Source organism: Elaeis guineensis, chromosome 7 (assembly GCF_000442705.2).
Source record: "Elaeis guineensis isolate ETL-2024a chromosome 7, EG11, whole genome shotgun sequence".
Classification (NCBI taxonomy): Eukaryota; Viridiplantae; Streptophyta; class Magnoliopsida; order Arecales; family Arecaceae; genus Elaeis; species Elaeis guineensis.
Window position 1 is genome coordinate 18,084,426 of NC_025999.2, and position 71,171 is coordinate 18,155,596.

General features: G+C 33.9%; 1 protein-coding gene across 5 annotated transcripts; it reads right to left on the reverse strand.

The window, feature by feature from the left end:
• Window positions 1-14,152: 14,152 nt before the first annotated feature.
• Window positions 14,153-48,793, reverse strand: LOC105060443 (probable protein arginine N-methyltransferase 6). Of its 5 annotated transcripts, none has more exons than XM_073260799.1 (13): window positions 48,298-48,793; window positions 39,959-40,024; window positions 39,496-39,564; window positions 37,573-37,608; window positions 32,252-32,317; window positions 30,646-30,714; window positions 30,396-30,473; window positions 24,903-24,981; window positions 24,570-24,664; window positions 17,014-17,101; window positions 14,996-15,204; window positions 14,753-14,871; window positions 14,153-14,662 (listed from the first exon to the last, which is right to left on the reverse strand). In XM_073260799.1, the coding sequence occupies exons 1-13, from the start codon at window positions 48,490-48,492 to the stop codon at window positions 14,620-14,622; spliced, it is 1,212 nt and encodes a 403-aa protein (XP_073116900.1). In that variant the 5' UTR covers window positions 48,493-48,793; the 3' UTR covers window positions 14,153-14,619. The 5 variants fall into 5 exon arrangements, with proteins under 5 accessions (XP_073116900.1, XP_019701313.1, XP_010942449.1 ...); XM_019845754.3 differs by having other exon boundaries at window positions 14,153-14,667; window positions 48,298-48,790; XM_010944147.4 differs by having other exon boundaries at window positions 14,153-14,667; window positions 17,014-17,098; window positions 48,298-48,788.
• Window positions 48,794-71,171: the final 22,378 nt, after the last annotated feature.

A 71,171-nucleotide genomic window follows, 5' to 3' on the forward strand; every position in this document is an offset into this window, starting at 1 on the left:
GTAAGCATATGCAAGTAAAAGTCTAATTGCTTCTAATCTAGCAACAGGTGTAAAGGTCTCATCAAAATTAATTTCTTCTTCTTGATTATAAACCTTTGCAATTAATTTTGCTTTATTCCTAATTACATTTTCATGTTCATCCAGTTTATTTCTATATACCCATTTTGTACCAATTACTGGATAATTTTTAGGTCTTGATACTAAAGTCCATACATTATTTCTTTTGAATTAATTTTTAGGTCTTTGTATTTTAAATAATCTTGATAAAATAAAATTATTTGATCAAACTGATCTCTAATCATTAGGCAATATACCGACCTCCACCTTAACTCTTGTTAGACACTATTAATTTTATCATCTCCAATCTCTGTTGAACCACCTATATCCTAGTCTAATCTTAATCAGATGAAGTTAGATGACCAAACCGATCCAAACTTTTGGATATGACTATCCACCAATCATGTCGTTCTTAATTATCTATATTCTTTCTAATTATTGGACTCAGTTCAATACAGGAGCATAGTTATCTTGACAAGATGTCCCATGATGGGATACAATAATATGATCTATAATTAAGAAGTTTAAAGAGAAAAAACTTTCAGAATTATTTGGATTTGCTCAAATGCATATAGGGTAAGTAATATAACTCTTTTTCTAGATTTATCGATGAATTATATAATATTTATATTATTGAACTTTGAGTTATATTGTTTGTGATTTATGAATATGAAGCATGATATATTTTGTTAAATTTATTTTATTATAGAATATTATTTGACGTATTATTGAATATATTGATTCTATTATGGAGTTATGATCGATTGATTTTAATTGTTGATGATTTTATGTATTATTTGATTGAAATATAAAATTAATTTTATCAAAAAAGAGATTCAATTCAAGATAGATTTTAACTCATAGCCTAACTATGCATCAGAATTCTATCAGTGGGGGTTGTCCACAAGTACATCAATATCCTAGCATTGGAGGTTATGCACTTGTATATTGATATCCTATTAGTAGCGATTATATGCTGGTACATCAATACCTGCCAGTAGTGGTTATGTGCTGGTACATCAATACCCTACTTACTGTGGTTATACATTGGTACATTGATGCTCTATCAACAAGGATTGTGCATAGTAAATCAATATCCTATCCATAGGGATTGCATGCTAGTACATCGATATCATGAGTCAAGATTATATGCTAGTATATCAATACGCTACTAGTGGAGATTATACATTGGCTTATCGATATGCTGTCAGTTGGGTTATACGTTAGCACTTTGACTTGGACTATTCTGAGCTCATTCAGACCAAGCCATAATGTATAAGTATGATCATAGTTCATGGCTATCGAGGTAAATGAGATATTTTGAAAGAAATTGATTTATAAGAAAAAATAAGTTTAAAAATAAATTTTGAAAAGATTGAATTCATATGCACCTTATTTTGATAGTATTGTATATTTTGAATTGAGTTTTGAAGTGATGTGCGCTATATCCCTATTTTCAGTATATTATTTTTCTTGACTTATCTAGCTAAAGTCCTCATTGCTTACCAGACTGTGAAGCTCATTATTCTTTCTCTTTTTCATATTCAGATGCTTAATTTTAGACATAGATACTATTTTGGAAGTGAGATTAGAAGTGAGATTCAACAACATCAATATTATTTGGATTTAGATTTATTATTATTAGGTAAGATTTATCAATCAAAAATTATTTGATGTAAAGACTTTAAAAGTATATTTATTAGTTGGATTGGTTAATTGAATTTAGATTTTTAGTTATTTAAATTAAATCTGCTATGATGCTTTGATATCGTATGTGGAATGCCTTGCATGCTAGCGGAGAGAGTCCTCTATGAGCATGCGGCAGTTGTCATGGCCCTAGCTCATGATCTTAGATTGGGGGCATGACAAAGAGAAAGGGAGGGAGGGAGGAATAGAGAGATGGCAGAGACCCCGATGCTGGCAGTCGAAAGGCCATGCAGGCCCCCGAGTGACTAGAGGAACAACTCCACCCTCCTCCAAATCAAAATAGGGGGAGTGGGAGAATTGAAGAGAGGAAGAGAGAGAAAAGAGGAAGATAGAGATGGAGGATACGCCAGCGGTGGCCATCAGAGAGGTGTAGAGGCCCCTGGATGACTAGAGGAGCTACTCTACCCTCCTTCGGATCGAATAAAGAGAGAGGAGAATTAGAGAGGAAAAGAAAGAGGTGGGAGGAAAGAAGAGGGAGGGAAGGAGAGGGAGATGGCAAAGACCCGACGTTGGCTACTGAAGGATCGTGCAAGCCTCTAGATGACTAGAGGAGCAGATCCGCCCTCCTTTGGACCAAAGTTGAGGGAGGGGGAGAATCAGAGAGAAGAAAGGAGAGAGAAGGGGAAGGGAGGGAGAGGGAGATGATGAAGACCCTGATAATGGCTACTAAAGGGCCGCAGAGGCCCCCGGATCATTAAAGGAGTGGCTCCACCTCCTCCATATCAAAATAGGATTGATTGTCCCTATTTTAAATTTTTTTATTTTGTCAACTCATAGTAAAATTTGCAATCCTATTGTAGGTGAAGCTTGTAAAATATAATTCGATCGAAAAAATGATAAATCACTACTATTTCAAACCGAAAGATGAGGAGAACTTTTAAGGGCCTTGGAGGCCACTGCCACCCTCTCCCTCTACTTCTCTCCCTCCACTCTCTCTCTCTCTCTTCCTCACTCTATCTCTCCCTCTCCTCCACTCCTCCGATCATTCTGAAGCCTTTGCAATCCTTCGACGACCTCCAACAGCCTCCTCGACCTTTTCCACTCCTACCCTCCCCCATTCTATCTCTTTTTTTCTTTCTTTCCTTCTTCCTTCCCTCCTCTTTGCCGTTGAATGGCAGAACCACCTCGATTTATTGCCTATACAGTTCGACATATCCTGAACCATGCAATTCTGTTCGATTCGACAGATCATGGTACAAAGTTTGCTCATTGAATTGTGTAGGTCACTTGTCCTTTTATCATTTTCGATAAGTAAAACCGGTAGGAGCAGGGAGTAATCTAGGTTTGAGAGTTCATACTTGCAAGCTTGGAGCTTTTTGCAGCAGATATGTATCTTACTAGCTAATTAATGGCATTATGGACTTGTAATCAATGATTTACATATTTTTGAATTATAAAATTTTGAATATTTGAATTTTGGATTTAGAAGCTCTACATCAACAACTTTTTTTATTGTTTAATTTATTGAGAGTTTTGGATTCATTTATATATTATATGAATTGGACTTTTATATAGATTGGTATAGTTGGCTTCAGGTTATCATGGGTGATATCCTAAGGTAACATAGCCATATCGTATCCCGAACTTGGGGCATGACAGTGACCCTCCATGTCAATATGGAATATGGTTAAATCAGAATTTACCATCACCAAATTTGTAGGATTCTATTCGGTATCTTCCGAGCTATCTAACACAAGCCTTCAAAGGCATCCATTGAAGACATGTAAAATGGGGTCATGTTTCACGCACAGGGAGAACTTTTATCAGGATCTTCAGGAACTATAGAAATAGAGTGCCTATTTGGCATTGCTGTTTTTTGGATTTTTGTTTGTCTCTGAATTAGTAATATACCATATGAAGATTGATGTTGGACACAACATTTCCATAGAACTTTTATCAAGCAATAAATATCTACTTTCCAAAGTTCTCATGATTTTATGATAAGTGAGAAGGACTTAATCTGAATGTAATTTTTAATTTTATGGATATAAAATCATGGCTACTTTGATATTGCCAAGAAAAATTAAAAAAATAATTTATTTTATATGTGTAGCTCTTTTTTTTTGAGAGAGAGAGAGAGAGAAAGAGTATTGTATGTGCATTCCTAATGTCGTTTGAACTCATTATGGAGATTTGTTCTTGCCATTTATTGATTTATCAGTAAGTTTAAATATTAATAATTTCATATAATAAAGAAAATAAAATAATATAATATTTTTGCTATAAATTTGCCCTATGATTATGAATATCTGGTCAAAAAATAGTTATGTAGCTCAAAAGGCTTACAACCCACTGATTGGGTCCCTAATAGATCTTCAAAATTGTACCCAAGTTGATCAATCTATACATGCCAAATTAGACCTGCCAAAATGTCATTTAGAATTTAAAATATAAATGGCCTAATCAAGAGAAGGACAAAACCAACAAGACCCTTGATTTGAAAGATAGAGGTGCAAAACTTAAATATAAAGTCAACTTAGATAGGATATAAGTGAATTTAGACTTATAGTAAATCAACACTATATTACCTAGTTCATTGGTTTGGTAGGTTTGGATTCGGAACCATACTTCGGTATTTATTATCTGCTAATATATCTAATACAATATTAGAGATGAAACATGTATTTATGTGTAATTAGTATAGGTACTTGTTGGAATATAGCATAGTTATAAAATTTGATTAAGAAAATAAAAAACTCTTTATAATAATAATAAATGATATAATAAATAAGAATTAATTGGATTGAAGTCTATATAATTGTTATGTTTTACAAGACTTCTATATTTTGATCACTAAAAGTGCTCTTCCCTACTTTCTTTTGTCAATCACCCTTGTTTTTCAAGGGCACAAGTCTCTCACTAGCTTAAATCCATCTTTGGAGTGCTTCCACACCTTTGAATCCCCTCCCATATTAAATAGTTCTAAAATCCTTTTATTAAAAAAGATATTGTTTTATCTTTTTATTCCCCACTTCTTAAATCACATTGAAATGTATTATGAAAGAAGAAAAATCGAATCACTAGTGATTTATATATAGAATCTAATTATTCAAAATAAAATTAATATGGAAAGCTCATGTGAGCTTGGTCATCTCTTCCATTGCAATCTTGCATGCAATGTCATATATAAAGTATGATGAGCCCGCCTTGTATGTTGCATCACATATAAAATATGACATGCTCTGTGGTTGAACTAGACCATCCAATTGACAATTGGACTAAAGTCTTCTATAGATTCAAAATTACTAATTTACAAGATGTTTTGCTAAAGAATAGTCTCCTAATTCACTCTATTTTCAGGTCTTCTCTTTAAATAATGTCTAAATTTTTCAATTTATACATATGACCATTATTTTAGACCACAAAAATACAACTTGCATCATGAGATAAATATCCAAACTATCTCTAAACAAAGTAGAAGTTTCATGATGACAACACCTTGTCACATAATTCTAGAGATGAAAAAATCATGATATACACCTAAGAAGGTAGAGCAAGATTCAAAATGTTTTACATCTACCCATATGTATATTTTTTCTTTTTTCATTCAACATAAACTTTTATAACCTTTGCTCTATTTATACATACAAGATACAATATGCTCATCTACATAGATTATAACTGTAATGTCCCATCCCAAATGGACCTGAGACCAATTGGGCCTGGTCCACTTGATTGGCCCAGTCACACTGCGTGATTTTTAAAGTATCAAAAAAAAAATTAATATGGTGAAGAAGACTTCGATGAGAGGAAAGCCAATTCCAAGAAGGATTTGGCCTCCCCTCCACTTTATTTAGGGACCCTAAACTCCTTCGAATCCCACATCGAGTTCAAAAAATTTTGTCAATGATTTCTAAGTCTGATCAGATGCCACCAACCACCATCATTGCCCAAGCACCGCTGGAAAAAATAAAATAAATTCCAAAATTTTTGACTGACCCTTCTCTCCCTTTTCTTCAACCCTTGCAGCCTTGATTCTGATTGGTTTGTCGTTGGATTTTTCTTGAAAGAATCAAGCCCTATTTTCTCCTATTTTTCTCTGCTCTTTTTCTTGATTCCTTGACACCATTCGTCTCATTAATCGCTAGACTAGAGATGCTGTTGCCCCATGATTGGATGCATCCTCAGCCACTGTCCCGTGATAAGGTGAGACTTTATTGATTCCGGGGAAGAAGAGGATTCAACAGAATCTCCTTTTCACCCAAATGAAGAAGAAAAAAAAGAAGAAGAAGAGAGAGAGAGAAAATAGAGAAAAGAAAAAAAAAATTCTCTCTTCCCTCCTCTCTCCATAATCTCTCTATATTTTTTCTCTATAATCTCTATATCTAGTTTCTCTCTTTATAATTTTCTCTCTCTTCATTTTGTCTTTAAGATTTTTTGGATCTTCAAAAAGATCTTCTTTTAATGATTTTGACAAAACTTAGTGAAGTGATTCTAATCGATGGTTGCCGAATGGCATGCTAGTCCCTACCCCAATCAAATCGAGCACCATTAGAGTTCACCATCAATTGCATCTTAGTATGACTGTTGATTTATAGTGGATCACTTGGATGACCTTGATTGATCTTGATGAAGATATCTTGATCAATGGTCGCCAAACAATACACTGACACCCATCATGATCAAACTAGGTACTACTAGCTTTGATAATCTATGGTTTCTATTGAACAATTTGTATACTAGTTCTATTATGATTTGATTAAATCACTTTGATCAAATCGATTGGAATGCCAGATAGTTTCACTTGATTAGCCTTGCCCCACCCTATTAATTTCTCTCTCCTCTAACATTGTCTCTCTATTTGATTTATGAATCCAATGACAGGTCCGAGCCTGATTCCTTTGAATCCAAGTTGATCCAATAGATAGACTTCGAATTATCTTATTAGTCGAAACTCCGCACCATTCGAGCTTTTGTCAAGCATCACAGAATCTAATTTTTATTGACCTCTATCAAATCCTTGCATCTTTAATGATCCTAATTAAATAAAGTTATTTGATTGAATTGACTTCTGATCATTGGGCAATGTACCAGCCTCCACTTTGACTTTTGTCAAATGCTGCTGATTTGATCACCCTTGATCTCTGTTGAATCATCTATATCCTAGTTTAATCTTAATCGGATAAAGTTGGATGACCAAATCGACGTAGATTAATTGTTAGATATAATTACTTATCAATCATATCTTTCTCAGTTATCTATGTCCTTTCTAATTATTATACTTGATCATATACAAGGTTGTAGTTGTCTTGACAAAAAGATATCTAGCACTGAGATATTACAATATGATCTATAAACTGAAGATTTCAAAAAAAAATTTAAAAATTATTTAAATTTATTGAAGTACATATGAGTTAAGTAATACTTCATTTTCTAGATTTATCAACAGATTATATAGTATTTATATCATTGAGTTTTGAATCATATTATTTGTAACTATGAATATGAAGCATGATATTTATTTATTGAAATTATTATAGAGTATTATTTGATGTATTATCAAAATAGTTTTGCATATTGCTCGATTGAAATATAAAATTAATTTTATCAAAAAAAATTGATTTGAGATGAATTTTAACTTGCAAGTTTTGCATATTACTCGATTGCAATATGAAATTGATTTTATCGAAAAAAAGATTTAATTTAAGATGGATTTTAACTCGTAATCTGACTATGCATCGAAACCTTACCATTAGATATTATGCATTGGTACAATAATATCCTATTAGTGAGGGTTATACATCGATATACTGATATCTTACCTATGGAAGTTATGCACTATTATATCGACACTCTATCAATAGAGGTTGTGCACTGGCACTAGCATATTGACTTCCTACCAATGGAGACTATGCACTGATAGATCAATACCCTGCTAGTGGAGATTATATACTTGAACATCGATATCCTATCAGTAAAGCTTATGTGCCGGTACATTGATACCCTGTCAATGAAAATTATATATTGGCACTTTGACTTTGACTATTCTAAGCTCATTCTAGCCTAGCCATAGGATATAAGTATAGTCATAGTTAATAATTGCCAAGATAAATAGGATATTTAAAAAATAATAATTTATGAATAAAAATAAATTTGAAAATAAATTTTGAAATGATTAGATTTGCATGCATCCTATTTTGATAGTGCTGTATATTTTGAAATGGGTTTTGAATTGATGTACTCTACACGCTTATTTTTAGTATATTATTTTTACTAGATTTATCTAACCAAAATATTCATTGCTTACTAGGCCATCTAATTCATTACTCTATATTTTATTGATTTTGTAGATTCAAAGGACTTGCTTGACTTGGAGATTCATTATGGGAAAATAGTTTGAAACACAGTTTGATATCTTTATTTTAGATTAGAATTTAATGAAGTTTGATAAAAATTTTGCAAGATATTTGATTTAGCTATTTAAATTTAATTTGAACATTAATTTATGGATTATTTGTTCCATTGTTGCTTTATGATATCATTATGAGATGCCTTGCTTGTCATGGGAAGAGTTCTCTACGAGTATACGATGATTGTCATGACCTCTGTTTCATAGTCTCGGGTCGGAAGCATGAAATAACAAAGGCACCAAATGATAGGTGAGTTAATGCCATAAAGATATTTTTCAAATTCTCTTTTTTTTTTTTTTTTTGAGTCATTGCCTTTGACAAAGCCTATTGAGACACTCATGATTGAGAAATATTGTGCAATGATCATTTGTGACTGCTTCAGGTACCATAATTTTGACTAGATATTATGAAAAAAATTATTAAACAAATCAAATAATAAGATTTTCTAAAAAAAATAAATAAACAGGTATTAGGTTAAACTTTTAGGGAATATTTTTATTGTAGATAGTGTTATTAATCTCTTATGTTGATTTGTAAACAGATGCCTAATTTTAAGAATATATGTTAGAATTTTTTTTCACTTAATTAATGAAAGATGCTTTAGCACTCACCATCCTATCTACATTTAGCAAATCATATCATAAATAAGCTTATTGAGCATTAAGAATAATAAAATAATTTATAAGCTTTTGTAAACTCCTGTTGAACTTAAGCCTCATTAAAGTCCAAATATATGGGTAACCATTTTTCAAATGAACTTGCTTAAATTTATCATGATAATTTTAAAGCATTTTTTTTCTGCCAAATAATAATAAGAGCATAGGATATATAGACTAGTTCAAAAGTTTCTCGCTCACAAGAAATACATTCTAATTATGTTAAGTTAATTCTAGGAAACATGAATGCAAATCAAATAAAAATGTCAAAATTATCTTTTCCTTTTTGGTATAGAACATTATTAATGGAGAATTGGGTAGTTAAAATATCTTGGATAGATGAATCAATGATCTAATAATTTGGTGTTACTTTCTTCATTAAAAAGATAGTCTTCACATAATAGGTTGTAACATGGTGTTCTTCCTAATTAAAATAAAAATCTATGATCTCCCATAAGGTATACCATCTATTGCATGTAAGATAGGATGTTTTGAGCTTTACTACAACAAATTAATGACACCATTCATGAGATCCAAAACTATCCATCAATGGATATATGGTGGAATAAGTATATTTTAGTACTAGAAATATTAAATTCAAAAATCAAGATAATTTTAAACTAACATCAATTATTTGATAAAGAGAAAAGGATGATAGCCGAATACTTGAGATGATTATAAGGAATATGAGAACACAAAAGGAGGTAGAATGGTTTAGCCATCTTCTTTAACAAAATTATTTTCTCATTTTGCCTTTTCTAGATGGATGATACAATTTTCAAGATCAAATATTTATAGTTATAAGATGCATGCTTATGTAACTTAATGGAGATAATTCAATCAAAGATGATCTCTAGGTTGAGTCTTTCATGGAACTGAATAAACTTATATTTTGATGTTGAAGAGCTCGTTGCTCCCTCCTTAGTAGAGAAGAGCAACCGACTCTCCAAATAAAGCATGATTGCATAAAAGGATGATACGGCACTTAAAAGGTCATATCCGATAGATATTCATGGCAACCATACAATCATGCTCCACCTATAGTTGTGCTATCTATTCTCATAACTATTGGTTCTCCATATCTTTTGGATCAATATCTAGTATTAGGGCGCCATTGCAAGTATTCTAGAAATGCAGGAATTACTTTGACCCCAGTGTAGTATATAACAACCTTTCATTTGAAAAGGAAGAGACCTCCCCAATAATATAGCACCAAAAAAGGAAAAAATAGAAAAATAAATCCCAAATATATAGAAGAGTGGAGCAAAGAATGGAAATATATTCAACTTAAAAATTCTCCCACACAATTTTCTAGGATCTAATTGAAACAAGGGAAGTATATATAGAATGAAGCTCCTTGTATTCAAATAGGATTTGATAGTATCTATGTTTGATCTTGATATTGGGTACTTCCAAATTTGCCTAGATTCAATGATATTAACCATTTTTCCTCATATATCTGAGACTTATCTTCCTTGTCTGCATTAATCTTCTAAAACCATCTTGCATCCAAATCTAATAACAAACTTGTTTGTCTCTTTCGTCAGTTTTGACTGGGGCAAATATGTCTTGGCTATGTCCACATCACATACATCTTTCATTTTCAGAAGGAAGTAAATAATCATAGATAATCAATTATCTTCCAAATATATAGCCTATTCATAAGCATAGAGGTAATAGGCTAGAGTTGCATTGATTTCTTAATCATCCATTGACATAAAGCTCTTTTTGTAATATTGGATGGGCTCAACTCTAGGGGAGAAAAGGTACTAGACAAGTATGATAAAGAGTATATTAGGCAGTAGTTGATTAAAGTTAGTTGGCAACTATAAAAGTAGAAATTCTATTGCATAAGACATTGGATTTTTTTAATTTTTTGGTTCCTTTTATAAAGTTGATGATTTTGCTTTTGTTTAATTTGAAAAGTTTCTATTTCGATTTGTTCTTATTTTGTGTATTCTGGACTATGTTTATATTCTGGATAGATAAAAACTTTGATATATTTTGTAGTTGTTAAGACTAGAAAATCAAATATCTAACTAACAGCTATCATTTTCAGCAATTACATGGTGTTGACATGCTTTTGGCATCTCTGTTTTGATTATCTAACATGAGCTTGATATAATTCTTGCCTACCTCTAGTATATAAGGAGGATAAAGGATTAAGTTCAATCCTCGAAGAGGTGACTAGCTAGAATGGTTAAAAAGGTCAACATGCTGCTAAGAGAGAACAAGAAGGATGGCCAAATGACAAATTAAATAGATCAAAAAACATCGAGCAAATAAGACTGACACTATAAATTACAAACTACCAACTGTAAAATGAGTTTGTCAGAATTCTAAGGTTCATTATTGATCTTTCTTTTGATGGTATCATGTTTTACATTCACTGTTAAGTAATGCATTCCTGTTTAGAATTGCATTGTATTGAAGTTCTTCCAATTATTTAGTTTGAGAACTAATGGATATATTACCTTACAAATACTTTATAAATCTCAGACAATTATTTGCCATATTTTATAGATTGAAGACAATTGTACCCAAGTCAATAGACAGCCATATGCCCAATTAGACCCACCAAACATTTGTTCGAAAATTTCAATATAAATCACTTGCTCAAGCGAAGGCCCAAACTAGCATAATCCTTAATTGGTAATGTTGGGGTCTAAAGCTTAAAGCCGATGTTAGTTGGTATAGGATATCTACAAAGCTAGATTGGACCAGATCCAACCCACTTGTTGGCCTACTCTTTAAATAAGTTCAAAAGCTTTGATCTATGCTAATAACCATTGGTTTGATCAGACAAATGCAACTTGTATCATGGGATACATATCCAGACATTACATAAACTGGATGTTTCATCACACTGACATCCCATCACATAATGTTGTAAAAGAAAAACCATTTTACATGTGGCCAAGAAATTGGGACAAGGTTCAAAGCATTTAAGGCTTACCTAGTTCAACATAGAATTTTGTCCACATATTTTCTATTTTTATGCATGTTTAGGCTTGTGGATTTGCCCATCACTGATTTCATCAGAAGACTTGAGGTTGCTAAGAAAGCTTTGAGCCAGTGGAAGTTCATGACCGGTTTCTGTGGAACTCCTAAGAAAGATATCAGGGATTAGTATGATGAGTACAAGCACTGGATCAGAGAAATATCCAAACAAAATCCAAAATTCCACAATTTCAAACCATGTGTCATGAATTTCAAATCATGCTCAACCTCTAGTAGGCACTGGTGAAGGAAAAAAAAAAAGGAAAAATAGCATTTCTTGAGATCTGATGGATCTGAGGAGTATGTTGTTTCTTTGCCACTATTTTGATGCATTGGACCAAGGGGAGTCCCTTAAATGAAAAGGATTGTTTGGAGCAAAATACACTATCTTGATACCGAACTCTGTATGGATGCCATTCTATTATTATGTCAGTACATGCATTATGGAAGCCGATTCGGCGTATTGAATATCGGTACATATTCTATGCTGTGCATCAATGTTGAATCAATTTGGTACAGTAATGCCAATGTATCATCCGATTCGGTATGGTACGATATATCTTGCTCCTAAACCCGTAAGCCTGGGAGAAGTGAGCTGTGTGGACTTTGGACAAACTGAACAATCTCCGTTTAGAAGCCAATAGCTTTTGGCAGGTTGGGATAACTTGTGACATGAAGAGAACGTAATACAGTTGTAGTTGCAATACGTTGGACCCAGTGTCAAAAAGTTCTCAATATGAATCCAACCCATTTATAATCAAGCTAAGTTCATTTTGAATACATGAGAAATTCTTTGTGTACCTCAGGCGGTGTAAAAAATCCGATGTGAAGTACACCGTCTCATCCGATTGATCCACATAGTCATCATTTTTCAACGTACATTTAACGTCTGCAAATCGATTTTTTCATTTAAAAATTTTATATGATGAAAATATTTCAATCTTTTGAAAAAGTTTATGACATTCTATGACATAATATAACCCAGAATGTGATAATATGGCCTAAAATATCATAATATGAGAAGGATAGTTTTGTCCAATCATTTTTCAATATATATTTAATACTTATAGATCGGCTTTTTCGTTTGAAAATTTTGAATGAAGAAAACATTCCAGTTTTTTAAAAAAAATTATAACACCCAATGCATATTATGAATGCAGGATGTCATAATATGGACATAAAATACTATAATTTTTTTTAAAGGATAACGATATTTTCGTCATACAAAATTTTTAAACGAAAAAATCAATCTGTAGATATTTAATATGTGTTAAAAAATGATACTTACGTGGACTAATCGAATGAGATGATATATTCCATATCGAATTTTCTGCACCGTCTGCAGTGCATAAAGAATTTCGCTTGAATAATATGCTTCATCGCTTCCCAGCAGGTAGTCTGGTATGGAAGGCCCATCTGTGGCTCACAAATCGCTGTCCAGCAGGTAGTCCCCAACTGCCATGCGAGACTGGTGAGGTGGGCAGAGAAATGAGCGGTGCTACAAAGCAGAAATCTATTCCAAAACCAACCTGATTGTAGAAAACTGCAAATTAAATGCTCGCAAACCGCAAATGAAACATTGAAGTATCAGAATGATGGCACTAACAGCATAACCTAATTCAGCTAGTTGACTGAGGCAGAACCGTAGAACCTCTGCAATGCATATGTACAAAGAGGAAGGACCCTATACAGCACTGTTTGGCATCACTTCCAGTTCCAGTTTACAGTTTCTATTTTGAAAAAACAAGCCGACACAGAAATAGCATTGGGCGGCCTAATGCAACCCTAGATTGTCACAAGGGTTCACATGAATTTTGTAACCCTTGAATCAAAGCTGCAAGCCCAAAATACATAAGATGATTTCCAACTCGTTGCGGCAGAACATCCTCTCTCCATTGGTTCCTCGTGCTTTAACCCATTAGATTTAGTTACTTGGTCACTGAATTGCATAATAAAAAAGCAATGCTGAACTAAAACCAGTCCTCACCGACCACCATACAAAATCACGCTTTACACCTGAAAACTGTTGATCATGCCAGGGCCGCTCCCCAAGCATGCAGCCCTTCTCTATTAGAGGCAATCAATTAAGCACTAACACTGCTTTTCAGGGCTGATGTTTATAAGCATTTGTCTTTCTCAAAAACTCAGTTTTACATCAGCCATTTCTTCATAACTAACAGAATTTTGCTACATGATAACCATCTGACATCCTTTTTCTTCATAAGAAATCAAATAAAATCTTTTTGCGCTATTAACATCATCTGAAGTAAGAAGTTTTATAGTTCATCACTGACTCCAAGGAAAATGAACAAAGAGGAAGAGAAAACATAGATATCAATAGTAAATTAATGCAATAACAGGGTAAGTTTTAGGCACACATGGTTGCCACAATCAACACCTTAATTAAATAATAGTCAGCAGTAACTAACAGAGAAGCAAAACACTACAACTTGGAAAATTATTGCTCTGCAATCTCTCCAACAGTAATGTTGTACGAAATGGATTTACATGTAATTATGGGCGTGATGTAACAACTGATTTTATGAATTACAACCATAATGTACATCTTACATCACCTCCGATAGAGGCATTACGCAAAGCAATCTATCCCCAGCCACTGATGCCAATGGTATAAGTTGAAAGCTCATGATCAATAATCTCACACCTCATACTTGGCATGGGGTGGATTTCCAACATAACTGGATTTACAAAACTGGCAAGTTCATAAAGTACTTTCAAAGTCTAAGAAATGCAACTTTGTGGCGAATTAATCATACAGCCCCATGAATATAAAACTGTTCATGAGGGCCCAGTTAAGAGAATATTCACTGTTGAGGGACTGTAGGAAATCATATCATCGCATCACAGACTCCTTTATGAAAGATCGACCTCCTGAACTGAACCCAAAAAGAGATGTGCATTAGTATGCTACAATAGTGTATAAATGGTTCAAACTTAAAATAATATAATTTCACAACTCACGAGTATTCAAGGTGAATATTAAGGAATCGTGCGTTCTCCTTGCTCTGAGTCAATGTAACAGAACCCTCTATTATCTGATCTTGCTTCAGTTCTATTGGCTCATATAAGTATAACAGGGTCTGCAAGAATGTAGGGGCGATTTTGTTTCAGAGATAGAAGGTAGTATCCGACATAAAATTATTGGGAGAACAGAACTAAAGAATGTCTAGCAATTGCATTAGAAAATAGAAGTGATCAATTTACCTGCTGCCAGTGTGTTGGAGCATCCTCAGGTGCAGTGGACAGCACAATTGTTTCATCAGATTTTACCCGTTTCTTGCTCTGGCTAGAGCTTTGAGAATGTTGATCAGAAGACAGACTTCCTGAAGGAAATTGTAGATGGTTGTTGGAAGGAGAAATTGCAGGTCCGTTAAACTCGACGTCAAACCAAAATGCGAACCCATGTAGAGGAGCTTCAGGGGCGAGGGGGAAAAAGGAAAGAAAGTCAACCTCTCAGTTTATCCAGCAAAAGTAAACCTTTTTTTGAAAAGAAATTTAGATACAAAACAAATACAGAATGTTAGGATAACATTTCTAGCCAGGTGATATCCAAAAGAAAAGACATAAATTGAACAGGCAAAGACAATTAACTAAAGAACAAAGATTACATGCTTCCATCAAAAAAATGAACCGGTGTTCATTGCGGCAACTGCACCTGATACTTATCAAGTTAGCAGCCATCAGTTGAAACTCATCTAAAACAAGAACAGAACAAATATCTTATGTTGTGGAGGATCTGAGAACACAAGAATTGACTGGTTTCAGTTTAATTTCAGACCTCCAACTGATTGTTTCAATCTAATTAGGCTTTGGTGGTGCTTCTGACTTCCACTCAAAACCGATCATTAGACAGTTGTGCTGACAAGGCCCCTTCTTTTCATCTGCAACACTTTTCTCACAACTGACCCTACCACTTCGCATTTGTTCGAGAATTTGTGCGAATGGATCTTGAATATGGATGATACTTTCTATTTCGGTTCCACCTGGTCTATCCTATGCTAAGTATGGTGACACGGAAAATCTTAAATAAGCTAATTCAACCACTTTATATACTTGCGAAATCAAATATTTTACAATGCGCAAGAAGAGAACTACAAAGTCATTATTGCTGTTGAAAACTAAATTGGAAAGCCAAAAAAGATCTGAAGTCCCAGGCTCTTTAAAATATAGAGGTGGTAATATCAAGAAGGAAAAGGGACAGGCCAAAAACAGAAAATAAAATACATGACAGGGTATACTGCAAATAGTCAACAAACTAAGCAAATAGCCTGTTAAGCCTGAACTTAAATATGTGAAAAGATCAACATAAATGACCAATCTCTTCACCAAACTAGAAATAGTTTATTTGTAAAATGACCTATCAAATATTGCTTTGCTCAAAATCACTTTTTATTTCTCTTGAAAATTAAGCTTTCTTTGTTTTTATAACAAAGTTTTCATTGTATAATTTAATTCCTTATTTTACTTCGACTAATTGCAAGAAAACTTGTGAAGATACATTTCACACTCCAATGCTTTGGCAGCTTGGCTAAAACTTTGCTCAAAACTAAGAGTCCATAGCCTGTGTAGATATCTAGACTCATCTAGAATCAAAAATTTATTTAAGGCTGATATACATTGTCGACCCATTTCTTAACAGCTTAAGCTTTTAGGGCCATGTATTAGTTAACACGATATTGATGCTAAGGTTGTCAATATTCCATGGTTCGAATCCCCTTTAAGTAAATTATTTGTTGAACTAGCCTACTTGTCATTTCAATTTGTTCTTCTCAATGCATTTATCCCCTCCAACGTGCATTCTCCAAGCACAAATGAGCAGAGTGTTAACCCTAGGATGCATTATTCTTCCACACCAAAAGCTTTAGAATTCAAGCAATTAGTCAACAATTTGACCATCTCTAGATTACGAGGAAACTCATCATACGTGAATGTGCAATATTCTCAACACACCAATCAACATATAAAAAATGACCACTATTATGCAACGGATGATTAGAGCAGTTCCTTCACATTTCCAAAATATGCAATTTAGATACCTCTAGTGCAATTTTTGGAATAGTGTAAAACCACTGTCACTTGATAACTATAAGAGCATTCGATAATCAACAGACCTTGAATACAGTATAGTACCTTATTGCAGTACTGAAAAAGGAACAAAAATAAGAAATACATTCACATATGCTAGCTAAAATAAGATATGCAATTAAACAAGGATGTCTTACCATTTAACATTGATGAAAATCTGTATTTTGCGGTAACAGATTCAAGCTCTTGAACTATGATTGTATAGCAATCCACTTCCATAACCTGCTAATTAAGTCCAGAAAGCAATTCATATGAAGGGAGAATAAATCCATACTTCTACATGCAATAGTATCTGTGCTAACAGAAAACAGGAAATCTCAATGAGGACAATTGTTTTTCTAATTGTTACTTCAGCTTATAATTTTCACTATAGAAGGGCTATAGGAGGATATAGCCATATTAAATGATTATTATTTCTCATAAGTTATAGAGGTGTTCTCTTCTTATACAATAGATAAGTTGTCTAAAGAATTTAATTACAAAAAAAGAGGTAAATATACTAAGTTCACGGTCCTGGCTTCCCCATTTACTGCTACTCCATAAATCAAATAAAAGTTCAAAACAAGCTACTAGCGGAAGTGACACATCCTTGGAAATATATGTTTGAGAATGTATACCATACCATCCCAATTGCCTAGTTCAAGACATACCAAACTGTATTGCCCCTAAACCGAGACGGTTCGGCATTTCGGAATGGAACAAGGCCCCAACCAAGCAGTTCAACCAAAACTAGGTGGTTACGACTTACAACCAAACAAGGCAGTTCAAACCCAAACCAAGCACTTCAAGGTGGTTTGGGCCCTGTTCCACCTTCAGTGATTGAAATGGGGGAAGATAAGGCCTCTCATGCCTTCTCTTATCTTTCTCTATTTTCCCCATTTCACTCAAACATAGTGAAAAAGAGTGGCTTTTCACTCAAATCCAATCCAAAATTAGGTAAAGAGCCCTCCCCCCTTCCCTCTCCTCTCCTTTTCCTTTTTCATGCTGAAAATCAGCCAAAATGGGGAAAATGAAGGAAGATCATGCTAAAATCGCTAAAATTTTGGATTTTAGCATAATCTCAGCAATGCAGCCAAATCATAATTTTTTGTTCGGTATATGAATTTTAACAATAAAAAATATATTTTCAAATTAAAGAATAATAATAAATAAAATAATGATTAATTTCTTTTGAAAAAAATGTAGTATTTTCGAAGGTATGCATGCTACCTGCTATCTCAATCTGATAGCAAATAGTAGTTTACTTAAATATGGGCATGATCATGCACACAGCGCCTTCAACCTAAATTTAAATAAATTTAAAAATAATTGGTGATTAGTGCATACCCACATACTGAGAAAAATATATGTAGCACCTGTAATAAGCTGCTACAATAATCCAAATTAAAATTAATCTATAAATATGTTATAACTAAATATTAATTTACAAATTAAAAATAATTTAAGATATTAAAATAACTCCAAAAAATTATAAAAAATTAGTATTGTGTATGGATAATTCAGAAGCATTTTCTTAAGTAATAATTAATTTTTTTGTATTATAATGGAAATTTACTAATTTTTAAAATAACTAATTAAATAATGATCAATTAAAATAAAAATATATGTAACATTCCTAGTATTGATCTACATTAATCTAATTAAAATTATTTTTTTGATATTTTATAATTAAATATTATGTTTATATAAAATTAATTAAAATATTTAAATAATTATGAAAACTATGAAAAAGTATGATGTACAGATAATGTTGAAGTATTTTGTGAATTAATTCGGCGATATTTTGCATTACAATATAACTTCACTAATTTTTAAATAATTAATTATGTAATTATCAATTGACATAAAAGTATATGTAACGCTAGCAAAATATGATCCGACCCATCAACCTGACCTATGTTCAACCCGTCAAAAGCAGATTTGGGTTTAAGCTAAACGGATTCAGACCTTAAATAGATTGACCATTTAAGCTGTTTAATATTTGTATCGATTTAGATTTCAGATATCTGACCGTTTAATCCATTTAATATTTAAGTTGAGTTGAATCAAATAATCCATTTAACACGTTTAACACATTTTAATTCATTTAACCTGTTCAAAATCTGCTTAACCTGTTCAAAATCTGCTTAACCTATTTTTAATCCATTTAACCCAACATGTTTAACCTGTTTAATCTATTAGAAACCCATTTAATATATTTAACCCGTTTAACCTAAATTGATCTGTTTAATAAATAGATTAAGCGGTCAGATTGGGTTATCTGTTTAATAAATAAGTTGAGTTCAAATCTGAATTTTTGATCTGTTTAATAAACAGATCGGATTTTAGTTGACGTTTTTTGATCCGACCAATATCGACTCGACCCATATCTGACCCGACCCAACCCAACCGAATTGCCACCCCTATATGATATGTTTGTCAAACTTGCAAAAATGGATTTATTAACCTATTTTTAACCCATTTAACCCCTAAGATATCTGACCGTTTAACCCCTAAGATATCTGACCCATTAACCCGTTTAATATTCAAGTTGGGTTGAGTCGGATAATCCGTTTAACCCGTTTAAGACATGTTTAACCTATTTAAAACCTACTTAGAATGTTTTTGACCCGTTTAACCCGACCTGTTTAATCCGTTAAAAATCCATTTAATATATTTAATCCGTTTAACCTGACTTGATCTATTTAATAAACGGGTTAAGCGGATCGAGTCGGATATCTGTTTAATAAATGGATCGAGTTCAAGTGTGAATTTTTGACCTATTTAATAAACAGCTTGGATTTTAGTTGATGATTTTTTGACCCGATTCGTATCGACCAAACCCATATCCGACCCGACCCGACCCGACCGAATTGCCACCCTTAAGTATATGATATGTTTGTCAAACCTACAAAAATGGATTTAGGAAGGAGCTGAAGCATAACATAGGATAATGAGTGATATTTGTAAAGCAGCACCACTGAAGGTATAGGTAGTAGAGTTTCGGAGGAGACAAGTGACTAGGTTAAGCAGCATTTAGCCAGTGGTTCCTGAGATGTGTCTGCCTATCAAAAATACCCACAAGACGTCCACCAACTAATGAAAAAGTACTTTATCAATTTTAAGGCATGCAAGCAAAGAAATGCCAAGAAAAAAATGAAGATCGAATACACCCAGGTCGAACACACCCAGGTAGCAGAGCCACCTGGTGGCCTATGAGGCATTAGATTTGGATGACATGGAGCTGCATATTCAAGTTGCAATGCGGAAGAGCCTAAATGAGCGATGGTAGAGGGAGGTTGCCAGGTACATGGCTCAGTTTGGCCCCTCATGGCACAAGTTGGATTTTGGTTCCCGAGCCATTGGGGCATATGCTGCAGTCTACAGGAAGACCTCCTAGGTCAATGAGGTTGTTGGCAAAGGCAATGATAGGATAGCCTCTATGTTTGGAACCTTTGGCAATAAGAAGGGGAAGAAAACCAAAGGCATACCAGCAAGGGCACTATTCACTTCACGATGTAGATCTACATGCCTTTTGCTAGAAGAAATTCTAAGCAGCAAAGGAATGATACCATGCTTGTAACAAATATAAAAAAAGGATATGTGGAGAGCTATGCATCATGGTATAACTTCAACCACATCCTTGCAAATGCAATAGACAACACGTACTATTGGTCTACCATCAGCTCCATTCAGAGAGCCAATCAGATTGCAAAATTGCCTGGGCTAAAGGATATACATGGTGAGCTGCTAGACAATAAGGAGTTAGAGAAATAGATAGCCTCCTACCAATGAAAGTGGGACATCTATGGACTACCTCTGATGTGCGATGGGAGGACAGGTCCCAGCAAGCACAGCATCATCAATCCCCTGATATATTATGATATGACGATATTTTTCTAAGAGCTAGATGATGCTACAGATCCGGGGCACAATGCTTGTTCCATCCTCAAGTTGGATAAAGTTATTGATCAAATAGAGGAGCAGCATGTCATGCAGGTGATCATGGATAATGGACCATAATAGAAGACTGTCGAAGAGATTCTGACCAAGAGAGATTCTAAAGATCAGTCAACTACATTTTTTGGACCATATATGCTGCACACTGCATATTTTGATATTGAAGGACATCTAGAACATCAGCAAGGAGAAGCAGATTATCAAGACAGCACAATCCATTACAAGATTCATATATAACCACATGTGGTCTATATCTTATGAGGAAGTACACCAAGAGTGAGACATTGAGGCCAGTAATCATCCGCTTTGCCACAAATTATGTTGCACTAGATAGTCTAATCGAGAAGAAAATAGGCTTGTATCAAATGTTCATAAGTGTTGAGAAGCAAGACAGTAGGTATGCTTGGGCCGGCATGGAAGGCAGTCATGAGCTAATAGTTTTGGCAGCAGATCAAGAGAATTGTTAAAGCTATCACACTATTATATCAAGTGCTAAAGATCATGGACTATGAGAAATACCCTCAGATGAGCTTCCTTTATTGCATGATGTTGATTGCTAAGGCTAAGAGCCTAAGATCAGGCAAGAAAACACAAAGCATGCCCAAGAATACATTGGCATCATTGAGCAAATATAGGATTGTCAAATAGGTTGGGAATTACATCTAGCAAGTAATGGTTAATTATATAGGCAGCGAATTACATCTAGCAAGTAATGGTTTGTTCATTCTTATACTTAATTATTTTTATACAATAAAATCCAAGTATATATCATTCATTCATTAATAAAATTAATTGCAAAATGTATTGACAGCCTACAACCTCAAGCCAAAGTTGCAATATAGTGTCCCAAGAATAGACATGGACGAGGAACTTTTGCCCACCCTATGCAATGTGATCTACAAGATGGAGCCTGATCCCATAGTTGCTGCCTTATGTCTAAAAGAGGTAAGTTAATTTTAATGCATGCAGGATCATTACTTTGTCAACTCAAGCAAATTACTGACATCATATAACGTGTATTTCATAAATTAAAGCATTTAGGGATGGCTCCCACGGCTTCAACCACAAACCAGCTTGGGCAAGTATAAAAAAAAAAAAAAAAAACATGAATGCAAGTATTTTCAAAAGCCGACTATAGCTAGTCTAATATTTGATGGTAAGTAGTGTATAATGGGCAATTTGCGTGATTGCATTTGAAGCCGAATGGTGGTTCCATTTTGGGCAATCACTGAAAATCCTGAGGTTACAATCAGATCCTCTCACAGATGGTCACCTCCAGTATCTTGAGCACAACTGACCTACCTTCATCCTTATCAATAGCAAACAAAGGAACTATCTCACATAGAAGTGCTTGAATGACTTCATATATATTCCATACAATCTAATGTACAATGATCTACTTCATAATGATTTCACATACAAATGAGAAGCACCCAATGATCAGTTGGTTTGAGAGCCAGCAATAGCAGCAAGAGCTTGAGGAGCTAGAATCACCTCCTCGACCAACCAATTTCATAGCAGGAGGTTGGGATGGATGCATAACAATGGGTAGAATGACACATGCCACAATCACATCTTGTCGAGTAGCCACAAAAGTCAAGGAATAGCCCATCATCCTCATAAGATTCTATATCCGAGACATCCTCCCAAAAATTTGACAAAAAGATGTTGAGAAAAGGCCATCATGGTTTTGGTCTAGTCAAGTAGGTAGGGCCAATCAAGGTGGTGGGTGCAGTCAGACCACCCAGCAGAGCCAGGCAAGCAAGGCATCGAGGGAAAGAAGGTAGTTCCTTGAGTCAGCAAGAAAGGGAGAAACTACAGTTCCATTGAGGAGAGTGGATTAAACGTATGTTCGCTCTATTTTGAAGACCAGTGAGCCATCGAATAATCGATTGCACAAATCATCTTGCAACACTAGTGATGATGATAATGATAGTTCAAGTGACAATGCATCTAGTAGCCAAGAAGGTAGTGGTGGATGATATGGCAATACATGACTTGCAGCCCCAGGATCTTTGATTCACAAGTGAGTCCTTATTTAGAAATGCCATACAAGATAAGGACCATGATGCATCACCTAGTAAAGCCTACAACAATACTATTCCATAGAGGAAATGAGCCCCTTGATGTCATAGAGCCATGGCGCTGCTATTGTAGATGACCTTGTTCATGCATTAGGATCCTTGGAGATATCTGGATTTAAGCCGTACACCAAATCCTATACTACATAGCCAAGCTATGATCCACAGATATCCATCGTCTGAGATGTCGTATTAAAGTGGATACTACCCCTCATAGCCTTTGGTAACTTACAAGGCGGATTTCACTACCATGACCTTCAGATGGCCAATCCAATATCCAAACAAAGGATCAATATTAAGGTGGCTATCTAGTAGCATAAGTTATGGAATGCAAAGATATGGAACAGATTATCTAGAAAGTTGGACTAAGATCCCAGGCACAGACTACAACCACAATCCTGACATCTATGAAGGGCATAGATACTCCACAAAATTTTAGATGTCGGTACATGTTTTGTACTTTAAGTCCATTTGACATATTATATGTATATTCAATATATGTACTCATGCATTCGGTTATGTTGCAGCTGCATTAATTGTGCTTCAAGTCTATTTGATGACAAAAAAGACAAAAACAACATCAAAATCCTAAATTAAACAACCACGATGATCAAAATAGTAACTGAAAAATTTGAAAAAAAAAAACTGAAAAAAGAAATATAGCATACCGATCAGATGATGGGTACACTATACAGTATCGCATCTCGGTACCCTACTGAATCAGTACCATACTATGCCAATCGCCAACCGATACGGCATCTGATATTGGTTCGGCGGACCTGAACAACCTTTCTTGAGCAATGACTTAGTAGGTCAACAATCTCTTATTGCTAACAACTTTTAAAGTGGGAGATATAGGAGTTTAGAAGGAGAAGTACCAATAAATAAGAAGTCTGAATAAATCATTTCTTCCAATTTAATTAAGAAAATTCAATCTTAGTATAAGAAGCAATGACAGATCTGACTGCCCACAAATTTATAAGTCCGGCCTATCTCATGCAAGCGGTAGGAAAAAAGCTTTTCTTGCTATGGTAAAATATTTATCCAATAATTACCAAAACAGCTACATAAGATATGTAACTACAAGTTATAACAGGCAATGTAAACCTTTTACTACCAGTCTATTGCTATTACTATGATACTGATGCTTTAAAATGTCAATAAGGTGCCACACAATGTCATTAGCTTTAAAGTTCTGAGGTACAGACCCTACCAAGCACAGGCTGGTATGGTACATACCACAATACACCCCCCACACCAGCACCAAGGAATCAGCCAGCATGGCTGGTACAATATCTCGGTAGGACAAAAATGTTGGTACTTGAGTCGTTCTATATTATTTTTATAATCATATAGCAAAAATAAAATATTAGCTATAAGCAATAATTAGCAATCAAATCCATATAATTAGAAGGATCCAAGTTAAATTAGCAGTCCATTTGATGAAGTTCACAATAGAGTGACAGCTAAAATAAAAACTGGAATTTTTTTATTTTTTTCTTTTTAAATAAAGATTATGTGACTATTTGCATTAGGCATTTGAGAGTTCACATCTAATTCTTCTGCATGTAATTATTTTGTGATTTCTTAGGTTGCCTAAGTGATGAAATAACTAATGCAAGGAAAACAACTATCACATATGCCACAACTATAATTCATAATGTGGGACTCACCACCAATGGCCACGTCAAAATATTTTCTCCTGTAATTGTCTCTATACATGGCTCTTCAAATGCACTCTGTTTTGCAAGCGGCAGCATAGCAGACACTGCATTCATTGACCATAATGATATTTTCAGTATATTTAAACAAGCTATGTATTATAAGGATCTTTTCCCTACTTCCATGTTTTCCATGCCTTTCCTAGACCTGGTAATTCCAATGTCATTTGTATGACATGGGAATCAAATGACTGAACAGAATCATTGAATCAACCTTATCCAGTAATTCAAGCAAGTCCACCAATTACCCCTCAAAATATCTAGTAGTACTTGCAGTTAACTTACTCTTGATTCCATAAACATCACGCCAGAAATCAATGCTTTCACTGTACCTAGCAGTATGCGTAACTGGTGCCATATAAAGCTGCAAGACATGTAGAAGAGCGTGCATAAAAATTTTTGTTTTTTGGATTCCATTACCTCAAATTTTATGAAAAACAAGTTCAAAAAAGACAAGTGTGATGTTGCTGCAAGCACAATAAAATTTACCATTGAATCATACATCAGGATTCACATTCAACAGCTCATAAAATTAACTCAAATTCACATTAAGAGATGAAGAAATTTTGTAGAAATTTGATATTTATAGAATATCATCTAATCAAATATATACACTATACCAAGTAAAGAACCAGATATTGTGAATTGTTGAGTTTTAGTTTTAATAATTTTTGATTTTGACATTCTTTTGCTGGTTAAAAAGTTTTACCATCATGGAAACAAACCACAGCAGTACAATATAGCTAAGTTTATATTAACCAGGTCAAGATGAGGAATGATGTTTGGAATGTCATATAAACACTAGATTATGTCAAAGCTATGATCCAATAAAACTATAACAAGCAAGTAAGACTTGAGTCATGAGGCAAGCAGCATGTGAAGTGCGCAGGAAGTGGTAACAGAACATGGACCACAGGATATGTCATATGAATCAACATGTCATGAGAGAGAACTATTATGGTAGAAGTCTTTTAAGAGACACTTCGACTGGATGGTTATTTTAAAAATAGGAAGGATAACATATTTATATCCTGATTAAGTAGATTCACAAGATTTTAAGCATTACCAACTTAGCAAATCACAAGTAACCCAGTTGTATTCAGCTCTATGCAGCACACATAAAAGTAGGCACACAAGTTGAGGTTAAATTTAACAAAACCTTGTTTCAGAGCATTTGATTTTACTACAATTTAACTAATGCTTGGATATAAGAATTCAGCATGCTAAGGGCCACTTCCAAGATAACAAAGAGCAGCTAAAAATGCCCTTATCAGAGGAAAAAGATCTTACATCCTAATTCATCTAAAGCATCTTCCTTTGATAAGTAGTATAACAATGTCAAACATACAGCAGTAATCCAATTAACAATCTAAATAATTCACCACCACCATCAACTATATAGTATTAATTGTACTAGATCCACATCTTTAACATTCAAACCACAATTATCACACTTACAGGAGACAGTGGACAAAAATCAAACCAAATCTACACTAATCAGTAAGAAATACAAGAGTAGCAAATACCTCTGCAATAACATAACAAATCAAAAGACTTCAAGTTAGCAAATCATTGATCCTGGATTTTTTTCTTCAAAAAGAACAACCTTATGGGGATAATGAAACCACTATTGATACATTTGTTATTCACAAACTAATTGGTTGAAGGACAGAATCTTATGCAGGATCAGAACTTGCATTATTGCAAGCATGATAAAATATGCTGGTACAGAAAGTAGGAAAACAGTTTGACAGCATGAATATGCAAGTTATCCATCATATAAATGCTAGAAGTTGGGCAAGAAAAAATTGAGATGGACAAATGTTATCTCAGAGTACCATGTAAAACACAGCTAACATCAGATGGGACTCTCATATCTAGCGAAAATAGACCATACGGATGAGAAACAAACTGAAGTGGAAGTACATGCACAAAAACATTTGATACCTATAGAAGAAAGTGCTTGAACAAACAGGTGATTAAAAGGTATATTAAAAAAAAGCACAAGTTTGAACTCAGACATGGTTGAGTAATTCTTTTCAATAGGTCAAGTGATAAGGTTGTATGTTCAACCATGAAATAAAATTATCATTCTCAGATGACCCAAATTGCAGACATAAATATTGACCCGTTGAAAAGTGAAACTTTAGCTTTGCTTGTTCGATTGACAAGAGAAATGAAAGAACAGTAGGAGCCTATAGAAGGTGTTGAGCGCAAGAATAAAGGACTTTTTTAAGTTTATATTAATCTGAAAAGAAAAACTCTAAGCTTGTAAACCCTCGTGGCCCACAGACAAATGTTTCATGATCACCAAAACCACAATTTCAATTATAAAAAGTCCTGATGTCAAGATCAATTTAGAGATTAAGATTTCCAATTACCTTTAATCTTTTACGAAATATAGTATGTGCATGGTTCAAATAATTCTAAAGCGACACTTTTTTCAAAAAAATGATAAAAATAACTCAAGCCAAAATGAACTTTTCTGCCTCTTCTGTCTCTTGTTAAAATTAGTTCCAAAAGCTAAACATGAATCTTGTATGATAAGAAGAAAATTCTATTTACGAATTCATTTTGCATCCATTAGACATCTCATATATATATATATATATATATATATATATATATATATATATATATATATATATATATATATATATATATATATATATATATATATATATATATATATATATATATATATATAAACAGAGGCCTCTGCATTGGCAGGGCCTCCGTTTGACGTGTGTGGTTTTAGGAAAAGGCGAGGGAGCCATGTGGAAAAAAAATCACGAAGGAAGGCCTCACCTAAGCTTCCCTATTCGGCCGCTACGAAGACATTTGCTTCGCTTCACTCACTTCAAGCCTTCCACCCAACTGAGACCCCTGAAAATGAAGAACTAGGAGGGGAAAGGGGAGCAAGGTCTGAGAGGGCCATTGCCGCCGATGTAGTGGTGGAATACAAGACCTCCTGGTGCACCGCCACCTGGAAGGCCGACGCTGCCACCCTATCGACCCTCCTTGTCGACGAGTCCACCGAATGGAACCCCAATGCGGAGGACGCGGACAGTCGAACAGCCCTACACTTCACGGCTGGACTAGGTTCAGAGGAGTGCATTCGAATGCTGGCAGCGGCCAAGGCGGACATGGGGCAGGCAAAAAGGGTACAGTCGCAGGCACAGGAGTGGAGGAGGCGGCACGGAGGAGATCGGGGGTGGCGAGGAGTTGGGAAAAGAGGGAGCCACATGGAGAAAAAAAATCATAAAATGGTTCGATGCGCATCAATGCTTCCCTGTTCGGCCGCTTCGTTCGCTTGAAGCCTCCCACCCGATTGAGACTCCTGAGGACAGAAAAACTGTGGAAAAACCTGGGAAAAACGAAGGAAAAATCAACGAAAACAAGGGAAAGACAAAAAATTGAAAGATAATTGATCAATTTTTTCATTTCTTTTTTTTTTGGGAGATCCATGGGGAAGGTGAGCACTTGAAGGAGATCAGAGGACTTCTTAGGTTCCAATTAGGGTTTTTTCTCGGATTCTAGCCATGAACGCTTCACAAAAGGCGCAATTTCGGGGGTAATCATTGAGCATATCGAGCTAGGAAGTGGTGGCAAGAAGGGATTTGGAGGTCTTCTTCTCTTCTTCTACTCCTTCCTCATCTCCTTTTGCAACGACGATCCACTCAGGGGGTTGAGCTGGAACTGGAAAGACCGTGTCCGACCTGACTACGACACGAACACCGACGAGCTCGCTCTCCGCAATCTCATCTCTCGGATGGAAATTCCCCTGGCAAAGCAGCGATGAGAGTAAAAGAGGGGTATTTGTGTAAATTGCAGCTTCCAAGTAGAGTAGAGGGATGGGCGTCAACGATGAGCGGAGACAGAGGGTTTCTTTTCTAGTGCCGAAAGGGGTTTGAGTTTAGGGGACAGGGAGGTGTAGTATATGACGAAGGCACAGATTAACTAACCTAAAACATGGTGAATGAGAAAACACCATTCCTTCCTTACCCGATGGATAACGATCTTTGCTTAACATATTATTATCTATTCTATCAGCCACACCTGATTGCATGTCCATGCCCTCGACGACATGGGTCTCTTTTAACGTATTTACAAATTACCGTATTTCCAAATTAAAAGTAATGTATATCCAAATTGATGACTATTTAACATATTATTAGAAAAAAAATTTCGAGTTCTATTGCTTAAATTCTCCTATTTATTGCTAGAATGTTGAGGAAGATTTATGTTGTTGTAGTGCAGGTGTTTGATAATATGTGTGACTGAGCAAGTTGAGGAAGTGCTGACTCCGATTGATGAGAAAAAGCTGGCTTTGGCATCCCATGCATCGCATGGGATTATAAGCTAGTGGATCATAAAGAGTCTGTTTTCAAACAAGGACACACATGACTCTGTTCCGGTTTCCCTAAAATGATAGCTAAACAACATTAAGGGATGCTTGCAATGAGAATCATCCAATTCATAGTCAAGATATGGCCCGACAACTGCATGGCTGAACCAAGCCGAAGAAAGTAAAATGGCTGGGCATGATGAATAATGAGTAAAATTTATGAAATTTCATGATGAACCACTTGCAATGAGTAAAGTTCTACATATGAAATAAAGTAAATAAATCATAAACTTACAAATTAATATCAAGATAAAAGCTTGTGTAGAAAAACCATGTTGACTTTCTAATACCAGAAAAATAATGATACAACTAGATCACCATCTTGACCTTAGATACTGGTGCCATAAGAGTATGAGGAGTCAAGTCCCCAACCACTGGTACAAGGTGTTAGTACCTTTATATCCTTAAAAAACCAATATTCTAGGACACAGATGTAAATATTAACAAGTCTTACCACAGTAATCATATGAAAGAAACCAGCATTTAGCTTTCAAGAGAGTTTGGTATGTTAGAAATGTCAACTACTAAAAAGGCACCCAAAGTATCAATCCAAAACCATCACGAGCACATTGATAGGAGGTGCAAAAGAACCAATGCAATGAAATCAAGATCTTTTAATGCTAACTCAACTAAATTTTTAAAAAAGATTCTGTATACTAATTTCACAAAAATATTTAGGTATTACATGTTTAAGCAAAACAGAACCTCATAGAGAGCATTCACAAGCTGGACATTTTCAATAACCAAAAGTGAATCTCCAACATTAGTTTATATGTTCAAATAACTTGTAAAACTAATCCTTTAAAGTATACAAGCCAATACAGAATAATCGAGTGGCTGGATAATGGAAGCATCATCTATTTGATAGGCCTACATTTCTCCAGCTTCAGGCATCCATCAAATTAGTCCAAAAGAAATGGTTCAACTCATAAAGGTCACCATCAAATTTGATAACAAGATCATGCATCAGTTTGCCGAACTGAATGGCATGAAATTTTCAAGGCACATAAAACAGCTGATTTTTGGCATAAACACCATCAATGAATTCCAAAGTAACATATAACTTGCATGCTTCCAACTTTAGTCATCGCAAAGAAAATCCTTTATTGGTTCAAAAATAAATGCATTTAAATTTGGCAAATAAAACTCAATTCTAATGTGGTAAAACAACATCAATATTAAATTCTATATTAAAAACCTGGGAACCAGCTATTTATTTGATAACATCAGGGCAATTTTTTATTTAAAGAAGAGTTGAGTAATGTCAATTTCAAATTTCATTCTTCATGCTTGCAAAACAAATTTACATGTGAATTCAAAATAGCCTATGCAGATTCAATTCAAGAAGGTATCTAGCAAGAACATTTTACCGTGGCATGAGAGGGAAGAATAAGCCCGCCTGGTTTGAGCCATTTATCCCTGGCAAAAATTATACTAGGCAACATTGTCTACAAACAATAACAAATATGGAATTAGCAAAATAAAATAAGTCAGACAAAATATTAAGCCTATGTAAAACTATACGAACAAAATTACCACCTAAATGCCACATGCAATTTCACATATTCATCAAGCTGCTCCTAAGATAAAATTTCTGGAAAAATAAATCAGTATACGCACCTCATAAAGGAGCATGTAGCCCATCCATTCAGATATAATGACATCAACATTCTCTTCAATGTTGACATCCTGCATTAAATGAAGATCAAGAATAAGGACATGCAAGCTGCCAAATATAGAGAAAAATAAACAATTGTAAAAAAACACAAAAGGCAGATGCATACTGACAAAGTAAAAATCCATTAACCACAGTCAAATAAGTTTTCTCCAGGAAGCCCCAGAAGGAATAACAAGTAGGAGGCAAATGAATGTTTATCAGAGACCCAGAGCACCCTGACATAATTCAGGAAGCATGGACACAGGCCCCACCCGATTGGTTGACTACGCCGGTGCGATCAAAGCTGATCAAAAACTTTTCAGACTCAAAAGGCCGTTCAGACCAGGACAAGCATAAGACAGACCTAATCCATATGTTCAGGTCTGGATTGATTTCAGGTTGGATGGGGTCCTTGTTAGGATCAATCACTGAGTTAACTTGATTAATTTTTTTCTCCTTCCAGAAAATAACAGCACTAACATACATGTCTGGAAATAGAAAACAGCTAATTAGAAATCATATGAAAATGCAGCAAGAAGACCAGTTCATGGTAAGATTATTGGGATCAATAAAGATCAATCAAGAGATCAGGAATAATTAACCTGCTTATCACACACCAAACGAGACTCGTAAACACAAAAATAAAACAATCATTATATCAGTCAAATGGTAGCAGAGTGCATAAGGGCTGAGATAAGGGTAGGTCCTTCCATGGAATCAGGTAACCATACATGGAGGGGGAATTGCGCAGATTTAGCAACTGCACCGACAAATAATAAAGAGGCACACAGAACAAATATGGAGCTGACCCCATTATCATGGATCAAGTTATTACCTATTTCGAACAAATCCCAAAATTCCATACTACCTGTTATCCAATAAAGACCTAAGATTCTTAATAATAAAATAACATCTCCAACAGCATTAGTTACAAAAGCTTTTTGACAAGCACTTGAGGCAATATCATGTAGACCAAAACCCTATTAAGTATTAACAAATATGAACACATTACCCCTAGTCCCCAAAAAATATGAATTTGTATTGAATTAGAACTAGTAACTAATCCCAACATGGAAGTATTAAAAAATTCATATAAACAAAAAATCTCAAATATCCTTGGTCATGAAACATATAAGCATCACTATAAATAAGAATCATAATTCTGACAGCCGTAATTAGTATTGAATTAATAGAAGTGGATCAATCAAGTATCCAAACTCTAAGAAAAAATCATTATCTATGGTCCAAGATCATAGATACTAATAAATAAAATTTTCATTTATTTGTTGAATAGACAGTTGGGCCAAAAATCCCATAGTTATACTTAATAGAAAAATACTAGGAAAAGCAGTCCCAGAAAAGTTACAAGGATGCAGGGTTAGTACGATTTTCACGAGGGAGCAATCTTGAAATAAAGCAACTTTTTGAACAGTTTTTTTCATCAAAACCAGAAAATAAAACAACGTCATGGCAATATTTTAAGAGAAGCTGCAAGAAAGTAAATAAACTATTAATGCCAAAATAGAAGAAAGTAATTAGCAACCATGTTGTGTACCAGCAGAAGCATACCTCAACTCGTCCAAGCATAACAATGACCTTGTCAGATAAATTATTGTCTTTCACAATTTCGTTAGCCTGTTAAGATATTTACAAAAACAACATTTCTTAATGCATTTTGACTCATACAGCAACATTTATGATAAGGAAAATAGCAATCTGATACAGGCTTCAAAAGCCCACAGCCACAAATATAATGAAGACCAATGATGAATTGCTAGAGATACAGACCAAAAAGAAAAAAAAATGGAAGTTTTGCCTTTTCTAACCCTCTACAATTCATTTTTGAAATGAATGGCAAGCATCTGCTCTTTTTTTAAAAAAAAAATTAAAAAAAAATCTAACAGGATATACATCAGTGGTGCTGGTTGAAAATACCAGTTTTATTGGAGTTACCACCAAATCCAAGTGTTCAAAATTTCGATTTCGTTCTTAGTGAGAGTGTGACAGGATTAAGCAAAGCCCATCTCACAGGATCTTCTCACTTTCTTTATTAAGTCTTCTATCCAGTCTATTAGGCATTTTTCTTTGATAGCGCTTCTGCGGTCCAGACTCTCTGCTGCTCCACTTTAAAAGAAACTTCATAGGAAGATTCAAACCAATTCCCTAAGTTATCCCTCCCTCTCTCTCCTGAAGAATGCTTAGCTATAAGAATCAGGAAAAGATTCAGCTTCAAACATTTAGATCAAGAGACATGGAAGGAGGACAGAGGTAGAGCAATAGCCCAGCAGACTCCAATTGGGAACAGTGACTCAAGCACCAGTTTTCTTTTATTTTGGAGGCCAAGGTGGTGTTGAGAGGGGGATGGGGATGGAAATGAGCGAGCAGGTATCTGATGATGGTCTTCATAGAAACACACACACAGAGAGAGAGAGAGAGAGAGAGAGATCAGTATAGATCTATCAATGAAATAGGAGCTCTGTCCCTGTTACGCAGCACTGGAGGAGAGGGGGCTCGAAAGCCCTCTCTCTCCTTCTCTCGGCCTCTCGCTCTCTTTACCTCTTTCCCCCTCCACCTCCCTTGCCGGTGTCTCGAACTAAGAGGCGGACTGGCAGCCGGTGTCTCAAACTAAGGGGTGTAACTATGCCAGTCCACCCTCAATACAACTCAGTATGCCCATAATCAGATGGTTCAGGGCAGTACAGTGAACCATGGTCCCAAACTGAACGGGCAAACCACCCCTATTCTGCCCTTGTTTGCGTCAGTATGCCCCAAACTGAGCACTTCAAAGCAGTTCAGCATACCATGATTCCAAGTGATCATCCACAATGCATAGAATCATTTACAAGCCTATCCTATGCACCAACTTTCCTATGCAAACCATGATTCCACATAGAGCAAACTTCATGTAACTCTGATCCCCCTATCCTATGCACCAACTTTCCTAAAATTGAAAAACATATAGTATAATGAACATCTTTCTTTGAATTTTGGTTTATATGTATTTTGAGACACCTAGATTAAGATCTATAATTCGGATTCACTAACTCCTAATAACAATTTGCTATACGTGAAATCCATTTTGGACAACTTAATACATAGGAAATAGGTCTCTCTTGTACAATATAAATGTCACAAAACAACAATTTTTGTCAAAATTTAAATATATTCTTCCAGCGTAAGTATGAAACAAAGAACCTTCTTGGCATTAAAGGACCTAGGCATTAACATTGTTTTTTATCGTGAACATTTCTATAATCAAATTAAATCTTGAACACAGCAACTCGAATCACCTTCACCTCTCCATCCAACCACTAGTATTGAAAATATAAGACTCTAGCTTTTTTAGCTACCCAAATAATTGTGTTGTGTTCTATAGCAACAAATAAGCATCACTTACTCACATTATGCTCAACTGAGAGCAACTGATAGCAGCTGATGTTGAGATTAGTATATTTTGCATAGTTGGTGGTATAAGACATAAGATGCCAATATCATGTAACATGCAGAAATAGCAAATACAAAACCCATGGTTACTACAATGTATAATATGAGATAATTTTCTCCAAAAGAAACGATCATCTAATAAGCAATACAGGCAAAAGGATGAAGTGCTTTTGTTGATATAGAACAAAGAGTAGGCAAACCATAGATCATTGACATTGTCATGTATGTACACCAAGGTGCATTTTATAATGATTTAACTAAGAATCAACAAGGATATCTTTAATATAGATAGACGTATAACGATGAAGGACGAAAGAAATGCTTCATATACTGTTATTGAAGGAGAGATCGCACGCCCGATCGACTAAATCAAGGTGCAGCAGAATTCAAAAATTTTATCCGACATTTGATTTGATCGAGATCGCATCTCGATCAATGCCAAATCGATCATGTATCTAAGATCAAGTATATTTTAAAACTATTTTAACCAATGATGATCGCATTATCACCCTTGAGCAAATAGTAGTACACTGCTATCCGATGATTGTGGAGTTAAGGTTCCATGTCGAGCCGCACACATGTCCGGCCTTTACGGATATCCACTCGAACTCGGACTAGGATGCTTTCTCCAACTTCGATTCGCCTTCACCAAGATGGATCAGCAAGCTCCTTGGATCCGTCTTCGATTTGATCTTCGACAGGATCTCGATCCACCCTTGATCACAGCCTTCTTCTTTTGCATAGATCGACCAACACCCGACTCTTCGAGCGCACCAGATGGATCAGCCCAACTCCTTTGGACGTGGGAGAGGAGAAGAGAGGAGAGTGGAGGAGAGGAGAGATCTGAACTCTTTGATGTCAAAACCTTTGGCAAGGGGGCCTTTATATAGGCTTTAGAAACCTAGGAGTCCTTGAGCTTTAAGACTTTGATCGGATCAAACGACTTAAAGCAGAAGGACTCTGCTTAGGTGCTGCCCCCTCCTTATCCTCTCATTTCTTCGTATAAAACTTATGAGAAATAACTTTAGGCGTGCACCATCTTCGATGGATCAAAGATTGTAGGCACCCCATTAATCCTCCCTCATTTCAAATTTGAACTCTTCAAATTTGAACTTGAATTCAAATAGAAATTCAAATTTAGATGGGGTTTCATTTAAATTTAAATGGAGCGCTAACCCCTATCCTCATCCATTTGGGCATCCCATCTCTCTCCCGAATATTTCACGTAGAAAAAAATGGGGCGCCAACTATTAGCGCCCCTCCATCTTAATTCTCGCATGGAAGGCTTCAGGGACTCTAACTCTTGGTGTCTTAACGAGATTGCTTTGATTTGGTCAAGCTGGATAGGGAACCCAAATCAAGGAGACACTAGGTTTAATCATGTGGTAGCATGATTTTCTTAAATCCGAAATTAAGATTTAATTAATCCTAACCCAGTTAGACTACGCGAGCCCAATTATGCAATCCTAGACCAAAATCCTTGTTTGTATAACCCCATAGATTCAATTCTGTCTGGTAATAGGATATATTATGATCTCTATCATCAACATCATCGAAATTCTTTTCGATGGATTCGAACTATTTTCAATTCAGCCAATTAGAATTACTGATCATCAAAATAATTCTAATTGATCCCACGATCCACCAGTGACACCTAGCAGTATGTAGTGGCAACACATCAGAATCGAATAGATGAACATCTAGATGCAGTTGCCGTGTGATTCGGTTCTTCTATCGTGAGTCCTGACAAGACAGAAGTTAAGGATAACTCGTCAAACCTCATCCTTGTCATATGTTAGATTCAATTAATTCAAGTCCATTGTGAAACCTTATGGAAAGTCCTTTCCATCATTCGTATTGCCATGGATATGGGCTTCAGGACTTAGTGTCATGATCTATATAGGACTACTCATCTACTGAGATCGATAGATCCCATCTTGATGCATACCATATTCCTACAATGAACCTACTGCAGCCAACATACACCTCAAGGCTCCATATGACTTGAAAACCGAATTATGGTGCAGTTAAACTACAGTAACCTCATTGTGAATAGCCGAGACATCTCAGATCAGAGAACTACTGACACTACTGCAGTATCAAGTACGTCACTAACAAGAAGGTAGATATCTTAGTGACTACTCGTGTTTGATCGCGCTCGGTATCCTTGTTCCTAACAAGCACCTGCACTTTAGCTCTGGTGTCTCCACACCGTAGATTCAAAATCCATCTACCCTAAGAAAGCGATCGTGCACCAATCTCTCCGGATCAAGCACCGTCCCCATGATGATCCTATGATCGGGAGCAATTTATGAATTATTATTAATGACACATGTCTTAAATTCTCAACTATTAAGAATATATGTCATTATTCCTATTAACTCAATGGACGATTCATAGACATAATTAGCTCAGATATGAATGGAGAAAAATTTTATTTTATTAATTTATAAGTCTATATTACAAAATATACCCTAAGAAAGTTTTATAAGTGTCGGCCAATCTGGCTTATAGGACATACATCTAATAGTTATTTCGTATCATATCGTGCAAAATAATGAATCAACATGATAATTGATAAACCATAATATAATGCAGAAAGAGTGTCAGCCAGTATCACATAGCATCCGCTGATATAATTGAGTATCGCACAGCTGCATTATAGCTAGCAACATAATGACAAAGGTGCATTTCATGGTTATTTTCTTTCTCATTATATGTAACTCATGATAAGAATTTAAGCCTTGTCAACATCAACATGTTTAGAGCTCATTAATCATGAGGAACACAGGCCCATATTATGACTTAAGATGTCCCAAAAGAAAGAGTCGCTCAATGTTCAAAACTTTTTATACCTTCTATCAGAAAGAAATCAAAGTAGCATAGACAAAATAGCAAATTGGAACATGCCAATTGGATATATTATTTGTTGCTAGTGCATGGCAAATTGGTAGCATAGCACAGCACACTTACTGTGCCAAGTCCTAACCAACATCGGTACAATGCATAATACTGCAGCCTTGATAGCAACATTTTTAGAACATGCCAATTGGATATATTATTTGTTGCTAGCACATGGCAAATTGGTAGCAATAGCATAGCATGGCACACTTACTGTTCCAAGACCCAACCAACATGGGCACAATGCATGATACTGCAGTCCTGGTAACAACATTTTTAGATATTATATAAGACCCCACTAATTTGAGTTGAAGATATCCAAGAACACTCCATATCTAGAAAAAGAACAAGTCATGGTTGAAAATGTCATCCTGGATTTTTTTCCAAGTTGACTAGTTGAAACATGCCATCACAAAATTAAAATGAGGAATAGCTGTAAAGCAACAGAAGAGAAAGGAATATAATAATCAAATAGAAGTTTCTTGAAACCAGATGCAGCAAGCACTTTCTGAAACTCATGAAAAATGAGGGTTGCAAGAATGTACCTGCAGTGCAATCTCACTTGCATCTACTGCGTAGACCTGACAGAATATAGAAGTAAATCTTACAACATATTTTACCTGAATATAACTAAATAGTTACAGCAAAACATCCAAAAAGCTAGAGTGAATCTATTGATACAAAAAGACAGAAATGGAATGAATATTATTAATAAAGCACAGATATTATAAATCCCTAATTGCAGAACATCATCAAATTCCAGTTTACTGATAGCAGGCTTCAATGGCATATGATGCATTTTCCTGAGTCACACCAATATTGTGTGCGTGTGCTGGCCTTGTTACTATAATTTTCTGCAACAAAATTGTAATATTTACTATCTGAGTTGATGATGAATATAGCAGACTAACTTCCTTAAAATTTGATGAGTTATTGATGAAGTCTTGATTCTATAGTTCATTACTATTCTTCAACCTCTTTCTCTGGCTCAGGCAGATATGTTTTATCTATATTATATCCTTCAATTGATTTACAGCATTGAGTGTATTTTAGATACAGCGGCAGAAGTGTTTGGAACCCTGCATTCAGCACCGAAACACTATGCTGGCCAGGTCACCAGGTCCCAGTTCGACCATGAGTCCACCAGTCCTCCAGATCTACTCATTAAGGGAGTAATCCCTCCCCTTTTATATCCTCATGATGCCCTATTCCATGTCATTGATAGTCTCTCTTCCCTCCACCTCCCCCACCCCTCCCTCATACACATCCCAATCCCAAGTGAAAAAAAGAAAAAGAAAAAGAAGAAAAGGAAGAGATCCCAGTCAAGCAGCAGCACCTCCATCCTCATGAAATCTAGCACCACCATCTATGTTCAATAATATCTAATATTCATTCTCGGCTACCTCCTGCTCATGGGATCCAACAGCCCAACTCCAATACCCAAGAAATCCAGTGCCCTCACCTCCCTCTAAGCGAGATCCCGTGGTCCACCTCCATTCCTACAGGACATGAGATATCATGGCTTCATCTCCATCCCATTAGATCAGGCTCATCCATATCTGACCACACAAGATCTGGCCTCTTCGCCCAAACAATAACTACCCAATCTCATAGGAATTACAAGTTTGATACAGAGTGGGGCTGAAAAGAATATTTTTCCTTTCCTTTATGGTTGACCAGGGTAGAGTTTATGAGCCATTTGACAATGGATGGTTCGACATTGGAAAGCTTGGGTCAGCAGTTCGATGGCAGGTTGAACTGGTTCAGTGAAATCATCAGAATTAGTATGACCCAACCTGCTAGACCCTGTGGGTGATGCGTGGGGCCGCTGTGGTTTCAACACGATCAGCCCACATCCAGGTTACTAAACACTAAGTGCAATATTAGTTTCTTCATCTGTTATTTATGATTCATTACAAATAACTGACTTGACCCTTGCACATGGCAAAAATTATAGTTTTAGTTCATGTGCATTCAAACTTTCCATATAACTCCAAGATGAGCATGTGTTATGGAATATAAGTAGCTGCATGCTCCAAACATGACTTTTCTATATCATATCGAGCTTATAATGGTACACCACAAATTCTTAACTGCATTTCCGGCAAATCTGTTTTATGTCTAATTACCACCCACCCCAAACACAAGCACAGTGGAACCATAAAGCCGAAGCACTGGTCAATAGAGTGAGTCAAACAGGAAAACCACAGTTATGAAATCTTAACACAGGCAGCAGTAATCATTATTAATTACATAACAGATCAAGTAAGCTATAAATATTTGGAACACATATCATGCAACTTGCCACATAATAGCAGTATAAATGCTAGTTTATGGACTTACAAATATGGGCACAACTCTTACTATCTCAAACTTTACACTAGAATAGGAAATATAAAAATCATAAAAAATATGTTTCATATTCGAAGTAAATTTGGAAGGATGAATATTGTGTCAGATGCAATTACCCGCCTAGCACCAGCAAAAGCACAAAATATAGCAAGAATTCCAGTGCCACAACCAACATCCAACACAACCTACGAATAACTACCAATGAGAGTAAGAAATAATATATGATAAATATTGTGTTTAAAAAAAATAAGCACCAAAATCAACTTCTAAATACCAAGGGCCTGTTTCGATGATTGGGCCCAAAATCCCATGGGATTCGTGGGTTGGGCCACTACAACTAGAAAAAATCAGCCTGGGCTAGGCTTATATTCACAAATATTCATGGGCCAGGCTTATACTCAGGAGCCTTTTTTTCTCCGTATAGGATTCGGGTCGGTCCACTCCAAAAGCCCCTGGATATTTGTGAATATAAGCCTAGCCCTGACTGATTTTTTCTAGTTGTACTGGCCCAACCCACGAATCCCATGGGATTTTGAGCCCAGTCATCCAAATAGGCCCTAAAGGAGGAAAGATAAGCACCTTGCCCTCAATTAAATTTTGATATTGCATGATAGCAGCTTTGTAAGTTCCAGTTCGCACATGATCCTATAATATGATAAAAAAAATCAGCATATTTCTACATCAAATGAATATATGCTATTCAATAGTAATTTTTTTCTCCACAAGCTCCAAGGAAATGATTAATGCACGGTTAGAACAAGAAAGTGTAAAGAAGTGAAATAAAAAAGAAGACCTAACTACACATATGCATGTTAAAAAGAGAGGATTGGCTGCAATACTTAGTATATGATAATACAGCTCTTTGCTCTGCAATACTATTGTATATGATAATACAGCTCTTTGCTGTACATTTGGCATGCTTCTTTAAACCACCATAAAAGAACTACTACCTGAATTGCCCAAATAATCACTTTCATCATATAATTGAAACCATACAGTCCATAAGTACTCTCAAAGATACCAATTACACTTAAAGACAAACAAATACTTGTCAAAAATGTTCAACCTGTCAAAGCAAGGGAAAAAGGTAAAGGAAGAAAGCAAATGGCCCTTCTATTCTCCAATTTTGTAGTCTTCCTGTTTTTAAGCATTTTTCAAATCTGATAAGCCTACAAAATATGGAAAACATGGCACGTTGGTCACGTTTGTTTTAAGAAATAGGCTTCTTAGAAAAATTGTAACAAGCCCAGCAGTGCAAGTGACTCAGGCTAATGAGGACCTAAATCATAACAGGCTCAAGTTGTTCCCTGATAATACACCTAAAGGTTGGTTCTAGGTACAGAACTCGGCTAATTAGCTTTTCCAAGTTGCTTAGGCATATCTAACTCGCCTTAAACAAGATCAGATGTAAAGCAAAAGGGGACTTGAATGGGCTGCGCCCATATAGATCATCTTTGACCTGAATGACAAGGACTTTATTAAGATTAGCATTTTAACGAAAAATATATCCAGAAGTTGATTACCATTAAATAAAGCAGCCTCATAAGGCATAAATCACAAGCATGAAGTTTTATAATGATGCAGCCCAGAGCTCACTAGTCAATGCCTATTGACGTATAAGCTCATGAAATATAGATATCCAAATGTTGGTCAATGTGGAAAAACCACATCTTTAAAGGCCGTATCTAAATTCTAAATACGGTACCTATTGAGAATTGTTGTTACCTATTATATGTTTGCAAATTTAATGCAGTTACCTAAATAAATCATGCCCTCTTCACTCTTTATAAAGTCTGTTATTTCCAAATCTAGGGAAATCTTAGAGAGTTGCTTCCTGAATGCACAAGTTCCAACTGCACAATCATAATCATAAGGTAGGTCTTCTTGCCTGCTAAATTGCATAGTTGCATCATACGCTACTCTTACCCAAACTTGTCATGACTAGGAATTTGGCACTAATTCAACAAGCTGATATTAAGTCGAGAACTAGATTTGAATTCTCGGTATTGGTACCCATGTCTTTTTTACTCATCCATAAGTTACTATACCAAAAACAATGTGTTTGTTGGTGCGAACAGTGAGATGTCATATCATGCGTCGGAACGGTAGGGGGGTTTTGCAGGTAACCAGTACATTAACAATATATTTGGTACACTATGGTAACTCAATCTGTGCATTAAACATTATTTGCACTTTGACGAATAGTACTGGTACTTTATCAGTATAGTCGGTACATTAAGGTACTTTAATTCATTCATTAAACATCATGTGCACTTTGATGAACAATCCCATGATACATACAGGCAACCTAGATAGATGGCAGGGGGCTTGTTGGTTAAGGTTAAGGTTTATTTTTTCATCATTAATTGTTGTTTTGTTATTTTAGAAGGCTACAAATCATATGCATTCAAAAGTTAACTATCATAAAATAAATAATTATAAATACATATAATATATTCATGTATACTTCATATTGGAGTTGTGGCACAGTTATTAATTATCAGTTGACTAGTTATATGGCTCATAAAATTTTAATTACCTAAACTCAATTGTCATAGATATTGGAAAACATAAAAGGCCAAAACTGTAACTTGCTCTGATTGAGTTTAGAGCTACAGATTTTTGTCATATAAACATTGATGTCCATGTGCCAACCAATATTTCTATTACTTCATAATGGAATCAAACTTGACCTAAAGCACCATCATGAGCCCAGCATATAGTGGGGCAGATATGATTTCTTGGAGCTAAAGCCTAAACATGTGGACCTAATAGGTCCATCTGTAAACAACCAGACATAGCATGAGTAGCCCAAACAAAGATCGCAGGGACTAGGGCAAAATTTCAATCAAACCTCACTCAGGTCAGGTAACGATCGTGTTAGGCATGAACATTACACAATCTAATTGATTTCCTAGCCCAGGTCGCTTCTTTTTCATCCAAAACCAACCTTGGGATTTGACTAAATTTAACTACAGAGATGCAGCAGAGGCCCAGAGCTCGAGCTCTAAATAAGGCATTACTTCTTTTTATATACCAGCACTGTGCTCACGAGCCCTTGCAGCTTAAAGGAACCAAGTGCTAAGCAACTGTCCAAGTATTTTAGAAATGAAAAGTTCAAAGTTTAGCAGCTACTTCATACTCCCCCAAATTAACACACGTGAAAAAACCTATCATAAATTCATAGGTTGAATCATTGACTTTGCCTAAGAATATGTAGGGGTGGCAATCAGGTCGGATCGGATACATGATAGATCAAAATCTGTCTATCAAAATCCTAGCTGTTTATTAAATGGGTCAAAAATCCATGCCCGAACGTGACCATTATATTAATCAGGTAATCTAACCCAATCTCCAAGAAGTTGAAACAAGTTAAGTGGGTTAAACGGTTAAGCATTGCCAGCCCTAAGAATATGCTACGCATGAGTATTTGACCAACTTAAAAACAATTCGTCATTTCACCTTTAACAAACACAATCACTTGTAGCAACCATGAATCCACCATAAATGGCAGCAATATTGTCTTAGTAATAATCATCATAATCATACACCTAACCTTTTCCCAACTATTTGGGGTTGGCAGTTATTGTCTTTTAGTATATTGTTTCCAATCACAAATTAACTAAAAAGCCATAAGTATTTAAAAAAAACTAGGGGAAAACAATGTACGAAGTGTAGCCAATAAACTATAGAAATATGATGCATTAACTTCTCATTCCACCTTGGTAGATTTTGGAAGATTGGATAAAGTAGATTCTAAAACCCTTGAATCTAGGGCAGTTCATTAAGGAGATAAATGTGGAAAGCAGTAGGGTCTACATGTAATCCATAATAATGTATAGTAGGTTAATTCATGAGAACTGCCAATATCATGAGAAGATCAACATCATTGTGTCATTGAATCTTAAACCCATACTCAATGGTAGCCTAAAGTATTCGGTTCAATAAAAGGGTTTTGCATGATTGACTTGGGTACAGATCCACTTAAACCCAAGAAGAAGCTTGGTACGACCAAGTTATGCTTCTCAAATCAACATGCTTAGAAGCATAAAGATAGAGATGCTTCGCAGTACATTCTGTACTCAGCTTTTCTCGTATGTCCTTGGATACAACAAAGGCTGTATTGCCCCAAACCACCTCATTCAGGGCACACCGAGGCATACTCGGGGCACACTGGCACAATTCTGCCCCTCATTTCTAGAAATTGATGAGGGAAGAGGAAAAGGGAGAAGGAGAAGATTGATCAATACCGAATATTCTAACTATTCAACAGTTTCAGAAGATTTTGCTGATCATGACTCCAAAGATGGAGCAATTCTGGATCCAAAGGAATGGTGGGTTGTTCATGGAGCTTCTGCACCCATACTTCAAAGCTTGGCTTCAAAGCTACTCAGGCAACCTAGCTCCCCTTCATGTTGTTCGAGGAACTGGAGCACTTATTCCTTTGTTCTCTCAATAAGAAGAAAAGAACAGCACCACAATGAGCTGACAATTTGGTATTTGCACATCCTCATCTTTTGTCAAGGAGCAACCAAGATTACATGAAAGGAAAAGGCAAGATGTGAGAGGAGATGCCTATGATTTATTTGAGGTTGTTGCGAAAGTTAAGGTTGCAGATCCTTCACTTGATGAACCAGATTTGGAGGCTGTGATGTTCATAGATGAAAGCAATGATGCTGATCCCATTGAAGATAGGTCAGCTTGAAATAGACTATGAGCCATGGTAGTTTCCTATTAGCCAATTACACGGAGTAAGAACTATGCTATTATGTAGTATCTTATAATTTGCAACATTAAATGTGGTTATATGGTGTTATGTTAAACAAATCATTCTTGTTAAATTTTTTAAGCGTATAATATAACATACTAATTTATTATTGTATCTTAATTGTATCATACCCTATTTTCTCAAGATTTTCCAATATCAGTGTTATCCATATCATATCTTATCTGCAACCATGCTTCCTAGAACTTAGGTGATTTCCCGCATATGCATAGATGGGCCTAACACGTGAGGAAACAAGGAAAGAGGAGTGTGTAGAGAATGAGTGTGTAGAGAATAGCAGAGGAAAGAAGATACTGGAGAGGGAGGAGGATAGAGAGAATAACAGTTAAAGGGACGAAAGAGAAAGAGAGAGAGAGAGAGAGAGACCAAAGATGGCCAAGAAAACAACTCTATTTCGTAGCCATACACTCAAATAACAATACATGACTCAAGATCATCTTTAATTTTCTTGGATCATATATATATAGGGGCTATCCTAATGTAAGGACAAAGCAACCAAATATATCACAAAACATAATACCTAAAGCACAAGTGATTCGTAGGTCAAGTAACTTGGTAGCCAAATAGCTTGAGGCTTAAATTACTTATAGGCCAAGTAACCTAATGGATAAGATAAGACTAATAAAATATTAAGAAAAAATAGCTTGAAAAGTGATCGATGGAGGCAGCCATCTAACAATACCAAGTATCAAGCGAGTCACTCAATATTAAGCAGTAGGTAAGTTGGTATGCCTCAATATCAAGCAAAAAGGCCCCTAAGTCCTTCTCTTGGCACACAAGTGATGCGTTCCAACATGGCATAATACGTATTGAACTTTGGCTGGCACTCCCCGTGCCAATAGCACCTCAATCCTCAAATGAAACAAGCCCCAAAAGGTATCCTGCTTGCATTAGGAAAGCAAATGAACCACATCCATGCCATATCCAATCCTATATCCTTGTCATCCTCAATACAAATTTAAAACCAAAAAAAAAAAAGGAAAGAAAATGATGGCTTCTTAAGTGTTTAAATTCATCAACTTGTATTTAAGATGTAGCAGTATCCGGTACTTATAATTTCAAATATTAATATCGGACGTTGTACCAACTTTTTGCCAGAACATAATGGAACTGTCCTATAGTGACACATTATGTACAGGTGCCAATTTTCCACCGGAGTGGACCCGTATAGCACCGGCATGGTATAGAATTGCTTCCCATACCAACACACTATGTATCGATGCTGGTTTTCTCCCAGAACAACACGGTGCCAATAGCACCATCCCATTTTGGTGGTTTTTCAAACCTTGCCAATATATATTTGATATGGACTAACAGGTAGCTTAGAGATGAATCCATGCTTTAGAACGGAGTAAATGAGTAAGGAAACAAATATGATCCAATTAAAACAAAGGATTCTAGGCAAGAATTTCTATTCCATCATTTCTCTTGGTAAATACCATAAGGTAAACCATGAGAAGATGATATAGATGTGGTAGTCCTCAAAGTGATTTTAGTTTCAAGTAATCACCCATCATATGTGCAAAGTGCAAACACAGCTCGTAAGTAATAACTCCTCCCAACTTCAAAAGACTAGCATTAAGCAACTCATCAGATAAAATGCATGCTGGACATAATAAGTTAAAAGGGCCTTGCTTACTTCATCCTCTTTTATATTATCATAGAAATGGACACATCTAAAAGTCATGGGCTGATTATCTGGCATTTTCAGCATCGCTTCTCATAAGAAATGCTATCTGTAAATGGTTCATTGGATAAAAAATAATGCTTCAATTTCCATTTAATCACATGTATTAATTCACATAGTCTTGTATTTTTGTCCATTCATCTTAAGTAATTTCAAGAGATTGACTGATGTAGAAGGTAATCTCCCCAAAGATACTCTAGGAATACGTTCCTAGTAGTTCAGTTATGAGATGAACTTGGAAATCAGTAAGGTCAAACATCCGATCCACGGGAATAAATAAAGGATTAATCCAAGAGAATGGCCCATACCAAGAAACAGAGATCAGATCTACTGCTTCCAATATAGCAAAATTATTGCTTGTGTCTGCAGGGACACCAGCATGGTAGCAATCATGTGCATGGTAAAGAACCGGTATGGATATTGTGTTGGAAGGATATTTTGTTAAAAGGAGCAATTCATTTTTAACCATCCTCACATCTTAGAATTGTGCAATTTATTCTTTCAAATATATAACCATTACCAAGCAAAAATGCATCAAAGAAAGAATTCATCTTTAATCTCTCTCTCTAGTTTTGGACCTGTACAGTTTATTCTTCCAAAGGTCCATCGACAAGGAAAAGTATATCCATGGATAACAAGCCAAAGCAGTCTAGACTTATAAAAGAACTCACAGATCTGGCTATTACAATCAAAAACTCTCATCTGAAAGGTGATGTTATGATGCTATGTGTTATTTTTAATAATGACACATCATTCTCTTTTTTATAACAGGAGCCTTGGGAGCACATAACCTTCATCGAATTTCTATTTTGTCTTCCTCATGTAGTATTGAGTGTTGTAATCCAAGAACTAGCTCAAACTCATGTTCTGGGGGAAATTATGAAGAAACCTGAACAAGATCCATGTCTGCACATATAGCTCTATCATTGTAGAGACCAAAATCCTGCTGACCTTAAGGTCATTCTAATCTAGGGCCCTTTTTTTGAAAGGTGACAGTATTACACCCTCCCATCCTAGACCACATACAGTCAGCTAAATTTTAAAATAAAATTATACTTTAGAATTTACTAAAATGATGCATCTAAAGGAATTATGTTTTTGGAATAAGAGATGGGCAAGATGTCTATAATTTTTGTCCCTTTTTTCCCTAGTAATCTCTCTCTTTCATTCTCAATGTCTTATATGTGTCTGTTTACATATGAAAGCAGCAAAACACCAATTACTATATATAAGAAAGAGTACCAGTCATGCTAATTTTGGGTAGTGATATCAGGATTTTAGAGAACCTTGCCATAATTACTTGTAAATATTTAACCACACTACCTCCAAACTTCAATGACATGTAGACTTTGACATAAGAGGAATATAAATATATATATATATATATATATATATATATATGCCCATCCCATCTCTATGATAATTAAACCATGAAATTTTAAAAGCTTTAGAATTTTTTTAATTTGATTTTGACACATGAGTAAAGTTCTTCAAAACATGTAAAAGAAATGCCAACAATTTCTTTACATGGACATGTACAGATTAAATATATCATTCTCCCTCTTTATTAGTCATATTTATTGTATTTCCTCACAACCCGGAACCAACTATAATCTGTTAGTTGTTCAAATTTTGTGAATGCATTACAGCTACAGATATTATTTTAGCATTCAGCTTCTTTCTTTTTTCCTACAAATTTTATATCTGTAACACGAGTTCCTCGTCCATTTATAGCATCACTACTGAAAAAAAAGCAACAAAATCTTTTTCTGAATTCTAAGTTAGCAATATTATGAAGATTATTTTGTTTTATATGCTTCAGTAGTTAACTTAAGTATTTTAAATTGCATAAATATTAACATACTGACTATTTTCTAATAACCATTTATAAAAGATAGCCTTCAATAGGAATGCTTCGTGCATAAGGATTCATAAACCCATCACAAATAGCCCAGCCAAGACTTGACCGTGATAATTTATGTGGTTATGGCTATATGTTAATGGCCATTCTTGATAATTTTTCTATTTTACCAACTCTAGTTTAGAAGTTCAAATTGATACCACCAGGCAAAATCCTAGCTCGGCCCCTGCACACACTGGAAACTAAATCCATAATGCAGCTACATATCTCGATCATATTTAAATATTTCACACTCGAGGAAGGCCTAAACTATCCCATGTACAAACGCATTGCAGACTAATTGGTTCCCAACTCTTCTAAGCACTAAATTCATATGGACCTCCAAGTACACATCATCATGCTGCATTAATTAAATCAAAAATAATTATATCAACGATAATAAAAACAAAAAAAATCCTTCAGATATAACATTATCTACTCCTCCAAGAACAGGATCTACGAGTCCCAGATCCACGAAACTACACCGAAAGGAACAGTAAACCCTATAATATCAACTTCTAAAAGAAGGCGAGAAAAGGGGCAACCTTGATCATCTCCTCATGGACACCGATATGCGAGTAAGCGTGGAAATAAGCCTTGTCGAATTCCGTGCACGGTCGAGCCGAAGGCGGCTCTTGCTGCTGCAGCAATCCCCGGTACGAGTCCCTCAACCCCCTCGGCCTCCCCCGCCGCGGCCGAGGCGGGTGACCGTTGCTGAAACCTGGGCCCCGGGCCAACATTGCGAGGAAGAACGACCAAAGAAAGGGAAATGGCTGCAAGAACAGGATCGGAGGTGAAATCTTTCAGAAGATTCCTCTTCCTCCGATGCTGCTGCGGTTTATTAGAACCAGAGACAGGAGTGGGAGTGAGTCCAAGAGCAAACAAAAAGGGGTTTCTTAGCAGGAGGGCGGGCGATTTCGAGGGATCGGTAGATTTGCTTGGAGGCTTGCCGAACCGTGGGGGCGGGTGGTCTGCTTTTCCAGGCTGCGGAATCCCTAAAACCACCCTGGGGAGGACAGCGGCTGATGCGTGCGTTTGAGGGTCACATCAAAAGGAAAGATACTGTCCGGATGGGTTCCCCATCGTGGGGGAGTGTGGGGGTTGGTCTCACCCCGTCAACGGTCATCCATCCGTGAAACCGTTCGGAGGATCACCTGATGGAAGGTCATGATCAACTGCCAAGAACCATAAATCAAAATATATTTTTATGTGGTTGATGATATATCCAGGATTGGCAATGAGCAAGGCTCGTTGAGGTTGAGCAGAAATGCGACATTGCCTTTGTAAATAATTACGATGATCTTGTCGGGAACTTGGGATAGCAAATCTACAAGAGAAACTATGCTTTGAGGTGATTACATACTTCTGTGGGGACTATTTCATGAAAGAGATCTATTGCCCCCATCCAGTGACAACTCGGCCAGCTTAATTTTGTTATAAATAAAATACTCCAAATGATGCTGTTTTAGAAGATTCTGGTTCGGTCAACTTTGCTGGTGGTGGCTCTTTGGAAATCATTCCAGAGCCAATGAGTTAAGGAAGGATGATTCATACTCCAATGATTCCACTAGAGTTGATCTCATTGGTGACTAGATATGTTAACCTTCTACTAAAGATGTACTGTGGTGTGTACCGCTTACCATTTAAACCCCTCAACTTGTACCCACATCGCTAAAAATTCATAATTGCTTAGAGAGAGGGAGGAATTTACTCGTTTTTTATATAATTTTGGAGCTTTAAGATAATCAAGGATGGACATGTACATGCTTGAGACAAAATTTTTAGATAGATTACAAAAAAGTTACAATTACCTGCGATGATCTAACTAATCCTGTGATGCATTTATTGTAGTAACGGCATGATGAGGTCTTTCTTTTAAAATTTTTTTTTTTTTTAATTTTTACTTTTCTTTTTTTATTTTTTTTATTGTTACTTTTGCTTTTTTATTTTTGCATCTTTTTCAAATTTGGCTCTTCTTTTATTTTGCATCCTTAATATTTTGAGTCTCTTGACTCGACATTTGCATGTGAACTTGCTTTGAAAGGGTCACAGGTGGTCAAAGAAAAAGCTACATATAGGCTCCAAAGGTTGCAATAATTATTTACAGATATATTAGTTCATTTTGGATTAATAGGTTGCTAATTGGAAGCCTTAATATTGAGACAAGAAAATTTCTAATCCATTTTATTTTATGCAAAATATCTTTCATAAATCAAAATTGCCTAGCTAATTTTTTTTTTTTTTCAAATTGCTAGACAAAGTATACTTCTTCATAAAACAAGATCCTTCTCCATTCCAACTAAAAGTAATGGATATACTTGTAGCAAAATCTCTTTATGATCTTACTTCTCCGTTCATAAGGTATGAGTTAATGTTAACGAGAAACTGTAGTAATGAATCTCTTCTTAATAATAGCCATTAGAAATTGATTTAGATCTTCATGTAATTTAGAAGATAAGATTTTAACCTTGGCCATCTTGTACCATTAGGTTCCGTAGGTATATATCTCGGATGATTTCATGGACTAAGCCATCTAGTATTTTAGGATTTCTAAGAGCTTCTATGTATATTATCAATATGTACATCCATAACCTCAAGCGAAGTTTAAGTCAAAAGTCCACAACATATTTCCTTTGAAATGATGAAGTGCAAGCACAATATAAATATTTTTGATAATCTCATAAGCTTTTCAAAATTTTTATATTTTTTTTGAAAAATATGTATTATTAGAAAAAACATACATTTATCAATTTATAAATTTTTATGATTCTGAGTTCACCCTTTTTAATATTAAATTTTGGATATTTTGAATTTTTTATAATAAAAAATTTTATAAGAGCAAAACTCGATAAAATATTACCACAATAAACATGTCTTGAAGGCATTGATCTCTTTTCTATATTATATAAGAAATCAAATTATTTGTGAGTAGATTGAAAATTGATCATAATTCTGCTTTATTAATTAGAGAGTCAAAAACTTTAAGATCGAAAACTTTGTAGGAGATATTTTCATCCACTTCTTCTACGAGGATCTTATTACACTAAAATTTTTTACTCTTGAAGTATTCTTTTTACTCTTAGTCCTTATCTACTTCTAGCAAACTCTTACAAATGTCCATTTCTTCAACCTATTCAAAAGATCGATCATCAAATTCTAAAAGATTGTATTTAGACAAATTGGTAAAAATAGATGGTGATATAATTTAGAAAAATATTCATCCAAAGTGTGAAGTTAGTTCTAAATCCTACTTCTAAGGCATGGATGGCTAGATACTCATTGGCAATGGGAAGACAATATTGAGTTATGTGAAGGTAAAATTCTAAGGGTTATGATATTGAGCTAAATTAATGCTTGAAAAAAAAATATTTGATAGAGTGATTATCAGATTCTTAGTATGGGATTGTCAATTCTAAATGATTCAAAAACTAAAAAGTAATTAATATTAAAATCATGCATAGAGTATTATAAAAGCTAAATAATTTGAGAATTAATAAAACTACTAATCTGAAATTATAAGGAGGATTGTTCAATAGACGCTGATAGGAAAATTATCAAAAGTAAATATTTCAAAAATTGATGACTCAATAGGATCCTCATCAAATTTGAAAGTTTTAAAAAAAAATATTGATCATGAAACTTACTTTCACTCTCTTCTTTAAAGGTTTCACAAGAGGTCTTAATAATTGCCTAATGCTCTAGCTATTAATTAACATCATTTGCTCGTACTTTCTCTTCAAAATTTTTTTCTTTTATTGGTTACTAAAGCTTATTCATTTCTCAACAATCTTTTTCTCAATGAATATATTCTCTTTTTCTTCCAATTTATCACAATTTTTTTATCTTTTATCTCTATATTGTGCTATTGGATTTGCTCTTTTATGGTGATAGAGATAGTTTTAAGGGTTTTTGGGACGCAATATAATTGGTGTAGGTTTAAGAGGTTCATTAGATGAAAAAAATAGTGATCGAGAAGTTTGAGAAGATGGAATAGAAGTTGATGGTAAAATGATTGACATTGAAAGAAAGCAAACATGAGCTGAATGTTTGGTAGGGGCAACAAAATATGATGATTAATTGGCTTGGGGCTCAAGAAGAACTATGGAGGTATTTTGGGAACAACAAAATCTTATATAATGATAGAAATAAATAAAGATATATCAAAATACAATAAATCTAGCTCCAGTTTATGATAGATATTAAAAAAGCTCCTTCACAAGGAATGATAGGAGAAGAAATAAATTCAATTACATTATAATCAATTAGTTCCTAAAGTATATATCTGAGTGAATTCCATCAATCAGTAGGAGGAATACAAACTTGGTAATATTCATAATACATACATTTGGATTATACTATTTAGGATAAAAAGAAAAAATAAATTATGACTTTGGGGGAGGCAAAAGAGTCAAAGTTTCACTAGCAAGAAGTTTAAAAAAAAATATACTAAAAAGTTCATCTAAAAGAATAAAACTTCTTGAAAGATGATTAGGTAAATGATTAATTTTGGGGTTGAAATGCCAAGGCTTATTAAAGAATGAAACAATTTATTTGCTTACAAGGTTTTGATTAGAAAAGAACATTCACAAACTCAAAATCAAGAATAGAAGGACATGAAGTGGATGAGATCAAATGATTCACCAAGGGGACCTTCCTATGTCTAATTATGGATTCTTTCAAGCCTACCTTGATCAATGAATAAAAGTCCGAAGTTGTTTGGAGGGGTATGAGTATTATGATGCCTGGATTTATAGATTTTATAATTATATCAATTACATTATTATCAAATAAGGGATATTTTATTTGAGCAACAAATGCTCTAAAATAGCCAACAAACTCAGAAAAAGGTTCATCGAGTTTTTGATTAATGCTTCACCTCCATATAAGAGCAATTGTCAATATTATGGTGATATTGATTAAAAAAAAAAATAACAAATCTTGAAAGAACTAAAGTTCAAAATAATCAAGTGAAGTGAATCAATAAAGGACTTACTTTACAAAGCTCTTTTGAAAAAAATCTAACCTTATAGCATTAATTATAGATAATTGGAGCTATATTTTCAAAGTACATCCAAAGCTATGCAACAATTCCCATCAAATTTCTTATAATCCAGAACTTAAAATTTTGGATGCAGTAATACCACTTTATGGAACAAGCAAATAAGTTTCATACTTACCATAAAAATTTTATCATTTTTCTTGATTCTATGATAATATATATGTCATCATATAATTGAATATGGATTAAAAAGAATGGTAAAGCGATAGTGATATAAAGTGATGATGTTATGTAAATAAGAGGTGCTAGATTATTGATTGGCTATGAATGTGAATAGAGGATATGAAGGCTAAAAAGTATGGATAATAAGAGAGAATAAGTAGACTAGATTTTGGGAAGGTAGGTGGGATTGGATTAAATATGAATAAATATAGGTGAAGAATAAGAATTCGAAAAAAAGATTATGAGATAATAGGATTATAAGAATATGGATGGAAGAAGGAATAATGAAACTAGATATTAAAGAGTTTTCAAAATGATTGCTCCATAGCAATATCGATAGAAGTGGTGATATTGTCAGTACAATTTTTAACGAAATTGGTAGTTTATAAGATGAGATAAATTTGGATCAAATAAAGACAATTTAGATATGATTGTTTTGGTAATAAAAGTCTTAAGTCATGAGAATTTAGTTAGATCTTATTATCTTTTAGGTTCGAAAGAAGATTGAAGAGATGGCATGGATGGAGGGTTAAGATAATAGTAGAGTGTATTTTCTTAAATTTTGTCTCTTTTAAAACTCTATAATTATATAGAGAGCAAAAAAAAATATTTAAGTGGTTATGATTTAATTCACGGATATCTAAGAATCATGATGGATTGGAGATAATAAGGTTTGATTGGCTAAGAGATACCAGAAAAGCCATTAAGAGGTGGAAGATGAAGAGATCGTGTTTCTTTAGAAAGCTATAAATAAAAAAGAGAAAAATATTAGAATTAAGGGAGAAGTTTAATCTAAGGGTGAGGAGAGAAGTTGGATGGAAGAATTTGATTGCATCTTACCCTTCTCATAAGAATAAATCATATAGAGTATAAATGGCTGGTTAAGATATTGTAGAATAGAGAGAAAAAATCTAATATTCTTAAAAAAAAAAGATTAATCATAATTTTAGTCCTTAAAGTTTTATACATTTGTTTAAATGGTCCTTAAAGTTCAAATATCTAAAATTCGATCCCTTCAATTTTTGAACTATTTTAATATGATTTTTCTCCTTGATTGTGGCTACTTTCTCTTACTAGAAATTCTAATTGGTAATAAGTGGTGCTTATATGGCAAACATAAATGCTTATCCGACAAACATCACCTAAACAAAAATTTAGCATTAATCAAGAAGATATGGCATATGGGCAATGATGTGGTATAATGGATTAATATTTTTATTTAGCATATAAATGATGACGTAACATATGAATGATGATGTATATGATATGTACTGTAAAATTTTCTGCCAAAAGTATCCAATCATTGAGTGCCACTATCATCCATATATCATGCTATCATCCACACGTGTTACGATATTTTCTATCAAAAAATATCCAATCATAAAGTGCCACATCATCAACGCAAGAATTTTAAAGTCCTTTATAGATAGGTGGGGTAAAAATGTTCAAAAATTGTAAGCTGAAGTATACTATTATTTAAAACTATTTTTAAAAATAAACTAATAGGCCATATGTCATATCATCATCCACATACTATGCTATCATCTATGTACCATAAATCTATGATTTCATAAATATTTTTGCATAATCCTTATAGTCTACAAAAATTTCTAATTGGGTCTTTTGATTTTCAATTGTGATTTGATTTAAACAAATATAATTTGGATAGCTAAAATTAATATGAAGAGATAATATATATATATATATAATAAAAAATATATTAATAATATATATTATATTATTGATTCTATTTTTTTTTTCAATCAAATCTTTAATCCTATTCTCTTTTTCCTTCTATATTCTATTAGAAAGGACATAAATATGTGTATGAAAAAAAATCTATATCATCATGACTCATATATAACATCCCATTATATATTATTCATCTAATTTTTCATTTCATCTCCTGATCTTATTTTTCTTAAAATACAAATATACAGAGTTTGATTTGAACTCAAGAAGAATGAAAAGCAAAAGAGGACAAACAAAAGAGAAGAATTTTTTTTTTTACTTTTAATTCATTTATTCTCTTAGCTTGTCTATTTTACTCTAATCAAAATAAATGTCCAAGATCCTCAGTTGTGTAGCCTATGATTGCTGACTCATTCTTTTTCAAGAAGAAATGTGGCAATAACAGCGAGCTCGAAAATAATGAAATTGAGAATGTTAAGTCCATATACTTCTCCTCCACTGTCGCCATGGCCATAGCAGTGGTCTTCAGATCTCTGAACCTAATTTGCTTCTAGACCATCTCTGTATCCGAACCTAGCCTCCCTATTTTGAATATTAGTACCATCTCTAGCTTTTTAAATATATCCAATGATTCATCCTACATCAAAATCTTCATCTATCCTGTTATTAGATCAAATTATTAAGATAAAAAAAGCTAAATATACCATTCTATTCAACAAGATGTTGACTCCATCTCTTATGACATTTGTTGCCTTACTCCCCATACTATATAGTCACATGTCATATAGGTATATGGTATATCATGAGTATTTATTTATCAAACCCTCAATCATGCCCCTCTTTTTTAAAACATATCATATCTTAACACTATAGACTAACTAATAGCCAATATGTGTATTAAAAGAAAAAAAAAAATCCGACACTTCCCCACCCATTGTCCTTTATTTCTTCTTCTTCTTTTTTGATACAAATGGGTGATCACACCATTCTAATGTGAGTATAGCTTAAGAAATCAAAATATAAAATATCACACAAGGCCCTTGATAGTAGTCTTCTTGATGTTAGATCCAGTCTCTAGTATGATCAGTAATAAAGAAAGCAATCCAATCCGCAGTACTGTTCATCTTTCAGAATATGTGCATAATAAACATCATGGTAGAATAATAAAAGGACCTCTAGATCTCACGAAGTAGTGGATAAACTTTCAGATACTTCGCCTCATCCTGAATCCAGTCGATGACTATGGCTGAGTCATCCTCAATGAAAATTATCTTTTCTTTCAATCTATATCCAATCTTAATACTATTGGCCAATCAATGACCAACATGTATATTAAAAACTTTTAGATAGGCTAGCACCCCACCTTCCCCCCGCATGAGTCAATATCTTATTTTAGTACATTTAAAGGCCAACTAATAACCAACATGTGTACTATTAAAAAATATATACATGGGTGAGCACCCCACGTTCCTCCCACATGTGACAATGTCTCCTCTAAAAATTTTTGAAAAAAAAAATATGCAAAGGGTACACTCCATCACACTTCTTCCTCAAAACAAAAAAATGAAAGGACTGATTTTTATTATTGGCCCACCACAAAATCCTATGCTCCCTCCTCAATTGTTGCATCAATATAATGGTATATAATATCATTTTTTTATATCTATTCAACTAAAACTCTTTATTTTATTATTATTATTATCTTCTTCACTCTTTCTATTTCTTATAGATTGCTAACCATTCATCTTTTTTTTTTTTTAATTCATAAACTAGTCCAAATCTCGTTGCATAACATGCCACCTCAAATATTCAGAATAATAATAGTATAGGAACCACTTCTCTTTAGCATCCCATAGCACTGACCGCGATAATATCTGCACCATATCAAACCTCCACAGAACCAGTATCACATGATGAAATGAAGCTACATGATAAAAAGAATAGTCTAGCCAATAAATATAGTCTCTTCATTATTTGATATTGGCCTTCGTATTATTTTCTAAGCACCTCTATTACCTAATGCTTGGTCTCTCTATCATTGGATGCTTGTCGTCAAAAAAAGACCTCTACAATATACCTGAAAGATTGATAAAACAAAATAGATATTGGTTATCTACTTATTTTTGTTATATCCCTCTAAAGGGTCAAAAATAATCAAGAAACATACTATTTGAATAAAATTGACTAATCTTATGTGACAAAAAAAAATTATCTCATTTTTTAGATTGAATATAATTATCATGTGGGATAAATTCTATCTTATAAAAAAACTTGCCTTTTTACTAATAGAAAAATAAAAGACAAATAGACAACTAAAACTTATTTGGATATATCAAAACTTATTCAAATAAAATAATTATTCATATTCTCTAATCTAGATATAGCTTCAATCTATTTCATCATTATGTTGAATGAAATGATACTTTTTAACCATCTATTTATGCATAATACAAGTCTATCCTCTTCTTATTTTGAGTGTTTGATAGGATAACCCTCATTTTGAGGATGTCTCTCATGTATCCTCAAATCAAATGCACTTTAGTAGTATCAAAGTACTTAATTTTTTTATTTTACTATAAAGACTATAATGTTAGCCATTCACCTTAAGATACTTAGTATTTTTGTTTTGGCTTAATTATGCTAAAAATCCTGAACTTTTTGAGGATTTTCAATTTCACCTTAAACTTTTATTTAATACAATCAGATCATCAAACTTTCAAATTTCTTTGAGTTAAATTCTGGTTATAATTTTTGTTGACTTGCCATGATGTTATGATGTAACTTATCTATATGATGAAAATTTGTTTATGTGGCATAATGGGATGATACGATGGAAATGTAGCTTTTATTTTTAAAATTGATATTTCTTTAGTTATGATTTTGATCCATTCAGATTGAAATTCTATCTCACCTTCAATATTCGAACACCGACAATGATCTTGAGAGAGATAATATTTATCTTCAGCAACAGATATCGATAATCAATCATTCATTTCAGTGATCAAGATAATATTTTCATCTTACATTAGATTGTATCTATATGTATTTTAGAATTTTAGTTATTTTTTTAATAATTTTTAATCCTTACATCGTAGATCCTTCAGTTAATCAGAAAAATTATATCAGGATTACTTTAACATCAAATATTGATAGTAATTTTAAATAGAAAGTAATCCAAAAAGTTTGTTTTTATCCTATCTCTATATGCTCCCAAAACTCTGTTAGAGATTTCTTTTTTTAGTAAAATGTGAACCCAAGATGTTTCTTTTTTTTATTGTCACTTATTCCAAGTGAGAATATTTTTTTTTATGGGAACAACTACATTTATAATGACATTTTTTTAATCATGGTAACACTTTCTTTTGAAAGTATAATTGATTTAGTTTCATAACACTTGGCAAGGTTAATTAGGGAGGGATGCTAAAGTAATATAGAAAGCTAAAGTACTATGTATGGTATCTATGCTATAGTAAATACATACTATTGATAGTACCCATAGTATTATGTCATTTATTCTATACTCTACATTATTGTGATGTTGATCAGCCACCACACTACATAAGTACCAAATATCCATAATATTGGATGCATTTGAAGGCTGTGAGATAGCCATGATTTGGATATATAATTGCGCATTCTATTAATAATTTGCTAGCTATTATGATTTAAATTCATAATTTATCGGCCATCCCTCTATTTAGTAAGCTAAGAAGCCAACCAAGTAGATATCTTATTTATTATTTGTAGAATCATTATCATATCCATCACGTCAAATAGAAATAAAAATTTATTTTTAAATTTTTTTTGTTATGATTGTTTTGATATGTCATGCAGAATGGACATTGTAACAATCACTGTACATCATAATATCAAGTTGTCAATAAGAAGAGATATAATGTAGCCTATTACCATATCAGTGACATAGAAATCTTCTCTTTTCATAAATTATAAGAAATGATGGATATGTTGTGTGTGAAGGAAGTTGTGAGATTATTCTGTAGGATTTATGTTCCCAATAAAAATTAGTGAATGATGCTTCTATATGAAGATGGTTAGCTAAAAAAAATGATAAATATTACTTTAGATACAAAGATATATCTTCATGTATACGTAGAGTATTAAGCAGTCCAGGAAGAAGCAAGTATTAGACAACCAATAAGCAAATCTAGTATTCGAAGTTGTACAAGTAAATTGGTGAGAATCAAACTTAAGAATTGATGATTACAACCAAAAAATTTGATGAGAAGCAAGTATGGGACAAAGGAAGTAGTGATAGGACAAAGAAAAAGGCTCATATAAGCTTGAGCAAAATCAGCAAACCAATTCGAGAGCAAAGTCAGCAAATGGTTTCAAGCAAAAAAACAAAGAAGAAAAAGCAAAAAAAATATCTAAAAGACCTAGGAATAGAAAAAGAGTTAAGAAAGTATGGTGAAAATGAAGAGTACAGATCATGTAGTGATAATAAAGAGAAGGAGAGTGATGACAACTAATATACAAATGCTGAGCTATTAACTAATGATGATGAGTTGATGGCTATTAGGGATAAAATCAGTAAAGTAAGGAGTAGAAATATAAAAAGAGCTGATGAGGTACAGAGGGAGCAGCCAGTACCTATTAATGAAATTACAGGATCAATAGAAGCTGATGCTTTGGACGAAGTTCAAGAGCGGACTAGCTACTATGGCGAGTATCATTATTTTTTTGATTTTGATAGATCCAAGTCAAGTCTTGAACATAACAATAGTGACTTTAGGAAGAGAAAGAGATGATTTTATTTCCATCCTAAAATTGATATATAGGATACCATGAAGTACTTCAAAGATACTGTAGTCAAGTACAGTGTACCATAAAGATATGATGTGAGATTTATTAAGAATGAAGCAACTCGAGGATAAAATATGCATTTAATGGTTATCCATTTAGGTTATGGTGTTTGTATGAGAAAAGTTTAAATAAATTTTAAATAAAGATTTATGTTGGAGAATACAAATGAGCAATAAGTCATAAGAATAGTCAAATGAGAGCCAAATGGATTGCAAAAAAGTTTGAGGATAAGCTTAAGGTATGTTCTAGTTATAAGTCTAAGAAAATAAAGCATAACATTGGAATAAAATTTGAAGTCAATGTGAGTGTGTCGAAGGACTCATTTAGTTCATGAAAAGAATTTTTCTTTTCAGAAAGTAACTTTTTAGAAAGTAACTTTCTAGAAAATTACTTTCTGAAAATAAGATTTTGGAACATTTGGTTGATCATGGGAAGATGACTTATTATAAAGTAGCTTATGTTTGGATAAGTACCTATTTTTTTAAAAAAATTATGTAAAATATCTATTATATCCTTAGTAGATATAAAATCATATATTTTTACTAATAAACTTTATATAAATATTAATATTATATTTATATCAATATAAATATAATATTAATATATTATAATATAATATTAGACCATAATAATTTATTGTGTTAATATAATACTAATATATTAATATTATATTAATATAATATAAATATTTTAATATAATAAATTTATTAATATATATTAATATAAATATTATATTAATATAAATATTATATTAATATTAATAAAATATTATATTAATATAAATATTAAAATAATACTAAAATATAATAAATATTAATATAATAAATGTATGTTATTATAATTAGATTTATACTTTCTTCCTATAATGTATGCTATTATTATCAATGTCATGTAATTTAAGTCATGGACATATATGCAATAATGTTGCAGCTACAATGGCAGCATTCCTTGAGATATGATGATCAGAGAGTTTGGACAGAAAGTGTGCATATATTTTGAATACCATCCAAAGTAAGTGAAAGTAGAAAGGAGATCATCAATTTTTTTAATCATAGATTTTAAAGATTTACACAAACATAAACAAGATGGATAAATTTGGATATGATAAAGTATTAACGTATGTTTGAAACTCTACAAAATTTCGAAGAATGAATATATTTTTATATTTGTAGGTCCTATTCTCCATAAATACCATTGATGACCATTGATGGTTGATTGTGATGCATATACGGAAGAAGTTATTTCAAATTCCAAACTCTTTAAATTGGACCTCAAATAAATATCCACACATGCTTCTTAACTAGGTATGTTTCATTACCCATTGCAACATGGAATATACAAAAATGAATTTTATAATTTTGATTAACATGATCACGCTATCAATATAGCTATCTAGCATACAATGTTATATCAATATCACAGTCAAATGTTCACATAATTTGGAGGTATACTGGGCTGATTTAAATGTTACATCATGACCTCTTGATGTGATTAATTTTATCCCAAAGCAGTATGATGGATAGGTCTACATTAAATATATCTTATATATCTATATATATGTAGAAGCTTCTAATTCATTATTTTTTGTTTAGTGTTGATCTACATGTGGTGTATTTATCTTGATGTACATGGCCTACTTGGATGGCATGAGTTTAGGACATTCATTCTCACAAGTAACTAAATAATACTTTGAGTAACAAGTGCATATACAAAATCTAACGCATTTTGATATTTTGAATAACATATGCCAATATTTTATTTAATATGTATCAAAATTTTGATTAACATATGCCAGTACTTTATCCAATATGTACTGATACTTTAACATATATAGATACTATTGATGATAGGATGATATTTTATATCTTCGAATCATATACTAGTTGAATTGATTTTATCAGAGTTCGATAAACAAATCAAACTAAAAAATGATGTGGTTCTATTGGTCAACAATGATGACAATTACGCTTCTGAAATCAGTTTTTGAATATAAATATTGACCAAATAACATTCAGTTAAGTGGGATATCCTTCTTATGTGTGTCACTATTTTTTGTAATTTGATGCCATCATATTTAATTACCATCTAATTGTTATATATATGTATAGACAGTGATATATCCTTCTTTAACGATAGAGTATGCAAAGGTATTAGCTTCAAGGATATTTTATTAAAATATTTAATACATTATTGCTTGTAAGTCTCAAAAAAGAAATGAAAATACAGAAAAGAGTTAGAGAGAGATTTTAGTGTGCATAAATGAAATTCTTGACTTACAAATCAAAGCCTTTGTTTGTTTCTTTTGATATATATGGTACATTTCAATATGTAATTGGTTTAATTTTTGTACAAATTTATAAGAAAGTACATATGATAAAAAATACTTTATACAAAAATCAAACTGTATCATAATATTTTTAATTCATCAAAGAATAATTTGCTGAAATGAGGTAATAGATTTGAAGTTTCAGATTTGGAACTACATGTACAATCTTCTTGTGCAATTTTTTTTTTTTTTGTATGTGAATCAAGTCTATGTCAATACTGACACGTGTGTTTCATGTAAATACTTGATTCTCATTAATTTCAGACTATGCTTAGGGTGTTTATGATTTCCTATTCATTCATAGTTTGCAAATCAAAAACTTTTTTTTTTTTTAGTATATATGGCACATTTGAAAATATAATTGGTTCAGTTTTTTTTGTTTCTTTTGATATATATAATATATTCCTGTTCAATTTTCATTAGTTTATAGGCATTGATTCTTTGATACTTAACTCTTGTATCATATGGATAAATAAAATTTAATTTTACGTATGACCAGAAAAAAAAATTGAACAAGCATTTAGAATGAAAAAAAAAAATTTCTCTGAATGGAAAGGGATCGGATCGAAATCGAGCTTGATTTGGATTCTTCACATGGATTTAATGGTTCGATCTAATGGATTGGTGACATAGTGCCAGGTTGGGTCGGGCCCAAATCGAGCTTAATTCGGATTTTTTGCATGGATTTAACGGTTATATCAAGTAGATTCATATCATAATGTCAGGTTAGGATTGGGCTGACATTAAGTTTCAGTCGGATTCACAATATCGATTTAATATGGCAATCAAGTATTTTGATATCATGATGTCGGATTGGGATCAGATCGAAATCGAGCTTGACTCGAGTTTTTTATATGTATTTAATAGTCCAATCAAGTAGATCGATATCATAATGCTGGATTGAGATTGGATTGAAATTGAGCTTGACTCAAGTTTTTCGTATGAGTTTAATGGTCTGATCCAGTGGACCGGTATCATGATGCCGGATTGGGATCGGATTGAAATCGATTTTAACTCAAATTTAGACATGGATTTAATGATCTAATCAAATAGATTCATATCATTGTGTCAGTTTGGGATAAGACCAAAATCAAGCTGGATCTAGATTTCATGTATGGATTTAATGGTTCGAACTAGTGGATAGGTATCATAGTGCCAAGTTGGGATCAGGCTGACATTGAGCTTCACTCGGATTCACAGCATAGGTTTAATATACCGATCAAGTATTTCAGTATCATAGTGCTAGGTTGGGATCGGACTGGAATCGAGCTTGACTCGGATTCGCAATATAGGTTTAATGGTCCAATTAAGTGGATCTGTATTATGGTGTCTGGTTCGGATAGGATTGAAATCGAGCTTGACTTGGATTCTGCCAATGAATTTAATGGTTTGATCTAGTAGATTGATATCATGATGTCGGCTTGGGATCAGATCGACATTGAGCTTTATTCGAATTTGCAGCATTGGTTTAATATACTGATCAAGTATTTTGGTATCATGGTGTTGGGTTGGGATCAGATTGAAATTAAGCTTGAAACTCATTTTGTCCTTAAAGCTTGCCTCCATCCAACTTGAATGAGCTAGATTTAAATAATAGTTGAGCCATTTTTATTTTTATCTAACTTGAAATAAGCTATACTTAAATCATGGTTGAGCCATTTTTGCCTCCATTCAATATGGAATAAATTTGATTCAAAACAAGCAAGGGGAGGGCTCTTGAAAATTAAGTCCAAAAATTTGGGCGCATAAAGTGGATGCCTAAATTTTTAACATTTTCTCCCCTCTTCTCCAAGCAAAAAAATTATTTTTGCAGCCATTTTTTTTTCTTCTCTCCTCCACTCTATCCCCTATCATCCTCTCCTCCACTCCATCCCCTCTTGTCCTCTCTGGCCAGTAGCATCCAGCAATATTTTTTTCTCTCCTGCTCTCGATGAGCTATTTCGCCTCTTCTCCATTCCTTAAGATTTTTAATTTTTTTCTAATTGATAAGTTTTTATTTTTGTCCTATTATTTTGAGATTGTCTCTCCCACATCGACGACCTCCTCTCATTTTTATTATGGTAGGTATTGTGGTAGTTCTTCGTCAAGATTTATTTTACTCATTTTATCGACGGATTCAAGATTTTGATCTAATATTCCTACCACCCCACTCATCCACTCCTCTTTTGTTTGTTTCTTTTATACACAATCGATGCGCAGTCTATGAACATGATAACTTGACTCTTCAATGAATGCACCTAATAGATGATCATCGATTCAAAAAACTTGAAGCAACAAAATTTTCAGAGAATCCCAACATTTAAGAAAGAGAACAAAGTTGTAGATATAATTTAAAGTACTCAATTCATAATTTTTATGGCTTTTATAGGTTGACGATAAAAAATAAAAAATGAAGAGCTTTTTTATCCTTGTGGAAGAGGTGTAATGAAGCTTTATAAAAAAAACAACTTGTGGGCATTACTTATATCATTGCCTTGATTGGCAAATAAATATATATTTTTTTTTTTTGCAAATAGGTTTGAATTAATGGACTATTATCCATATAATGATTGAAATTTTGCAGGACTATACCAGAAATTTTATTTGGTTAGATAGTATCATGCACCAAAGGTTGCTTGGGGAAATGGTGCGATATGACAGGATCGAAGTAGGCACAATCAACTTTATCCAAAATAATTTTTATTTGTTTATTATGAACGTAATGCATACCTTATTATATTAGTTTCTTAGTACGTATTTAAGATATATAAAATTTAGAACTCGTTGGTGGTTATCTAACAATACTTATCCACATCTCTAAATAAAAAGTAACCTCCACATGCCATTAAAAATTATAAAGAACCAGGTCATTATAATATCAGAAGACATTCAACTCTACAACAACCTAGCGATGTAATTATGAAATCATTAAAAATATTGAAGTTACAAGATCTCTTGTGATGCTCAGGATACTGGGTAAATGGCTAACCATGGGTAGGATGGTAGTATGATGGTGGTGCAATAATTTAGGTTAAAAGCTAATATTCATACTAGGATCATGCATTTACATATAAGGAGTTAAAGAAAATAATAACTAGCTTTGTGTTATTCACTTCAATAATTTGTAGATCAGTCAAAGCAAAACTTTATAAGCAAAAGTATTATCACTCCAAAATAAAAAAAAAATCTAACAAGAAGTACTTACTAAATATTGCACTGATCTTCCATCATAATAAGTGAGAGAATAGCAAATATGGATTGTTTGCTATAAAAAGAAAAAAGAAGACTAAAAGAGCATAAGGAGAACGAAACATACATGATCATGAATTAATAAAATATTTGATCTCTGAACATTATTCAGTTGGCACCAAAATAGTTCCATCAGCCATAGATTCTAATATTTTATGTCATATGATCTGATTTTGCTGATATATAGTATTGTATCCACTCTTCTTCTATATCTACAGAGATTTTGGAGAAATATGGACTTAATTTAAGTTAGGTCCAAAAGCCACATAGGACATATGAAGCTGCATTAGTTCCAAACATATCTTGAGAAATCGTACTCATAATCCTGATGCAAAAAATATAAGAACCTACAAAATTAAAAAAATTTCAAACATTAGTTTTAAAATATTCTAAGTATGTAGACTCTTGAAAGATGAAAATCATAAGTGAAATCAGGCTCTAAAATTAGTTCAAACAAATTATGTTGATATCAGCATGCAAAATTATTGCGATATGTTGCTGACTTATGATAGCAGAATTTTTATTGTAATATGTTGATATCATCATATAAAATTTATATTTCAACTTCGTATAAAAATTAAATTTTTGCATAGAGCATGTATAACTTACTTGGTTATGATAATTGGCCAAAGAACAGAAAAATAAGTAAAAATAAGAAAATGATAGAAGAAAAAAAGTTTCAAAAAATATCCAAGTAAACTAAAAAAATATTCCTACATATAGACACGTCTTATATATAGGCTTTCCACATCTGATTCCAGTTAAAATATATATAAACAAAATAAGTTAGCAAATACAATATACAAAGTAAAAGAGGCACAAGTATTTACTACATCAATTACTAACCATAACCAATATATGTATTTCATGCTAACAATGAATAAACATTAGTAAGCAACAGATATTGTTTTATGCATAACACCGATTCATTTGGTAACAAAAAAAAGTTTGTGATTAACAGCAATCTTGAGAAAATTTTTTTGTAAAGCAATCATAAAAAATCAAAATTATAATATAATGACTTGTATAAATTATAGCCTGGATAGTAAGTGATGATATAATATATTATCTCTGGACAGCTATGCATTGCATAACCATACTTTTTATAGTATCCACATCATTACTTCTATTTTTTAAAATAAGACTTCAAGTACTTTTCAGTACTCCTTTACTACTCACAAGAAGAGGACAAGAATCTTACGAAAAGTAATATTATTTTCGTCGAGATAATCTTCAATATGAAAACTAAAGAATTTAGGATCATTATAGATACTTAGATGCTTCCATTGATTGTCTATTATTTCTAACATCTCATCGCGGTATTCTTCAGATTTGGATGCTTCATAAAATAGCTGATTTTCAATATTCATCAAATACTAATATCTAATCGATTGCTGGGATGCATGGTGTGTGCCTGTATGTTTATTTGATGGGATTCTCATTTTCGTATTTTTTTTATCCCCAACGAAATCATATATAGCTGATGTGCAAATCTTAAAATTTGTAAATAAAACCGCAAGCGCACAATGTGCAGAGTAGCACGATCAGCGAGTACGGGTCGATCCCACAGAGACTTGGTTTAAAAACGATTTTCAAATCTATGCTCAAGCGAGCTTTAACGAAAATCGAAAATCGAAAGTTGTTTGCTAAAGATAATAAGACTAAGGATCTAGGGTTTTTGAATCCACTAGATCTAGATTAGGGAATTCTACCTAGAATTTTTTTTATTGATCCTAACGACTACTCCTCTTATCTTTCCCAAGCATAGATTATGAAGGGACTAAGGCTCAACGATAACCCATCAAGATTCTTTACAGGGGAGTAGTAACTAAGATCCCTTAGGGTTTTCTCCTCCTATGCACTGAATCAAGCATGAACTATGAAGGGACTCTGACCCAACAGTAGTTCATCAAAAATTCTTGGCAAAAGATGAAGAAAAAGAAACCCTAAGAAAAAGAAAAAACCCTATGTAAAACCCCTACTCATGATCTAGCTTCATCGCAAACCCTAGAAGGGATGCTTAGCTAGACATAATCTAAATCTACTTGCAAAATTTAAATGCAGAAAAATAAACTACCCTAATTTCATAAATTAAACTATCCTAATTGCATAAATTTAAACTGCATAATTTAAACAACCTAATTGCATAAAATTAAATTGCATAAATTAAACTATCCTAATTGCAAGAAAAATAAATTGCATAATGTAAAGAGATAAAATTACATAAAAATAAGATTTTATATAAAAAAAAAAATTATTACAAAAACTTCAAAGCTCGAGGCTTGAGAAGAAAGCTAAAAACCCCACTATCTAGGGTTACAAGCTTGATCGGAAGGAAAGAATCATTAAAACAAGGGCCTTTGGGGGCTTTTTATAGGCATTTGGGGGTTATAAGGTTTTCAAAACTTTAGATATGAGACTAAGAGGTTTTAGAGGACTGTTAGAGGGGTTTAGGGGCTTAAATCTCGCTCAAAAAGTACTTAAATCCATCAAGAAACCCTAAAAATTATTTCAGCCATACGATCTTTATCTAAATGACCCAATTCATCTAATAAATCAAGCCGGAAGCGATTCTGGGCCGTCGGATCACGATCTGGGTGAAGCACTGCCGTTGGATCGCGTTGCAAAGATGGGATCAGATCGGATGCATCGCGGACCTTCCGATCAAGGCGTTGGAAGATTTTGTCCGTTGGATCGTGCTGCAGAAGGATCCCGTGTTGTCTTAGTGTTTATTGATTCTTGCAATTGCCTTGATTACGGTTGGATCTTGACCGGCTGCGATGGTGGCCGTCCTATGGCGCAAAAATGTGGAGCGTTGGATCTTGATCAGAGAAGATCGGACCATCGAGTGATGTGAAGTTACCAGGTTGCCCTTCGGACCTTCTTCTCTCTCCTCATGAGCCCTGGACCGCACGCATGGATCGGGCTCGCGATGTGTTGCGGTGAGCCGAGACTCGCTGATTGGCTAGTTTATGGTGCGTCGATGGGTTCATGGTCCAGGCGCCTGTTGCTGTGGATCAGGCGGCTAATCAGATCACCAAATCAGTTGATTTTTGACCAATTTTGACCTGATTTGACTCGGATTTGATCCAATTGTGTCTTCTTTCTTCATTCTTCAATTTCTAGGTCAATTTAACTCCGTTTTGCATAAAATTTGTGCCGTTAGAATCTTCTTTCCTTGTTCTTTCTATTGATGACCTCTTTTTCTGTAAAATATAATAATAAATATCAATTTTTTAATAAAGTTAGATAATTTAGATATTAATTTATACTTTTTATGTCAATTTGTGACATAAATCAATAGCATAAGAAATTTTTTGTGTGTCCTAAGTAATTCAAAATAGCAAAATATAGCTATAAGATATATCATATGTTTGTAATTTCAAGCAACTATATGTAATATATTCAATATTATTACTAAATATGTAATTAATCTTGACTATAATTTTATCACCTTTTGCTACCATGAAGATCATTGAAGGAGGAGAATCTACGATATTGGGAATGACATAATATCTTATCCTTAAAAGATTTTTTTGCACAAGCTCAAACACAACAAAGGTGTATATATTTATAGCATCCATTGCTATTTTTTTTAACTTTATGCAACAAAAAAAAAATAATTGTGATGTTCTACAATTGTCATAAGCTTCATTTTGATGCAACTTGATACTTATAGTTAATAATGATTAATAAAATCTTTCAAGTATATATCTTTCGATCAAGATATCTGTAAAAATTAGAGTTTAGACTCTCACTTCGTTGTATACTTATATATCCAAAGAAATTCAAGAAGTTTTCTAGTATTACTAAGTAATGAGCTTCGAATTAGAATCGGTAGTCAGTCTACTTAGGAGCTTTCTTAGAGTACACTTAAAGTTTTATAGCACTTGTATGAGTGATAACTAACTTAGTATTTCAGTATTAACTTGTACAGGCAAATTGTATCATTTTTCATAACTTAGTTCGATTAATTTTCTATACACCCCAGATTAAACAAAGAACTAAGGTAGCTTTCACACTATTTTTTTTTTTTGCTGAGCATCCTGGCCTTCCCACCACCGTTTGACGCGAATCTCAACACTTGACTTAGGTGAAGAGATCCGGTTACTAGGCTTAGGGCAATCTACATTTACTCTGTGTTTTGCATTTTATTTCAGGCAGGTAGCTCTTTCCTTAAATTCAAATTTCTTCAATTGGGGTGTAGAGAAAATTATCTATTTTAAATAATACTCAAATCCTTAATTGGCCTTACAATTAACACCTACTTTACCTTGTTAGTGTGCATGTGCAATTGGAAGTGCTAATAGTCTTTAAATGACCTAGGCCATCAAGAGTCTAACCAGCTAATCTTCTCCGTGACTCACTACATTTATTAACAAATACTTTCTAACTTACTCTTATTTTTTTTTCTAGATTAATTTATTTCAATTTTTTTTAATATATTAAATGCAAGAAATAACTCATAGTGGAAGGAAAAGAAAATGATAACACCTGATTTTGTTCAAGCTCTCCCCCCAACTTGACTGACATTGTCCCCAATGAAGTTTATCTAATTTATTTGTCCTAAGCAAACTGAAAACAAAGAAAGCATTAGAAATTAAATAAGCTGGGTTGCCTCCCAGAAGCGCTAAGTTTTATGTCTTCAGCCAGATCAAACCTCGAAGCAATTTAATCAGAATAAGTTGGTTCATAAAGAACCATGGCATCTTCAACAGTCTCAACAGATAATTCCAAGAATGGTTTTAATCGTTGACCATTAACTTTAAAGATAACACCATTACTTGGATTTTCTATCTCAACAGCTCCGTGTGAAAAGACTTCCTTTACTAAAAATGGTCCTGTCCATCTAGACCTAAGCTTTCCTGAAAACAGATGTAATCTAGAGTTATATAAGAGCACCTTTTGTCCGATATTGAAAGTTTTTCTCATAATTGATTGATCATGAAATGCTTTGGTTCGTTCCTTGTATATCTTTGTATTTTCATAGGCTTCATTTCTAAGTTCTTCTAATTCATTCAACTGAAGCTTCCTATGGTTTCCAGCATCATTCAAATTTGTATTTAGTTGTTTGATGGCCCACATGGCTTTGTGTTCTATCTCAATAGGCAAGTGACATGGTTTACCAAACACAATCCTATAAGGAGACATTCCTAGATTGATCTTGAAAGCGGTTCGGTATGCCCAAAGTGCATCAATTAATTTCAAAGACCAATCCTTTCTATTGGCACTAACAATTTTTTTCAGGATCTGTTTGATTTGTCGGTTTGACACTTCAACTTGTCCACTAGTTTGAGGATGATATGGTGTGGTCAATTTGTGGGTGACATTATACTTTTTCATCAATGATGCAAAAGGTCGGTTACAAAAATGGGTTCCCCAATCACTAATGATTGCCCTAGGAATACCGAAACAGGAGAGAATATTTTTTTTAAGAAACTTAATGACCATTTTACTATCGGGTGTTCTACATACAATTGCTTCTACCCATTTTGAAACATAATCAACTGCTACTAGAATATATTTATTTCCAAAGAAATTTGGAAATGGTCCCATGAAATCGATCCCCCAAACATCAAAAACTTCAACTACCAAGATTGGGTTGAGTGGCATCATGTGTCGCTTGGTGATTCGACCCATTGTCTGACATTGAGCACAACTTTTACAATATTCATGAGCATCCTTAAACAAATTGGGCCAATAAAAACCACATTGGAGAACCTTAGCAGCAGTTTTTTTAGACGCGAAGTGACCCCCACATGCTTGATCATGACAAAAAGATAAAATATTCATGACTTCGTTATCTGGGATACACCTTCTAATAATTTGATCAGGACATTGTTTAAAAAGATAAGGATCATCCCAAATAAAATACTTCACTTGGGCAAAGAATTTATATTTATCTTGCTTAGTCCAATGAGAAGGTATCTTACCTATGGCTAAATAATTTACAATATCAGCAAACCAAGGTTCAGTAGATACAGACATGAGTTGCTCATCTGAGAAAGATTCATTGATGGGTGGTTCACTAGATGGTGCGACTGGAATTCAGGACAAATGATCTGCTACAACGTTCTCAGTGCATTTCTTATCCCTAATTTCTAGGTCAAATTCTTGAAGAAGCAAAA

Bases quoted from the DNA above. Each gene is read 5' to 3' on its own strand.
- LOC105060443 (XM_073260799.1), bottom strand. From the start codon at position 48,492: ATGTTGGCCCGGGGCCCAGGTTTCAGCAACGGTCACCCGCCTCGGCCG. The intron at 37,609-39,495 runs GTAATTGCATCT...ATATTCTGTCAG, and splicing joins CTTTTGCTGGTGCTAGGCGG to GTCTACGCAGTAGATGCAAG. The intron at 24,665-24,902 runs GTAAGTTAACTG...CAATGAATGCAG, and splicing joins TGATGTTTATGGAATCAAGA to TGTCTGCTATGCTGCCGCTT.